The sequence below is a fragment of the Anarrhichthys ocellatus genome, unplaced genomic scaffold (genome assembly GCF_004355925.1).
Source record: "Anarrhichthys ocellatus isolate YVR2014 unplaced genomic scaffold, GSC_Weel_1.0 scaffold192, whole genome shotgun sequence".
Taxonomy (NCBI): domain Eukaryota; kingdom Metazoa; phylum Chordata; class Actinopteri; order Perciformes; family Anarhichadidae; genus Anarrhichthys; species Anarrhichthys ocellatus.
The window spans coordinates 69,492-127,071 of record NW_022280222.1 but is presented as its reverse complement, the minus strand read 5'-3'; the positions used below and the strand labels follow the sequence as shown (position 1 = coordinate 127,071).

At 43.7% G+C, this 57,580-nt stretch overlaps 2 protein-coding genes across 5 annotated transcripts; both read right to left on the bottom strand.

Annotated features, from left to right (window-relative positions):
• Positions 1-273: 273 nt before the first annotated feature.
• On the bottom strand, positions 274-27,877 carry LOC116400705 (potassium voltage-gated channel subfamily H member 2-like). Of its 4 annotated transcripts, XM_031878666.1 has the most exons (18): positions 26,865-27,877; positions 22,293-22,465; positions 20,673-20,811; positions 19,509-19,646; positions 19,109-19,263; positions 17,482-17,723; positions 16,787-16,986; positions 16,099-16,186; positions 13,490-13,654; positions 13,209-13,330; positions 12,901-12,972; positions 11,477-11,576; positions 10,212-10,311; positions 9,981-10,129; positions 9,614-9,821; positions 8,114-8,624; positions 3,559-3,845; positions 274-3,170 (listed from the first exon to the last, which is right to left on the bottom strand). In XM_031878666.1, the coding sequence occupies exons 1-17, from the start codon at positions 26,970-26,972 to the stop codon at positions 3,600-3,602; spliced, it is 2,916 nt and encodes a 971-aa protein (XP_031734526.1). In that variant the 5' UTR covers positions 26,973-27,877; the 3' UTR covers positions 274-3,170; positions 3,559-3,599. The 4 variants fall into 4 exon arrangements, with proteins under 4 accessions (XP_031734526.1, XP_031734525.1, XP_031734527.1 ...); XM_031878665.1 differs by lacking the exon at positions 274-3,170 and having other exon boundaries at positions 3,319-3,845; XM_031878667.1 differs by lacking the exon at positions 274-3,170 and having other exon boundaries at positions 3,319-3,845; positions 9,981-10,108.
• An 8,035-nt stretch (positions 27,878-35,912) lies between these two features.
• Positions 35,913-45,400, bottom strand: LOC116400711 (potassium voltage-gated channel subfamily H member 2-like). The gene is made up of 5 exons (XM_031878676.1): positions 44,910-45,400; positions 37,985-38,064; positions 36,557-36,679; positions 36,362-36,369; positions 35,913-35,928 (listed from the first exon to the last, which is right to left on the bottom strand). The coding sequence occupies exons 1-5, from the start codon at positions 45,100-45,102 to the stop codon at positions 35,913-35,915; spliced, it is 420 nt and encodes a 139-aa protein (XP_031734536.1). The 5' UTR covers positions 45,103-45,400.
• Between the last annotated feature and the right edge of the window lie 12,180 nt (positions 45,401-57,580).

Genomic DNA, 57,580 nt, shown 5'->3' with positions numbered 1-57,580 from the left:
ATATATATACACATATATATATATATATATACATATATATATACATATATATATATACATATATACACATATACATATACACAAAGTATGAATTATATTCACATTAAGTATAAAACATGCTACCTGCATCTCGTGAACCAAATGTTATTGACCTTTTGTTCATATAGCAGTACTTTTAAAATAAAAGTGCGCAATACACTACTTTTGAATTCATTATTGAACGTTGCCATAACAATGCGATTAATCGCAAAAAATCCATGCGATTAAATATTTTAATCGTTGCCCAGCACACACACACACATTTTGCAGTTTTGAATGCCATATGCTCATTTTGTTAGATTTGTGACCATTTTAAGGTGAAATGTACACTTTCTGCGTCCAATACTTGATAAAACTCACTTTAGTTTGAGTAAATAACTAATACTATTATATACTTGTAATATAAAAAATACTTGGTCAAATTTAACCCAGTGATTTCAAACCATGTTTGTGCAAATGACTGTCATTTTACACATCTCTTAATTATCTTCAACTGAAGAAAATAATTTAAATGTAATTTCTTTAAGTTTAAGTTCACATAAACAACCAAATATTGACAAATAATAACATAAATCAGTGACATATATTTGTTTAGTTTCTATTAATCCCATTTGAGGGCCAGTGACACAAGACACAAAAAGAAAAACAAAGTAACTTGCAAAACCAATAAATAACATTAAACAAAAGTTAAACAACTAAATATTAAATACAGCATCCATAACTTTGTCCCAATCTGTATCTCTGTTTTTTCAACAAATACATAATATATATTGTAATGCTAAACTGAAGACTACACTTCTAAATTTTGCTATTGTGGATACTGAAGGTTGTTTAGACTTCATGCGTGTCCAGCTGATGAAGCAGCTCAGGAAGAACTATTGTATAAATAATGGCGACAATAAAATCACATAAATACACTCACACAAAGGTTTGGATGCTTCTGTTGAAAACCACGTTGAAGTAAATGCATTCAGTTGCTCTGGATAACAACATTGACACAGATCGACAATGACACAGGTTTGATTCTTTACAACACAGTTTTAGAGGTTAATAGGGCCAAATGTTAAAACTTCAGGGAGAAAAATCCAGTTTAAAATCAAATTACAGACCAAACATCTCTGCCTGTTCTGCAGGAAACTATAGTATCCAGCTATGAATGAAGGAAGACACACTTCATAATAATAGTCGTCAAATCAGAGGATTGGCGGTTCGATCCCTGGCTCTGCTAGTCGCATGTCGACGTGTCCTTGAGCAAGACACTTAACCCCAAAATGTCTCCCGTAGCTGTGCCTACAGTGTAGAATGTGATAGAATCTGGATTGTAAGTCGCTTTAGATAAGAGCGTCTGCTAAATGACTGTAATGTAATGTAACCAGTGGCCATTTGGAATTCATTTGAATGCTTAACTGACCATCAATAACTGATCTATGAATGTAAAAAACAAGCAGTCAAATCTTTGATGTTCCGGTATGTCGACTTATTTTGAAAGTCCCTGCTTGGATACACCATGAAAGTCCCTCAACATTATCATAGATCAGTTCCTTTACCCGACACAGCAACAACAACACGTGTCACTCACTACCCGATCTCTACATCCTGCCTGATCGCTACATGTGCAACTCTCACCACAGATGAGAGAAGCAAGATGGCTGACTCCTTAACTTCTGTCATCAGCTCCAGAAAAATAAAAAAAAGATTGCTGCGTACAAAATCAATGTTGGATGTTGCTAACGAGTGAGCCATCTTGCTTCTTTCTCATCAATCTTGAGAGTTGCACATGCGCAGTACAGATCGGGCAGGTGCTAGCGGAGAGTGTAACATTAGCCAGAAGCGAGCAAAATGTCAGCAATCTTGCTATAATTTTACTGGAAAATAACTCGATAATAAATAAAGTCCTATTCATTCATTCTCTGTATGTTTTACAAAGGGTTCAACCTGAGCCAGGCCATTCACCATATCACATTCATAAAGGGTTAATAGTATACAGATGTTATAAAAAAAAAACAATAACAGATATTATTGTTTTTAAACACACTGTTATTGGATCAGTATTTGGTATCGGCCAATACGCAAGTTCAGGTATCAGAATCAGTATCAGGAAGAAAAGAAAGTTATCGGAACATCTCTACTTTTTAGCCTCCATTCTGAAATGCCTCCGAGGTTAACTCAGCAAATGTTTATAATTTATACTGTGTGAGGAAATAAACTAGGACCAGAAGGACTAAAAACATAACTGTGCCAGTTACAGAAATTAGGAAACACATAAACCATATTAATACAAGTTTAATAATAACATTACTCACTGGATCTACTCCAACGCTACAGTATTTGTTTGGTATTTCTTATTTTCGAACTCCATTCACTATATTACACATGTAACTCCACACCAGTGCCACATCAGTCTGTTCCCATACAACACAACTACATTGTCAATAATAATATTGTACGTATTTGTTTCTGATGCATCACAAATTGTATCTTCTCCTTTATTTCAAATCATAGTCTGCGGATTCCACTATTCGTGTTCTGTGTGAAACTAAAATTCAACATTCTCATATTTTAAATTACGTCACTGACCTCAGTAATGTTCCAAACTGACTTATTATAACCAAACCATGATGTTTTACTAAACTTAACCAATTGGTTTTGTTGCATTTCTGTTTTGTTTCAAATTCAAACACGTCATTAAAACTGCGACTGTAATCTACCGGAAATACGTTTTCCATGAAACATAACTGAGAATGCAGTTTAGCTGTATGGGAATGTCATTTTGAAGGAGTCAGGGTTGGCCACAAATGCCTGACAGGAGATTTGTGACCCAACTGCAAAATCCCTATGTGCACTGCACTCGACATAACATCTTTCAGTTCCTGTATTCTAAATAGGAGTTGTTGTTACCCCGTTAGTATGAAATACAACTTTTCTAGAAAGTGAGAAAGATAGAGAAGCAGGCTTGTCTGACCGTAAAGTCTTTTGTCCGATTCCCAGCAATGGCAGGATCAATCCAAGTGGGAAAGTGACAGAATTGAACCTGTAACCCCAGGTGCTCCAGTGGAGCTGCTCAGTGACCAACAGGTCAGACTGTGGTTGTACCAGGCAGCCTCAGCTGTGAATGTGTGGGCAGAACCTTCCTGAGAAAGAGAGCAAGGCTCTCAGTAAAACATTTCTGCTCAAATAAAGGTCAAGTTTAGCAGCCAGCTTTGAAGAATAATGTCAGCCAGAGAAAAAATGGAAATTAATGTGTTTTTACACTGGGGTCATTAAGAGAAAAATGCTTCATTTTTCGCAGGTGAACTTTGTTTTATTAGCAGATCAAACCACAGCTAAAAGTAGGACTATCTCAAACTAACTCGACACAAGCGAGAGCCTAAACAAAGAGCATGTGGATTTGATCCATGCACCTTTCTGTTCATTCTTTGTAATCTACTATATCATGTAAATCACCTTACAGAAGCATGCTCACAAAGTTCAGCTGACTCTTTGCAGTGTGGTGACACGCCAAACCTCTTCATCACGAACCGTTAACTTCCTGGGTTTGAACTGTAGTCAGTCTGAGTCAGCTAGTTGCTGTCCAATGATCCCGACATCGACAGGCGCCGCTGGCTCCCACGCGGCTCCGATGCTGCTTCTGTATTGGGTTGAGCAGATGAGAGCAGCGGGCCCCGTTCTGATTGGTTGATTCCACTCTGGAGGAGAAGCTCTGACTGACTGATGGTGGGACGACAGGGACTGTCTTCTGGCTGAAGCAGTTGTCTGTTAACCGATGGGCGTCTGGAGGACTGGACCTTATAATCTGAGACCAAATCCTGCCATGGAGAGACATACCGTTACTTTTGGAGTCTACAGAAGCTGTTTCATGTGGGTTTGATTTGAATTACATTACACATTACAGTCATTTAGCAGACGCTTTTATCCAAAGCGACTTACAATAAGTGTATTCAACATCGGTATTCAAGAGAACTACTGGTCACCAGAAGTCATAAGTGCATCTCCTTCTTTAAACAAGCATCTAAGAGCATAAACCAGAGCAAAAGTACCGTGCAGAAACAAACTAGTATGAATACAATAAGTGCTAAGTGGAAGGCTCAGGGTAGTACTTCTTGAAGAGGTGAGTTTTCAGCCTGATGAAAGATGGGCAGTGACTCTGCTGTCCTGACGTCAGTGGGAAGTTCATTCCACCACTGTGGGGCCAGGACAGAAAACAGTCGTGACCGGATCGATCGGCCGCAGGGACCTCTGAGCGACAGGGCAACCGATCGCCCCGAGGCAGCAGAGCGAAGTGGCCGGGCGGGGGTGTAGGGCTTGTCCGTGGCCTGGAGATAGGAAGGAGCTGTTCCTTTCACTCCCCTGTAGGCTAACACCAGAGTCTTAAACTGGATGCGAGCTCTTACAGGGAGCCAGTGTAGAGAACGGAAGTTGTGTGGGAGAACTTGGGGCGATTGAACACCAGGCGAGCTGCAGCTTTCTGGACAAGCTCCAGAGGTCTGATGGCTGACGCCGGGGCTCCGGCAAGTAGAGAGTTGCAGTAGTCCAGGCGGGAGATGACAAGAGCCTGGATGAGCACCTGCGCCGTCTCGTCAGTGAGGAAGGGGCGAATCCTCCTGATGTTGTAGAGCAGGAATCTGCAGGAGCGTGTAACCGATGCAATGTTTGCTGAGAATGACAGTTGGTCATCCAGGGTCACACCCAGGTTCCTCGCAGTCCGAGTTGGCGTCACCACAGTATCATCAATAGTGATGGACAGGTTTCGGTGGGGGCGACCCTTCCCCGGGAGGAACAGTAGCTCTGTTTTGTCCAGGTTGAGCTTGAGGTGGTGTGTCGTCATCCACTTGGAGATGTCAGCCAAGCACGCAGCGATGCATGCCTCCACTTGAGTGTCACCGGGGTTAAATGACAAGACCAGCTGGGTGTCATCGGCATAACAATGGTAAGAGAACTCATGCGAGCGAATAACAGAACCCAGAGATGTTGTGTAGAGCGAGAAGAGGGCCCAGGACTGAACCTTGTGGAACCCCCGTAGTCAGCATGCGTGGTTCCGACACGGCCCCCCTCCATGTCACCTGGTAGGATCGACCCGTCAGGTAGGATGCAAACAGGGAGAGTGCAGAGCCTGAGATGTCCATCCCCTCGAGGGTGGAGAGGAGGATCTGGTGGTTCACTGTGTCAAACGCGGCAGACAGGTCCAGGAGAATCAGGACAGAGGAGAGAGCAGTGGCGGCTGGCCAATAGAGGGCAATGGGGCATGGCCCCACCTTGAGCCACACCAAAAAATAAATAAATAAATAAATAAATTATAATAATCATAAATAATACAATTTGTCAATATTTGTGTTTTTGAACTATGGAATGTACCCAGTAATATGTGTAAAATATGATATCTGCGCAAAATATATGCTTTTCCTGCTCGTCCTCGCCGCCTGTGTGCTCGTCTGCTCGTGCTCTCCGCCTGTGTGCACGACATGTCTCAGAACGCGCAGCTAGGGGGGCCAAATCGTTTTGGCCCAAAAGAGGCGGGTCTATGAAGCAGTTTAGCCAATAGCTGATTAAAGATATAAATGAGTGACATACAATTTAGCCAGTCAGCGCCCTCAAATAGATTCAGTGTGGGGCCAAAACGATTTGGCCCAAAGCTGCGCGTTCTCATCAGGAGAAGTCTCTATAGACGAGCACTACTCCTCCAAGTTTCGTTTGAGAGGAGACCTTTGGCGGAGATTCTGCAGGCCAAAGAGCTGATCCCAGATCAGCCTGACCTCACAATCAGACAGCAGACTAGCGGGAAAGGGAAGCAGTTCATGCGAAGCTTCTCTAATGTACACCAGACAGGTTTGGCTAGCAAGATGACGTCATGCTAATAACGTATTTAGCTTTTTAAAACAACGGGGACAGATCCAGCACGGACAGTTAGGGAGTGAGGGATGAGGAGGTAAGGAAACATGAGAACACCAGGGCACATATGAGAACTCTGTCAAGCTACATATTAGTCAAAGTGAACATCTTTTCTTCTACATAGTTGTCCTCAGTCTCATCTGCTTAACTTGGTCATGGAGGCATCAACATTTAATAGAGATGGTAAATTAACAGTGAAAACTCATCATAGCTTAATTTAACATCAGTATTCATAATTATACTTCATGTTTACTTCTCCTGATCTTTACCTCCTATAACAAGGTCCATAGGGGCATCTCAATAAATAAGATAGATAGATAGATATATATTTTGCTTGTGAGGGTGACAAAAATAAGATGTCCTGACGTGTTTATATAAGTGTTATTTACTGCTTTTTTTCGTGTTGGAATAAATGTTAAATATTTAACTGCAAAGTAGTAATGTGTGTTTGATACCTTCATTTTTTTGCATTAAATCATACTGGGATGTTTGCTGAAATTGATAGGATGGCCCTACCTAGAACACTTTCCACCAGCCGCCACTGGGAGAGAGAGTTCGCTCTTGCGGTGTGAAGCAACTCTGTCACCGCAAGGAGGGCTGTCTCAGTTGAGTGACCCACTTGGAACCAAGAGGGCAATACACAACAGCAATGGTGAGCTTGACTGGATAAGTGACAGTAACGGCATGAAGTTCGTAAGAGGACGGGGAGAGCTGTGGAACAGAGACAAGAGAGTATTTCCATTTTGGGGAAATTACCACCACCTCGCCTCGCAGCTCTGGGAGTGTGAGAGACAGAGTACACATCTGACAGAGCTGCAGGTGTGGTGGTGTTTTCTGGTGTCATCCAGGTCTCAGTTAGAACAAGAAAGTTGAGGGAGAGCTAGGAAGCATAGCCTGAGATGAACTCAGCTTTCGGCACTGCCGACTGGCAATTCCAGAGCCCCCCTGCCACCACTCGCTCGCCATGAGCTGAGAGAGTAGGACAGATGAGGTTAGTGGGGTCAGGGCACCTGTTAGTGGCCCAATGTCTACGTGACCACCCGACAGAGGAACGGACAGAAATAGGATGCAAACACATGGTAGTCAATATAAACAGATTACTGACCCGCAAGTACATGCTCGAGAAGTCTTTGCTTGAAAAAGTCATCCTGTTGCCTTCGTTTGCCCTACGCTTGGAAACTGACGCTTCCAACCACCAGCAGTGGTTAAGGACAGCTACCTACTGATTGCTCATTGTCTGCCAGGAGTGCAAGCCACACCCCTGCCACTTAACAAGGCAATTGGCCAGGTGAAACTAAATCACACCTACCTTACACAAACAGAGACTGCAAAAAGTACTAACACTGAATCAGGCTAGGTACAGCTAATAAAAACTTGTAAAAGCTAGAACAATATACTTAGTCTATTCTAGGTGAGTCAAGTAGTTGAGTATCCCTCCAGAATTATGAACATAAGAGACATTTTTCTTTACTAAGCTATAAGAGGGACAAGGTAAGAAAAGGTACGTAACAAACATACTCAGATTATCACTTTCCTTTCAGCCTGTATCATCGGCATCTTTTATGATTTACTGAGTAATTGCTGTGTAACTTTAGTTCAAAATGCGCCTGCAAAAATGTCAGACACGTGATCAGAAATCTGGTTTAGGTGTTTACATCCCACTATAACCTGCTGTCTATTAACGGTTTCCACCACAGTATATTATTACAAACACATAAACTCCAAAACCCATAACCTCATAAACTCAAAATCATAACCAGAATAACATGTATGCATGTAATACCCATTCTACTCATTCCATTAGCTTTGCTTGCATTCAGGTGGTCTCTAGCTTTCCTTCCCCTTCATCTACAACATGTAACAACATGGTGGATAAGGCTTAATATCCTGAGAGACTTGTGCCATTTTATTAAAACAAACTTGGTCATCAGATCACTTTTGTTTCCTCTCGTCCCCGTACATTTCTAAAGCACTAAGATAGTATGTGATATTTTTCATTCAACATTTTCAGAATTTTACTATATATATTTAACAAAAAAAAAAAAAAATCAAGAAAATTGAGAATTCTGAGGAAAACAAGACTTCTGATAAGAAGTCAGAATTCTGAGACTGAATTGAACATCTCTTATACACTTTCCCATTCTCCTCTGAAAGTTAAGAGACCGTGCTACTAAAAGGTGTACCGTACCTGTGAGACAGAGGCGGAGCTCTGGTTCCTAACAGGAAGGACTGGTTGATCAAGCCTCTCTGGCCACTGAGGATTCAGGGTGCTGAGGGGTGAGGGTCGGGACAACGAATGAGACACACACTGACTTCCTGTCTGAGGAAAGACAGAGGAGGAAGACTGGATAGAAGTTTGGGGTCGGGGTGGGGAGGTGAAGGTGTCCTGGGGGAAGTTGGGGGAAGACAACAATGACTGATATGAAATGTGAAGGGGTGAGGTGTGGATGAGACGGGGGAAGGCAGCAAGATGGAAGACAGAGGAACCGAAAACCAGAGAGTTAGATTCTGGTTCAAGTTGTTGATCGTTTTCATTGGACAGGTGCTGCTGGGGGGTGGTGGTCGGTGACTCGTCAGTGGGGGAGGAGAGGGCGTTGGATGTTGGTGTCAGGGTGCTGTAGGAAGGTGGGATCATTGGCATTTGCCTCTGCAGCAGCTGCATGATGGTCCCGATGTCTGCTGACATATGAGACTCCAATCTGGAAAACACACGCGCGCACACACACACACACACACACACACACACACACACACACACACACACACACACACACACAGATCCAAACAGAAAGAGCTACTTGTGTTACAGCGATACACTAGACTGTCAGTTCTAGAACCAGCAGGAATATTGCAGAGGAGCCTGAAGTCCACTCATTAAAGTACACAAAAACAACAAAAGTAAAAAGCATGTTTATAACACGAAGTAAGATGGTTTAAATAGTCTTCTGTATGAATATCATCATGGTATAATAATGCGGAGATCATAAAGGACTGGTCATCTTATTCTTTTGACATCCCTACTCTTCTTTTACAGTGATGGACTACTGCTCCAGTCGCTGCCCCCCTCCACTCAAAAAGCTTTGCATGTTACTTCACTTAGATGTCTGACCTTCACTGTGCAGAATGATGGAGGCATGTGTGCAGAGCTTGACACCAGCAGGCTGGGGAAAGTTTCTCTGGGCTTGAATCTCAGTTTAACACATGGATTTACAGTGTCAGCAGGATTTTGTGATGTCAATGTGGAGCCAATCATGATCCGGTAAGTGTGATGTGGAAATCTGAAGCCACCAGTGAACATACACTGAGCTTTGACTTGTCAGAGCGGACATTTTGGCTCTAGTTAAACAGACAATATTTTTATGTGGGGCGACCGTTGCTAAGTGGAGAGCAGGGTCGTCCTTCAATCAGGTGGTTCAATCCCCGGCTCCGCTAGTCGCATGTCGATGTGTCCTTGAGCAAGACACTTAACCCCAAACTGCTCCCGTAGCTGAGCCTACGGTGTGATAGAATCTGAATTGTAAGTCGCTTTGGATAAAAGCGTCTGCTAAATGACTGTAATGTAATGTAAATGTCTTTAAATGTTTTTTTTGTCAAAGAGAATAAAAGTATTTGGCTGGCTGTGTATTTGACCTGAAACCTGACGTACATGTACTGATGAAGACACTGACCAAGCCCTGCTGTGACCCACCTGGTTATCTGTCTCTGCAGTGCCTCCAGCCTCTTCTCTAACTCGACTTTCTTCCTCCGAGGGATGGCAGACGAAAGAGCAGAAGTGCTGGAGGGACAGTGGGAGGAGGAGCGCAGGTCAAAGAGGTCCAGGGAAGGAGGCTGAGGAGGAGGTGAGGGAAGGCTGTGAGAGCAGGGCACCTCCTGGTATCTCTGCTCCTCTCGACTCTCTGAGCCCCAGAAGGAGAAGATGTTGGACACTCATGAGGATGCATCTGGTCCACACATACAGACACAGTGTGACACACGCAGAGCCAGGTGGAGCTGTCACCGCTACACACAGACTTTTGTTTGTATCTCATGTGCCTTGAATGCATCTTTACACTTGCCTGTTAAAGGGTTACAGGTGTTCTCTCGCATATCAGTGTCGGGGCACCCCGTAGCGTTTGTGGCAGCAGCAGGACCGGCAGAGGTCTGAGCGGGGCGGGTCTCCTCTAAGTCCTCCCCTTCATCGTCACTGGAAAACACAGGGCCATATCTACAGACGCAATGAGTCTACTTTGCTTCTGTAATGAATGAATGTGTGCTTTACAGGAGGGAAACAAAATAGCAGGTCTTACGATGTATGTTTATGATCCTCTCTGGTGCTGCCTGCACGCTGCTCACAGCTGCTGTGTTGTGTTGTACATCCGACTCTCTCTCTCCCTGCTGAGATGTCACCTGACAGGGACACACAAACAGTCACTGTGAGTTTGTGTGATTTCCACTAATGTGATACCACATTTGTGTGAATGTAACTATTTGGTTTTATTCTTTATTCTTTATGCGACTAATCTGGTATTTTGACCAAGTCAGTGCACTCGCCGTGCTACTTTTTCGACGATAGGTGGCAGTGTGAGACTGAGGGACGTGTGATTTGGCTCTGGGCTTGTAGTGAGTAAGCTCATGCTCGTGGAAGAATTCAAGGCAAGCCACGTCTCCTTGTCTCATAACTGCTTTCCTGTATTTCAGGTAAGTAATGTGTCAAAACCTAACTTGCTGCTGTTTGTTAGATATTTCTGAGGAATGATCTTGTTTTAAGTGAGTGTAAGATGAAGAGGGAAAGGCTTGTTTGTTTCTTATACAAATGTAATATCCACCGTGAGTCATAGAAATAGTGGTGACACACTTGTGATACGAGCAATAAACTGTTAGCTTGGGTCACACAAGTGAAGTGTAAGAACTACTTCTGTCCTGTTAAGAACTGTGTTGGAGGAGTGTTTCAGGACAGCATTTTGTCAATATGTTTGTTTACTGGTACTGCTACCAGAATGTATATGTGTGCATCTATGATGCAATTATAGCCAAAATGTATAAGGAACGTTAAATGTAAAGATGAAAACTAGACACTGAGACAACATGTTTATTGTATGTAAACCTGTTTTATGAACATAGAAAATGTTTATAGTAAGACAGAAAATACTCAGTAAGGCTTCAATATTCCCTAATGTTGATGCCTGGAAAAAAGGTCAATGCATACGGTACACTGTGTGCTCTGTGAAGGAGTAACAGTGGAGCATCCAGCAATGATAAGCCACGTTTCCCTGCCTCATCATTTCTGTCAGGATAGCTAAATTCTGTCATGAGCTAAATGTGCAGTGATAATAATGATTAGAATAAGAGTATAAAGTAAGGATTAGAAAAAAATCAAACAGGATGAAATGTTTTTTTTAATTACAATTATGTTTCAAAAGTAGAGTGACAGAACAGAACACAGAGGTCTGTTAACTCATCCTTCCTTAAAGAAATGTCAGGTCAGAGGTACAGGGGGCCAATCACCTCTGTGATCTGATCAACCGGGACTTCTGTCTGTTCTTGCGAGCTGTTTGTATGTGTGAAGTTTCACCTGTGTGAGTGGAAGACAGTTTGTATTTCCTGAGTGGACTGCTGAACCCCTCATAGTCAGAGTCTTCTCCGCTCACAAAGCCTGCAGCGTCATTCTTCACCTGCAGACAGAGAGGGAGACGGGAGAATGTGTGGAGGTTAAAGAGAGGAAGAATCCATTAAACCACAAAATGTTAAATGTTTCCAAAAAAAGACTTAAAAGACTTTGATATTTTCAATACCAAAGTCCTCCACGTTTTTGCGTCTTATGGGCACAACAATTTTTGAAACTGGTCCGGTATTGATCGAGAGCGCTGCAGCTGCTGGGCTGCAGGGGCAACATTGTCAATGTTGATTACGTCCACTAAAAGTGCTGTTTTTTTGCCACTCACGGGCTCAGATTGTGCTTAGTAGTGTCTGACAGCATTATGAACAGAAGCCTTCAGAGATGGAGGGGAGGAGAAGTCTCCGTCTATAATCTAGTGACTTGTTGCAAGAAGACATCGGAGGAAACGTGGGTGAGAGCTGTAGACAGGAGAGCCGCTGTTTGTTGTGTTGGAGTACAGAAGGCGCAGCTGTTATCGAAAATATTTTCAATGTTATTACTGAATATTAAAATGATTTAGACAACTGGGGATGAGGTCTTTGAATTCAATGGCCGACTGTATTTATTTATTTGAGCCAGTGTTTACTGATGAATCGTAGAGCAGACGAGGAGAGAGAGGTGCAGCAGGCAGAGGAGAGTGAATCAGCTGCTGAGTGCTGGTGCTCCTGTGGGCGCTGTGACCACAGAGCAAGAAGGCTGTAAAGAGTGAGACCTGAAAAATATCAACGTCCCTCTTTTAGGCGCCAGTATACTCCATCAGAATTGCCCACCACACCTTTCTGTGTCCGTCATTTTCTCTAAATATTCGACCCCGACACTCCAACATTCACAGTCACCGGTCAGCTGTGTGGAGGTGAGGAAGCAAGCAGGGTTTGAACGTCTCTCTCAGCTCTCTGTTTTCACTCTTGACACAAGTATTCTGTCTCTCTCACATGTGCAACACTATGAAAGTCTTACAGGAGAGACTGTTTGTACATTATTATTATCTTCGGCCGTCATGGGACAGCACATTGTGAGAACAAGCTTGCATAACACTAGGTTCACATTTATAGCTATAGCTTTACAGTATTTACATAACAGACTTCATTTATTATAATTCATTTATGGAGAAAAGTAATATGTTGGTAATTATATTTTGAAAAGCAAATGATTTCTTAAAAGACATCTTTAATTACATTGTGACTGTAAGCTTGAAGTTATGCTTTTGCCTATAAATTGTATTGAGCCTCCAGTTAAAATCCTACATTTGAATTATTCAAGTCAATTCAAGTCAAAACTTGAATTCAAGATGTCGCCATTGTAATTTGATCAAGTCATATTTCCTAACATGAGGAACATACTTCTCTAAGATTGAAGGTGATCTCCAAGTTGGACCAGAAATATTCACAAAATTCAGGATACATGCCCAGAACCTGCAAACACAAATAACAGTAAATCAGCACTGCCAACACAACATTAACAGGTACAAAAATATATAGTACAAATACAGAACTGATACATGTTTTGAGAAAAAAGAAAATCTGTGAATACAATTTTGGTTTTCGATTCATTTGGATTATACCGACTAACACCTGCTCAGTTATCAGCCATTCAATGACGTCCCCAGAACCTGGATGGTTATAAATGTAAACGTAAAAACATGCGATACCTCCATTATATCCTCTCTTTGTATCTTGTGCAGATCACAGTAAGTCAGAGCTCTGACATCCGCACTGGATTTTCCTGGCAGAGCAAACTGATCAATGGGCTCCCCAAAGATATCGTTCTTCCCTGGAGGAGAAAAAACATGTAGTCAGGATATGAACAAAGGAATCTTTATTGGTTTGTTCATTTATTCATGTCGGAGACATTACTGACTCTACGTGAGTCTTCCTTGGGCCACTTGATGGAGCCACTAGCATATACCTGAGCCTCATGCATGCACCTTACCCAGTATAGCTATCACCACGTCTCCTTTGAGGATCTCTATGGATCCTCTAGAGATGAAGTACAGAGCTGATATCAGGTCTCCAGCGTGGACGAGGGTGTCACCAGGAGGAGAGTGGGTGTTCTTAAACCTCATGGCCAGGGCCCTGAGACAGCCCTTAGTAGATCCTAGACCACATAGCAAATACATGGTAAATGGACTGTACTTGTATAGTTCTTTTCTAGTCTTCCGACCACTCAAAGCGCTTTAACACTACTACACTATGTCATCATTCACCCATTCACACCCATTCACACACTGATGGCTGGGGCTGCCATGCAAGGAGCGATTAAGACTATCTAACATTCATGTGCCAAAGCAGGCAGGTGTCCTTTACCCATTTCATGAGACATTGAGCTGCTCTTTAAAATTGTCATGAGCTTTTCAGAGCTTCATTATTTTGGAGACAATGATTACTGTGTGTCAGTGCGCTGTAGTGTGTATCTCAGTCTCCCTGTCCATTCTCTGTAGCACATTCCCTATTCCCCTGACACATTCATGGACATTTTCCATTCATCCACCAGATGCCCTCAGACTTTCCTTTCTTTCCCCATTCACCTGAATGACCCATCCACCTCAACAGCCCTGGTACACGCCTCTTTTCCCCAATCACAATCAGATCATTGAAGTTTCTTTGTTGCAAAGTTGCTATGCACATTCAAGCCACCTGTACCTGCCTGCCTGTCTGTCTACCTGCTAACCTCCAGTCTGCTAGTAACCAACCTTCCCTCCAACCAGCAACTGCTGGTCATCTCTTTAAATGCACTTGCCTTGCTAAGTTCATGGGGTACCGCAGAGTCACCAGAGGACGGTGTGGTTCCCGTGGCTCCTGATATGGATGGCTCTCTCAGCTGCTCAGCGCCACAGAGACCCAGCTGCGCAGCTCCATGAAACCTCAACCGGTTGCCAACTACTTGCCTGAATCACAGTCAGCTGTCCCCTCCAATGGCCATCCAGATCTCCAGTCTGCTGCTGACACCCAGCCAGACCACCCAGATCTCTGGTATCATCAGTCCGCCTGTCGAGTACCTGGCCCTGACCTACAGCTGGATCATCAGTTTCCGGCTGCCCTTCCTGATTTCAAGCACCTGGGCCTCTCCCCAAGAGTGGATCCGCCCACCTGTCCTGCTTCCTGGCCGACTTCCAGAGCGGTCACCCCTACATTGCTTAAATCCTTCGCCCCTGCTCCCAGGCTGTCCGCGGAGGCCTCCTGTTCTACCCCCGTCTGCCTGTGGTGCCCAGCTGTTCTTCAGCTCCCAGGCCACTTGCCCCTGAGTGTTGTGTAATGGTGCGTTCACACCAAACGCGGCGCGAATTATTCGCGCGAGTAGATTACATACAAAGTCTATGCACAGACGCGATGAGACTGGCGCGGTGCGAATTTGCGATGGCGCGGCGCGATGGAAATCGCCCCAAACGCGTGAGTTGAAATTTTTCAACTTCTGCGAAATATTCGCGTGACGCTGTGGCGCGATAGCCTATCAGCGTTGAGTTGCTTCCCCTGTCATCAGTGACGTCCGGCCGTTGTTGAATCAGGAAATAAATACTGTAGCCGTCTGTGTTCACCCAGAGCTCTACGATACCTCATATCAACAGAGACCGGTCCAAACTATGTGTATAAATGTGTGTAAAGCATATGGTACAAACAATGAATAGACGCTGCCGTATTTACGTCTACATGACGTTATTCTGACTGTTGGTGGAGCTGCTACAATGTTAGCATAGCCTAGCACCGATCCATCCGCTCCATTGAGAAGACAAGTAGCCTACAAATCGGCATCATTACGTAGTTATTTCAGAGTCCCTTTTTGTCGGTTTATTGCCGTTAAATCACAGCCAAATCAGTTTATTTAGTGTTCATACAGCTGTAGTAAACAGCGACGTGTGGCTCACTAGACACAGTGAATACACTTCGATAAAATCCATGGAGCTCCTCTGGACAATGTTATGAACCAGACATGACGGCGTTTAGTTTCCCGGGATATCTGTGACTTCCACAACACGTACTAAGCAGAAATACAGGTTCTTTTTTCATGGTTAATGGCGGACAGTTGAACGGCTTTCAGGGCGATAAGCCCCGCCCCCTCTCCGGCGCGTCCAGCGCGAATGAACACAAATAGTCCCCGGTGAGACCAGCGGTGCGATTGACGCGAATATGCGGCGCGATGAATTCGCTTGGTGTGAACACGGCATAAGAACTGTGAATGTAAGCTGTGCTTTCTAACTTGATGGCTAAACAGAATGTTTCTGGAGGATAAGTATTTTGGAAGCTGACGGTCAAATTGTTGTTGGAGGGAACCTACAGGTCTGTTTCTCCAAACAGTTTACTTCTAATTTGGGTTACACATTTAACTTTGAACATGTCCACATTTACTCTGCTCTGTTACAGGAAGTTAGTAATACTAACATATGAGTCACTGTATACCCTTATTAAACATAAAAGTAATTTGATGAGTGAGGCATTTTGATGTAGCTAGTGGAGGTAAATTATCTTGCATACAATGTAAAGTGTAAAGTAACATATACAAATCTCAAAATTGTACTTTTCATGTGTAATGCAAAGAAGTATTACCTTTAAAAGCCTTAAAGTCTTGCAGCAGGGACCTGTTGAGGTGGAGACAAATATCTGCCTGGAGACACTCTGGGAAACCTTTTAAAACCTGGGGGACAAGGAGAGATTGGGACACAGAGAGAGGACACCCTAGATTACTAATTCAGCTGCAAGTAGCACGCAGACAGTAAATATATTCCATTAAAAAGTTAGATATACAAAGCCGACATGCCATATAAGCCCACTTGCAACTTCATCATTTTTTGCTCTGTAACGTTTCTTCCAATGAAGCTACTTGTGACATAAATTACTTTTGACTTTTTTACTGAAAGTCAATCAGATATGTTGATATTGAGTGACATGATGTGTGGCATGTTCCTGCTGATCCCAAAAAAACGTTGGTCATTTAAAAAATGTAAGTGAGTAGTGTTTTCATACATGTAATGTTAGAATATAACTTGAATTAGAAACATTGTTTCTTTTGAAATCAAAATACGAGTTTTAGAATGCAAGCAAACAGACCACATGCTGCATCGATATATAAAATGGAAATATTATAAGGGTCGTTTTTGACTATTTCCATGAAAGTCAACATATCATTTTAGTAGCTTTGTAAACTTTTAAATCTTCAGCAGAATGTTAGTTACTAGCAAAACAAGATCTAAAGAGCCGAGGACTCACAATATAGCCGGAAGTCTCCCATACTCACAGCGTTCATGTCTATTCCATTAGTGTATGACCAAGCGTGTTGGAAGTATTCCTCCAGCCGCTGTCTCAAAGGGTTGGGGATCTGGTGGAAGCGGATGAACTCTCGAACTCTCATCATCTGGGCATGGTAGCGTGCTGTACCAGAGTACAGCCGCTGGATAATGGCTGACACGTTACCGAAAATACTGGCATACATCAGAGCTGGAGAGGAGAGTAAATCAGAGACCTTTGAACTCAAACTAAGAGTTTAATACAATAATTGGACTGTCTAGTTCATAAGAGACCAACGAAAACAATCATAACCATAATGAAAGAAATGACTCAATACAAAGCACGCTGGCATGCATTCCGATATCTTCTCTGTTCACATTGAAAATGCTCAGTGCATGAACACTGTGCTTTTCCACTGGGGGCCAGATTTATTCATTTATTTGCTAAATGTTTGGTGTTACTTTTCCAAGCAGAAACCTTGTTGCTACTTGGATTCTTGGAGGTTTTTCCATCTGAACTTAATGTTGAACCATTCAATAAAAACTGTCATTTACTTGACATAAGTGTCTGTGACTAAACAATGTTACCCTATTAAGTCAAAGATAATTTGTACTGCTTTCAGAAACAATTTGAAACAAAACTGCTGTTACTTTAGCTTCACTAGTTGTTCTGACATTTCCAAACAGCTGTATATGTTAGACTCACCTCCTACAAGCATGACGCAGATGGAGAAGATCTTCTCAGAGTTGGTGTTTGGGGAGACGTTCCCGAAGCCTACGCTGGTCAGACTACTGAAGGTGAAGTACAGAGCTGTGACATATTTATCTCTGATGGAAGGACCTGAGCCGATGATGGACTCATTGTACGGCCTCCTAAGCTGCTCACCCAGGTTGTCCAACCAGCCAATCCCAGCCGAGGAGGACCGCTCCACATTCCCTATGGCATACCTGGGGTAAGAAAACAGGTGAAATGCACCTTCTATACATGAGATGCAGCATTTTCAACACTGGCTCCTAGGTCTGAAATAAAAGCTTAAAATTATCATTTTCAACATAGATTCTCTCATGATGTCATTTATAAATGAAGTCAATGGAAGAAAACAGTATTTGAAAGTTCCCAAACCCTTTTGAATTAGATTTTTTTCAATGGGAGCCAATATTATGGAACTATGATGTAATAAAAATACCACAACAGCAAAATTATGTTTTGTCCACAATGTATTTCCCCATCAAACTGTTACATCGTACATTGTATTTGCTCAAATTGGCAATTGTGAGTAATTTCCAAATACTTTCCTATTGCATATAAAAAATATCAAGTTGTAATAAATGTTCCTTGTGGAATTGTACAGCTGATAAAATGGCATTTTCAGTGACAAAAATCTAAAAAGCTTAACTTCTTTTGGGGAATGGAATAAAAGCCATTATAAAAAATGTTTAAAAGGAAAATGACTCTAGTCCACCACCAGGATCTATTTTTCTGATATTGGCAAATATTATGGCGTCCTCCATACGCATTTGTTCTTCTTAACAAATGTAGAGAAGGACAGTATGCTACAAAATTGTGTATAATATACAGTTTATACCATCAACTCACATCTCAAGATTTGTAGTTGTGATTTTTTTGTTAAGATAAAGACACAAAGTTTCTGGTTTTATGAGTGCTCATTTATAAACAGCATTCAGGGGAAAACTACGAATCAAACAAACCATACTGTTAGGTTGGAAGCACATTTTATTGTTTTATGAAAACAAAACTAGAAAATATAACTGACTGTTAACCTACTTATTATATTGGGTGAGTTTCATATACACAAATCAAATCTGTCCCAGCTATTGAATTATTTATTACAGACTTTGTAAATGACACTGAGTCTGTTAGAACTATCCATCAATAAATGTGTGCGTACAATTAGTCTGCTTCAGGAATTAATTAAGGCCATTGTTTTTTGTATATTTTTCTGTATATCAATGTAATTCACGTACTTATCTTTAAGCACATGAATAGCATTACTATACAAACTATTACTATATGAACTGTATTATCAATGGTGCTACGTATTGTGTTATTACAATGATTTTTCCTTTCTCTTCTTTATTTTTCTCTAGTTTTTCTTTATTTATACTTCATGTCTTAATTTATCTCAACATGAGGAGATGGATGTCTGTTTTTTATTTAAATTCAGATCACAGTATAAATCTGATCAAAAGACTTGTTTTGAGGCCAAAACCATCAATTTGTGTTACGAAGCTTCTCTTTTAATCGACTGTCTCCAGAGGCTATGTGACGTACGTTTGGACATGATACTGCAGGATAAAGTAGAGTCACGTACCAGATGCAGGCCAGCCAGTGGGCGATGAGGGCAAAGGTGCACATGAGGAGGAAGAGGACAGCTGCACCGTACTCTGAGTACCGGTCCAACTTCCTGGCTACACGAACCAATCGCAGTAACCGAGCTGTCTTCAGCAGGCCAATCAGTGTGGTGGTCTGTTAGGAGGAGGAGACAGAGAGCAGCAATGTGACTATGTGACTGGATCAAAATATGTCAGTGAAGAACTAATAAATAACAATATCAAATAAAGAATTGCTGTTTCTTTCTCCTATTTGACTTGTGCTCCTTGTTTCCCTTCATTCCCAAAAGTCTTTCCTTCCTACCATCCCACTTTTTACCCAAACCTCCATTCCTCTCCCCCACCCTTATCTGTCTTCTTCTTTCCCTCCCTCCTCCCTACCTCTCCCTCTCCACCTCCCCTAACCACCTCCTCTCCGGAGCGGTAGATGAGGAGGTCAAAGGGAATGGCTGCCACCATGTCGATGAGGAACCACCCTTTGAAGTAGTGGACTACAATCCGAGAAGACTGGCTCACCACCTGAGGAGAATAAAAACAGTTTATATAACAGCTCAGTAGATTTAACTCAATATTCCACAACCTTGTCAAATGACAAAGATATGGATGTATTAAAGTATTTTTGTCCGCACCAGCGACAGCCGTGGCCAGACACATTATGTTTTTGGGACCGGTTAGATCAAGGTCACTGTGACCTCGAGTTGGACCCATTCTCGTGATACTTCATTTCAGCGAAGTTCTTCAAATTTGGCACAAACAAACATCCACTTGCACGCGAGCAACAGCTGAATACATTTCTGTGGCCAGAGGTCAAGATCACATTCAAGGTCATGAATGAGACATTGCATTGAGAACCCCACTGATTACAATTTGGTGATCAAAGTTCAAGATAACTTTGACCACGTTTTTGTCCATAACTCAAGAATTCATGTGATGACTTCACGGTGCACATAGACAGCAATCATGTGTTTGACTCTGAAACCACAAATAGAGCAGGTGGCTCAATGAATCGGTCGATTAGTCACTCACACAAAGAAGAAAAGTTTACGAGATCAGTTCGTCGCTTAATCATCAACCCAGTCACCAGAATAAAATGTTGGCGTTGTACGGTTCTTATGCTTTACTTCAAAGCACGATAGGATATTGCTGGCACAAAGTCGTTTCTGTTTATCTTTGATGGATTCAGCTGTGAGTGAGGTCCTCCATAGCAGAAATATATCTTTTTGCGTTTATGGCTTCGGGAAGGCAAAAAAATAGCCACTCTAAAGTCTAAACCTAAAAGGTTAAAGGGTTTTTATTTGTCTTTGTACGACAGGGTTGCACAAAGAAATGTAGATTGTCGTCCCAGTTTAGTACATAGGAAAGAATGGCAGAGAGGAAGGATATTGACACATCACTGCCCACAGCATCTTTCAGACCACCCAGCCGTGATAGCTCCAATATAAACGTGATTCTGGGGGCAAAGCATAATTGGCAATGCTGTTTTGTTGTATGGGAACATAATGTTTAGACCATCAAGGCTGTAATCAGACAATCAGATCAGTTCACCTCATCATTGGAGTTCACATATGTGGTCCTGAAGTTGATGATGATGTCAACAATGAACATGATGTCCACTATAAGATCCACCACGTTGAGGGGAGAACAGGAGTAGCCACAGGTCTGCATGGCTGCCTCCTCCTGGTCACTAGAGAGACATGCATCAATAAAGGAAGAAATGGGTTTTGCTCCAAAAGAGAATGAAACCTCCACTGAAAAAAAACACAACAGCAACAGTACAAATGAGTAGGTCACAGAACGTAAGACACCTTTACAGACTTGCACCTAATATCAACAAATGTCTAAATTCATCTTCAACATGAAAACACTTTTGCACGTTTGATTCTCGAATCAGTCTAATGTTTGGACATACAAATAATTCTGATATCCCCTGCAGAGGAAAGGTCAGGGGTCATTTCAGGTTTCATCTCCAGAGTAGATTCCACTTTGTCTCATATCAGACAGAATTGTCAATTGTCTGACATTTCCATTGGGAGACCAACGTATCCGCCTGAATCTAACGTCACTTTAAGTCGACAGGTGATGTGTTGCCATGACAACATACGAGTTTAAAGACAACAACATACCTATGATGTCAGGTGATATTGGAAGAAATGCTGTACATGTAAAATGTATTCATTAATCAAGGGATAATATCAAATTCTAATCTATCATTCAGCAGCCCAAACGCAGAAGAGAGGCCGTCGAGTGAACAATTCAGAGAAGTCAGTACAACGGAGGTAAATACGCCAAGCCCAGTGGTGTTCGGATTTTAAAGTAATAGATACTTTTAATCAATTTAGAACAGCCTCAATATCAGCGTCAATGCTGCTGTAGCGGCCTGTTTTTATTATTACTTCTCGGTTCCAACAAACAAATGACAACCATCAACAACAACTTGTCAACAACGGCGTTATTCCCCCAGATGGTGCGGATTGGCTAATTGTTAGTCTCTGCACGGCTCTAATTGCCTCAAGATTAGAGATATTTGACGTAGTTAAATATTTTGACCGAAGTATGGCACTGGAGGAAAGGTCGGGCATTTAAAAAAGCTATTAGAGCTCAACCTTTGGGGACCATATATAGTAGTTTCATGGCAGTGTGTCACACACAGCTTAAACCCACATTTCCTTTTCTACCCACAATACTAAACAGTACACTGCTAGTATACGACAAAATCCCAAACAAAATATTAGAAATGTTAATGTGTTGCTTTGCTGTGCTCTGCATAACTGTAAAAAATGATATCAATAGTGGCCTCATATTTCCACATTTTGTACCAGCTCACTGCTAATATTTAGAACTGTAAAATCATGAAATAAACGAGGGAGTAACTAATGTCTTTTTTGACCTTCATCTAAATAATAATGAGCTCATTCAGCCTGTATAAGACTAAATACTAAACTTCATGAAAAGTCAATTTCAATATTGACATAGCCAAAGTTTGGTTAAGGTAACGAGTGTCATGGTCATTCTTATCTCCGCTGAGATGTTGAGACAATGTCCCTCCAACAAAGCCAGCTGGTTAAAAGTATCAACCTTCATCAGCGCTGTTAGTTCTAGCAGTAGTAGTAGTAATAATCACGCCATGCAGGACAGGTGAGCTGTGCTGTGTCAATTTCCACCAACCTCAGTAGAAATGTAGCAGAGTAAGGAGTGAATATGGCGGTATAAATGACTAAGAGCAAAATGACCCAGTCCCACACAGCTTTGAAAGGACTGTAGTGAAGGATGGTCCACTTCTGGATCCTGGGAGTCTGCAGTTTATACTCAGGTAACACATCAGCACCCAGAGACAGCACCTAGAGGAAAGAGAGACAGAGCGATCTGTCAGTCAGTTCATCCACACTTCAATTATTATTTACAGCTCTGTGGCCCCTTCTACACTTCTTTATTCAGGTTTCCCCTCAGTCCCCTCCGCTCTGTGTTGGACTGTTGAGCACACTACCATACTGTAAGCACCTGGAGAGGAAAACCTAAGATGGTACCAGTGAGAGTGAGCAACTGTCGTACCTGCTCTGCTCTGACTTTGTTGTCATTTACTTTTTTTGCACAATTTAAATCCACTATTTTGCACCAATCCCTTTAGCTATCGTCACACATGATAGACAGACACTTTTGGATTCAAACAACAAACACATTGATTTCCTCTGACTATCCTACTTGGCCCAGTGTAATCCTAAGGAGGGACGACAGCAAAGAACATGCCAGCTGGAAGACTTGAGGAAGCCACCAAGGGAAAGGATCTGGAGTCAGGAACAGGCTGAGGACCCGGGCACATTGTCCACCCTGTCCCAATATAGTACTAGCCAATGTCCAGTCTCTAGAGGACAAGCTGGATAAACTCAGAGCCGGGATGCAAAGACCAAATAGACATAGAGAACTGTAACATCCTCTGCCCCACAGAAACATGGCTGACCAACCAGCGGAGGCCCTCTCAGTTCACTGCATGCCTGTTGGACTATGAAAGATCAAAGGGAGGGGGAGTATATCTATGGCAAATAACAACTAGTGTGACAGCAGGAATATCATGTCTCTAATGAGCTCCTGTTCATGCAACTGGGAGCTGCTGACCCCTCCTGACCGGAGCCCTATCTATCTTACCATGGAGTTCACTTATGGCATGTGATGTTGGGTGTTGCCAAACATCACATGCCTGACCAGGGGTGAACAGACACTGAAATACCACACACAGAACAAATGGTAAATGGACCTGTACTTGTTTGCGCTTTTCTAGTCTTCTGAGTACTCAAAGAGCATTCACACCCTTTCATACACTGATGGCAGGGGCTTCCATGCAACGTGCCCCCTGCCCCTCAGCTCTAACTAACATTTACACATCGCAGGCACAGCCTACGGGAGTAGTTTGTGGTTAAGTGTCGAGCCCAAGTACACATCAACATGGACTAGCGGAGCCGGGGATGGAACCGCTGATCCTCTGATTGAACATCGCTCGAACACTGAGCCACAGTCGCCCATATTTTTCACATACTGGTACGTTCATTAACACCAGGAACAACAAGCAGCTACATCACAAACTCTGTGATAAAAGTTTGATTACAAAATGTTAAGAAACATTAACAGGCTAATTAAGCTATGTAATAAAAGGGATTAACTTGATAAAATAAAAAATGTACAGTATACCAAAGCTTTTTTTTTACACTGGCGAGCTACAATAAAACACTCATAATAAGTAAAAAAACACTCATCTGGTGGCTGTACAGTGTCACAAAAAAAACAAAGTGGCACATATGGGAAGAACAAGCTTCAATAAAATGTGATCTGTTCTTATGTGCACCACTCCCATGCTAGCCATTTTTAGTTGTCATTAAGAAGTCAGCTGTTCTTGTTCTTTTGGCTTTGTGTCTCTAGCCATGATGTGATCAATCCTCCTCTGGTGGTTTTTGAGTGAATTCAGGTTTGGGTATATCACAGCGATATGATTCAGACTGTTTTTGGGTCCGCAGGTGTTAGAAGTACGGGTACAAAGTGCAGTCTTACATCCCTTAAATCCGGCCATCTTCCACTTCCACAAACAGCTGAAACTGGAAGCTCCGGTTCAGAGGAGGTCATACGCTTTGCTGACCAGTCAGAGGCCACTCTAAGTAATAAAGACTGTGACAGGTTTTAGCGCAGTTGTGAAGAATCAATGCTTACAAACTCTATTGTGGGATTCATTGGGAAATATGTGGACAATATTGTTTCTAATGTGACCATCAGGACCTTTCGAAACCAAAAGCCATGGGTGGATCCCACCCACCTTGATGCTCTGAAGGCTTCTACAGCCACATACACCAGATAAACGGCTATAAAGCTGCACTATACAACATCCATAGATCGGTGAAGGAAGCAAAGCAACACAACAAACTTTATTTTTGTCCCCACAACAACTGGAAAACTCTTTCTCAACGAGGGTTCAGTACACAGTGGGATTCATTTCAAAACTGAAGCTCAGGATAGATCGATACCAGCCTGGCGTGACCCAACTTCAAATTTGGAAGCTTTGCCACTTTACGTTGTTTTACTGTTTACACGTTTTAAAAGTCCACGTTGGCGTCTCTAATGCCTCTAGCACCGATTGTAGGCTCACAGGCTGGTAAAAACTTGTAGGCTACTGAAATAGACTGTGTGAACGTTAAGCCTCATTTGGAACCAGTGAAGTAATGACATTAGTAGATGGGTTTGGGGGTAATCCCTAAAACCAGATTCTGCATTCATATCCAAGTGTAACCAGAATAATAATTTAGTCTGGATCTTAATTATTATATTTTGGAACTATGTTACTGTCACCTTAAATGAGGTTGACAGGCGGTCACATAGCCGTTTTTTCCTCTGTACACAGAAAATTGCTAGGAGAGTCAATCTTATCCTTAATAGACGATCTTTGTGACTCCATGCACAGAGGTCGATAGAAGTGATAATCTGTCTCTTAATAGAGGATCTTTGTTTATTTCCGTCGTCTGTTTGAGTATGGTAGGAGTTGTAAGGAGAAAAAAAGATTAGTTAGATCCCGATAGAATAAAGTTAACAACTTTATATTGAATGTGGAACGACGAGTCACTGAAGAGCTGTAGTTTCGCCTAGAGATCCTTAGAATTTTCAACATTTGATATCCTGGTGAGTTGATTGAAGTTCAATGCTTTTACCATTGAATGCTAGCTTTCTTAGCATGAATGCTCAACGATATTTAGGAGTAAGTTGTGTATTTTACTAAAAAAGCCAGTCAGGATAAATCTGAAGGGGATACAAAAAGGCATTGATGAAGATGTAATGATTGTAGTTGAATGCCTTGAGTTATGTATGTTCGCTAATTAGTTGTTATATTGTGTGTGATGTTTACAGCCATGCGGGTTGCAGGCCCAGTTGAGTAAATTTAGTAATGAACTATTGTCCTTCACATGTGCAGGCTGTTTTTTTTGTATAGCTTCTTCGTTGGAACCAGAGGTGTCGTCCATCCACCGTCCTGCCTGCCACCACTCACCCCATCTCCATTCATCTTACCGTCTACCTTCACCTGAGAGGAATCTTCATCTCAATCGGACATCACAATTCACTTGGAGTCTATTTCGCTGGACACTGTTTGTGCACAGGGGGGGCGGTAGGACATTTGAGAACTAAGCTCTTTCTTTTATAATTTTTTCAATTTAATTTATTCCTGAGATCTCAGAGGTGTTTTTGATTTTCATATTACATGCTTGGACACTTTTTGATGTTTGGAAATGTGAAATTGTTGTAGAATGGATCATTATATTGTGTACTAATTAAACCTGTTGTTGCTTGCGTAATTCGGGGTGGATATTTATTGTCTGTGCAGCAGTCAGACGAGGAACCTATTAACCAATCTCCTCATCAAACCTAGATTAGATTTGATATTTTCTGTTATTCTGCACTGTCTCTAAAGCAACAGCTGCAGGGGGGGTTACACAAGCTTTTGGTATTGTATCGTATGGTAACGCTGTTGCGTTGCTGCGTTACGTTACGTGGTTGCGTTAGTTCTGTGGTTCCGTGGTTGCGTTACGTGGTTCCGTGGCTGCGTTGTGTGGCTGCGTGGTCGCGTGGCTGCGCCGCGTGGCTGCGATCTGTTGTTGCTTGCTGCGTTTAGTTGCTTCGTTCCGTTGCTGCGTTACGTTATGTTGCTGCATTACGTTTCTGCGTTATGTTATGTTGCTGGGTTATGTTATGTTACTTGTTGGTTTCTTTGCACTGTCAGCAGGATAGGTCAGGACAGGATAGATCTTTAAATTATTATTATAAGCCCTATTTTATATTTGTTATCTCAGTTTGTCATTCATATTAGAAAACATGACTCTTCCTATAGCGAAGGGTTTAAAGTTTGTTACAACTTGGGTTTTGTCTTCACAGTTTTCATAGTAGATATAATAACACTGTATTCATCTTTGGTTAATTGCTGAGATGTAGGAACATGGTGACATCAATACAGGGAAGCTGTTTGTCCAGATGATCTAAACCACTTTATTTGGAGGATGAGCTGGAATATAGCTAATAATTCCTAAATACACAGGGAAACTTTATACACAGAGGTACAGTAAATACAGTTGATATACTTTGCTGAATAGCAGTAATTATGGTGATGTCTTCCCATAACATACCAGGTAATATTCAATAAATGACTACTCTAAACATGGAATCAATTAAACTTCACACACACACACACACACACACACACACTGTTCTACTCACCTCATGAGCTATTGAGGAGATGCGGACAGCTCTCTTCACTCTGCTGTTTCTGCATTGACTGTCCAAACCTGACAGGCCATCCTGAGGAACACTACACACTACAGACATGGTCCACAACTGCTGCGAGTCCAATTTAATTTTCCTGTCCTGTCCTGTTTGTCCAGCTTGTCTTCTTCTTCTGTCCTTCTGTCTCAGATGTTTTACAGTTTACTTTTCCTCTGTGTTTTGTAGTTTGTTCAGTTGCTCGTCTCTGAGAGTTTGTCAGCCTATCCACCCAATTCCTGTTTGCCTTGTGGAGGTCATTGTATCCTTCACCTCATTGCTATCATTCATTTGTATCTATTATAAACCATGCACTGTCAAGGGTTGGAGTCATCTGACTTTCAATTTAGATTCTTGGATGACAATTTAGTTTAGTTCAAGTTTGGCTAGATCAAGTCATGTTTCCCTTGATTCACAATAGTTGAACTCATTGTTGTTTTGTGAAATTTGAGCATATTCCACAAAAAATCTTTTACTTTCACACAAGCAATTGGAAGATACTTTAGGTATAGTTTGCCTGAATCTGTTCTTGTAGCAATGCTTTCTCATTTCATGATGCAAAGATCACCATAATAGTATTCTCAAAGCTGTTTTATTGAGACGTCTAACGTTCCCATGGGTCAGCTCACAGCCACACATTGAGAGATTTACCTTCAGAATCCCTTCAGCACTTCATCCACAACAAGCTTTTGGTCTTAATAAACCTCCCAGTGATGCTTCAGAGACAAGAGTCCTGAGTGACACAAAGTAGACCCAGAAGTGCTCAATAAGTCCAGTAGGCTTCAGAAGTTGATAAAAGCAAAACTCTTCCAGCAGCAGGTAAAACACTTCTCTTGGCAGGATTATTTCAGTTGACAGCTTCGTCTTTCTCCCACTCTCTTTTTCTCAGACAGACTTATATCTCTTCTTTTCTCCCAGCTCTCCTTCCTTTACTTTCAGTCTGTGATCTGAGCTTTAGTAGAACTCCTCAACACTTTCAGTCCCACACACTCATCCTTCTTTCTCCTCCCCCTTTTGTCTCTCTCCTTATTCTTCTCTCTTCCCTCTTTCCCCCTCCTCTCTCAACCGCGATGCAGCATTTACATTCTACAAGACAAATGGTAGATATGCTTTGCACAAATAAAACAAAAAAACCTCACCTCTCAAACAAGAAGATATATACTATATTGTTATAACGTTCAGTTGTCTCAGTTAGCCACTTGTTAGAAATCTTCTTTTTTAAGATATGTAAAAGCTTCAGAATTCACCAATGGGGTATTTCCGACGTAATTTACGTCGTAGAAGAAATTGTTAAAATCTCTTAAACTTGTTTTAACCACAGCTCCTATTTCAAAACCAAAAACCCACTCAAAGACTCATTTTCAGGCTTTAGGACTCATTCCTGCAGCACTCTCAGAACCAGTGTTACAGGGTCACATTGAGTTTTATATGAGACTCACCGCGACAGACCGCGAAGTGGCTCTGCTGGTGTACATTCACTGGTATTTTTGGACAAGCTCCACTGCAGACCCTCGAGCTTCCATTTGTGGCCTCCTAAGCTAACAATAGCCTATCCAATCAGCAGACACACGCACATGTACACGCACACACACACGCACAAACACAAACAAACAGGCACAGTGTTAAGGGCAGTCACCTACATTGTTTCCACAGTGATAGCATTATCTGTGACCTTGTCCCTGGAGAAACAAAGAGAGACATATAGTTCATAAGGATGAAGGATCAAACCATTAGCATCCATTGAACAGCTCACTGCACTTTTAAAGCTCTCACAGAATTAAACTGCTTGCTGAAACATTTTAGAAAAAAATAATGTAAAATCTAATTTAAGAGTTTATTGCATTGATATTGCACTGTATCATAAGGGCAGTAGATGTACTACAAGACAAAGTCCGTCAGTGGGACATATAAATGCTACAAATACCCTGGATGTCTCATGCTGCCTTCAAGACAACTACTATAAGAACAAATACAACAGAACGTCACTCAAAGTCGGAGTTCCTACTTCCGACTTCAAGAAGCAGACACAACAATGGAGGTACACATTGTAAATGATAAACCATCAACTAAAATGCAATGTAAAGTATATCAGCCAGTATTTAACTAAAACAATACATACTATCTAAACAGTCTGTGAAAGTTCTTCTCTGCACAAAAGTCATTCTGGAAAACGTTTAAAATGACAGAAAAATGTGGAGGCTGCACTGCTGAGAGTTCAAATGTGTGAGGAAAAATTCTGACCTCTTAGTTGTCTGGCAACATTAGCACCAGTGCATACGTAAGTGTTACAGTATTATTCAGGTACACAATCTCAGAAGTCATCAGTAATGTGATCAAAACGCTCCTGGTCACGGCAAATGAACTATACGGTTATCAGAAGTTCACGTCGTCCAGAATGCGCCACAGAACAGAAGAATGTCCCATCAGAGCTCTCCAACTGAAACAGGTGACAGTTTGGGGGACAGAGAGGAAGACGGTGCCCCTTTACAGTCATGGAGGTGCACATAAATGCTGTGTGATGTTCAACAATTTTAAAACAACCTCCGCTGCTGTTTGACCAATTTATCTATTTTATATTGTTGCTTTTTTTCATGTCTTTTTACTTTTCAGTGGTATACTTAGATTAAAATCACCAACGCTAACTGGTTATGTCACAAAAGCAATATCTCAATCTAACTCTAAGACTTACGATCCAAGGACAGCTTATACAGTATATAAAACAACTTAAGTGTGTCATTTAATACTGATATTTATCATTTATCACTTTTAGGAATTATTTTGTTGAGAAACATGAATGGGCACGGACAAATGAATAAACTGATTTAAATTGGTTCTCAAAATATTTCACATTGAATATGCTTCTAATAGACTTAAAGCTGCCATAATTAATAATAACAATGGATAAAATTAGTATTATGAGAATTATTAATTATTAATTATAAATGGACTAAAGCGCCTTTCTAGTCCCTCGACCACTCAAAGGGCTTTACCACTAAATGTCATCATTCACCCATTCACACCCATTCATACACTGATGGCAGGGGCTACCATGCAAGGCACCACCTGCCCACTATGACTATCTAATCATTCACACACCGATAGCACAGCCTTCGGGAGAAATTTGAGGTTAAGTGTCTTGCCCAAGGACACATTGACATGGAAAGGAGGAGCTGGGGATCGAACCGCCGATCTTCTGATTGAAGGACGACCCGTCTACCTTCTGAAATAGCTTTGGTTTTGCGGCCCACAATTGTGATGTTCATTTTTTATGTTTCTGTTCACAGCTCTCATCAACCTTGTTTATAGCAGCAGCAGACAGCTGTTTTCAGTGAAAAGGCACTCATGAACTCACTGTTAACCCTTCGTTTGCCCGCCCAAAGCTAGTGACTAGCTGGTGAATACAGTGGAGCAATTAGCAGATTAAGAGCCAGCTATGTTTCTCAGGAGACCAGTGTGCAAAATACGGGGGTCTCTTGGGGACCGACACTTCAGACCCCCTGAAGGCCTCAATAGCAAAAGTCTGGGGGATCACTAAAAATGATTTAAATTGTGACCAGAATGTCTTCTAAAAACGTACTAAGCAGACGCACATACAGTCCGAGACGCAACAGGTTGCGTGAAGTGAGCAGCCTAAATGGACCCTCTTTGGACAAAATGAATCCAGTATCTTTCTGGAGAACCCTGATCAAAGCAGGACATCGTCTCTCCTCTTCTTGGATACCAGCAAAGCAACCAGAAGAAGCCGAGCCAAGGACTGTGTGTCGGGTTTGAGCGTGTGCATGTGTGTCCGTGTTAAGAGAGAGAGGCGATTGTCCAAGTGATGTGTGTGCAAAATGTGTACAATTGCCTTGGCTTGCAACCATTAAATTGTCAATATTGCGCATTAAATTTGTCCAGCCCTTAAGCATAATACTGGAGCACTAGGTGGGAGGACCCCCCCATTGCCACTAGGTATTTCGCACACTGCAGAGACCAAAACAGAGCTTAAAGCAGGTTCAAGGTTCAGCTTTATTGTCATTATACAATACAGGACTGCACAAAAGGAAGAAAAAATAATATTCACAAAGAAAGTCTCCTGCCACAAAAGCTTGATGTGTCCATTCAGATGTCTGGAGGATACTCTATGGAACTGATCAGGGAGGATCAGCTGAACATACTATCATATACTTACTTACCAGCCCCCTTTTTTATTTGGTACACCTTGCTAGTATGTGGTTGAACCCACTTTTGCCATCAGAACTTCCTTAGTTCCTTATGGCACAGATTCAACAAAGTGCTGGAAATGTTCTTTGGAGCTCAATATTGTAATGATAGCATCATGCAGTAGCTGCAGATTTGTCTGCTGCACATACATGATTCGAGTCTCCCGTTCCACCACATCCCAAAGGTGCTCTATTGCATTGAGATCTGGTGGCTGTGGAGGCCATTTGAGTGCAGTGAACTCATTCTCATGTTCAAGGAACCAGTTTGAGATGATTTGAGCTCAGTGACGTGGGGTGTCATTCTGCTGGAGTAGCCATTAGAAGATGGGTGCATTGTGGTCATAAAGGGATGGACATGGCCGGTAATAAGACTCAGGTAGGTTTTTTCACTACAGCAGCATTTATGGTACAGTTAAAGCAATACAAATAACAGAGTAAAATATTAAATATAAAGAATGCAAATATAAAAATGCACAATATATACAATAAAAATAACAAAACATATTAATTAAAAAAATGTACACTATATACAATGATATAGGATACTATCAAAATTAACTAACTAAACAATAGTGCAAAGATTTAACCAAACCAAACAAACAACAGTGTAACGGTGTTATAGTTGTGTAATTGATCTGGCCAGCGGTGATTTGTTATAAAGTCTTATAGCAGTGGGCAGGAATGTTCTCCTGTATCGGTCCTTGTGACAGCGGAGCTGGATCAGTCTGTTGGAGAAAGTGCTCCGCTGTCCCTGTAGGTGGTGGAGAGGGTGGTCCGGGTTATCTAATATGGACAATAATTTCTTCAGTGTCCTCCTCTCCACCACCTCTTCCAGATCGTCTTGTTTGCAGCCAATGATGGAGCCGGCCTTCTTAACCAGTTTGTTAAGTCTGTTGGTGTCTCTGGCTCCAATGCTGCTCCCCCAGCAGACTACGGAGAAGTACAGTGCACTGGCCACAACAGACTGGTAGAACATCTCCAACATCTTGCTGCACACGTTGAAGGATCGAAGTTTCCTCAAGAAAAAGAGTCGACTCATCCCCTTCTTGTACACAGTGTTGATGTTGGTCTTCCAGTTCAGTCTGCTGTCGATGGAGACACCCAAGAACTTGTACTCCTCCACCATGTCCACATCCTCTCCCAGAACTCTCAGCAGTTGTGGAGCCGTCGTCTTCCTCCTGAAGTCGACCACCATCTCTCTGGTCTTGGTCAGTCATCCACTACTGCCCTGTACTCCTCCCGTCCGAACCTTATACACCCGATCACTGCAGAGTCATCAGAGAACTTCTGCAGATGGCATGACCCTGAGTTGTACTGGAAGTCAGTGGTGTACAAGGTCAACAGGAAGGGCGACAGAACAGTTCCCTGTGGAGCTCCAGTACAACTGACCACCGTATCAGACAGCACACTGCCCAGTCGGACAAACTGTGGTCTGCTTGTGAGGTAGTCAGTGATCCAGGAGACGGTGGACGCGTTAACCCCCACCACCCGCAGCTTCTCACTCAGTAGCAGTGGTTGCCACCCTAACCCTGACCCATTTTTTTTAAAGGGTTCAAACCCACACTGGGCCAGCCCCCTCCTCAAACGGTCTGGGGGCAACTCAAAGCTGGACCTATCAGTCTTTAAAAAAACAAACAAAAACAATAAATAAAGGAAATAATTTAATAATATTCAACTTGGTTGACCCGGCCTGACTGATCCTACTGTCCTGTTCTGGAGCTCCCTGACGGTGCCCTGGTCGTGGTTTGCTGCCAGTGGACGGGGCGATACTGCCACTAACTTTGTTTACGTACATTTTTTATGTAATTTGCCCTTATTTATGTACTTTCTTACATTTTTTTCTTTCATATCAGAAGGCTCAGACACTCAGACACGCACACACACACACACACACAGTTCTCCCATACAATGACTATATATGTTTGCTGTCTTGTATCTCGCTGTTCTTGTCGTCCTCTTGTTATGTCTTTTGTATTGTCTCCTGTCTTGTAATAAATAAAAAAAGAAGAAAAAAAAGAAGGTGGATCTTGCTGAATAGCAGCTTTTCTGAGGGCATACACCAGAAAAGGAGTGTAAAGATTTGGATGCATTACAGTGCCGTGTTGCAGATGAATGCTGACGCATGAACACTGATGAGAGGGAATTTCATGTTTCTTACGTTACCCAAAGGCCACCCAAAGGCCACCGTTACTATCAGGAAAATTTATGATGATTTCTGAATGAAAGCCACCATGAGTCATTCTATGCTAACAGCAAACTAGAGATGGACCTGTTTTTTTTCAGAATAAAAGCCCCAGAAGGTGACTATCTTAATGGGGAACTCAGGATGAGGCTCTTTTTTCCAAATAAAAGCCTTTTGGAGTAACTGTATACTAACAGGAAGCTCAGGATAAACATGTTTATTCAAAATAAAAGCCGCCAACAGTCACTGTAAACCAGCAGGTAATTAGGAATGACCTTGTTTTTCAACATAAAAGTGCTAAGAGGGTTTAGTCCTCAGCTGATGTTTTATCCTAATTCCAACAAAGAAAATTGAAGGAAACCTCAACTCCTTCTTAGTACACTTAAGCCCAGTCCTTGCTCTTAAACTCTCATTAGAACTTCTTTCATTACTTACTCTACATTTTGCATCGTTAATCCCTTTCCCACATTTTCGACTATTGATACTGTTTCTGCTGCCTTTTCATTTTCAATTTAAATTTATTGTTTCATTCTCCATTCAAACGTTAAAATCTTCCACATATTTTACACATTAAGTCCATCTTAAAGCCACCTAATTGGGTGAAAAATCACCTAATCTGTAAACAGATAGCAGTCCAGGTATTTTCGGCTTGCAGTGTCAACTAATCAGAAGCCACCAGAAAAAGAAAAAAATCTGAACATATCAAACACAGTTGGGCAGAGAAAAGTACACCCTTCATTCAGCACACAGATGATGACTGTAGGCAGCACTTTTTAATTAGTCATCACATATATATGTAATAATGTATGATTTATGTGAGAGTGACAAATTTAGTTTTATAAACTTAGTTCAGGCACCATCACCCATTATCTCTCGCCGCCAGCAAACTCGGCTGAGATCAACCATCCACGACCCCCCAGGCTCCCGACATCTATCCTCGGACAGTTCCGAAGTTGTCGGTTTTTCGCCTTCCAACAACCCCAGGGGGAGATGCCGACTCCTTCGTCCGAGGGACATCGTCCCTCCACAACGGCGCTCTTCCAACCGTTCGAGATCCAGCCGCTCGAACAACGGAGCGACCCTCCTCCTCCACGCCAACGCTCCGATGGCCCCCGTACATCCCGCATTTCCGAGTGGACAGTCTCTCGACTGAAGCACGCACTCACCCAGCTCAATATCCATTTCCACCAGTCCGACAGAAAAGCAAAACTCTTCAAATTACTCAGCTATGGCACCAGTTCCTCTCCGCTTGGAATGGCATCTCCTTCTTCTACGACGAACACATCACCAAGCCGGAAGACATCCAGGTTTACACAGACGCAGCACCCTCCATCGGCTTCGGTGGCCTCTATGGTGACAAGTAGTTCTCAGCCGCATGGCCGCCTGAATTCTCATGCCTTACTCCTTCCTCCGCAATCTCTGAAATGTATCCAATAGTCGTAGCAGCCATTCTTTGGGGGCATGAATGGTCCAAAAAGACCATTGCTGTCTACTCAGACAACAGCGCTGTCGTAGACATCATCAATAAAGGACGGTCACATTGTCTAGAAATAATGATGTTCATGCGGAGACTAACCTTGGTTTCAGCCCAGCACCAGTTCATCATCCGAGCCTCCCACATCCCAGGTCACTACAACTCCATCGCTGATTCACATTCCCGTTTCTCATTCCAGAAATTCAGACGATTAGCGCCAACCTCAGACCCTCTGTGCCGACTCCGGTCCCACCGTTTTCAGCCACCATCTTCAACTGACCCCGCAACTGGAACACCTAATCTCCGTCTCTCAAGATGCTATCCTCAACAGCGTCGCCCCTCAACCACTCTCATCGCACTTCACCGGATGGAACCGCTTCAAAGCTTTCCACGCCTCTTTTAACCTTCCCTTCCCATAACTCGACATCCTTACCCTCACGAACTTCATTACATTTGCCCATTCCCTCCTTAAGATAAAGTCCTCCACTATACGGTATACATAAGCGGAATTAACTTTTTCACTAAACTGTCCTCAGGAACGCCGTGCCCAGCCTCTACCCACTCGCATATGGCGATGTTACTCAAAGGTCTCCGTAAAGCCGAACCACGGCCTATGCGTAAACGTCTGCCCCTCACCTCGGACCTTCTCACCCGCTGCATCCACACTCTTTGCTCAGGCTACCTTTCTCCCTTCATGGACAAAGTATTCGAGTCCATGTTCTTGCTGCTCTGAGTTCACCGCCTCAAACTCTGACCACAATCCGTCACGACATGCCACCATGTACGACATCTCAACTCATCCTCCTGACACCATCATCTATCACCTCAAATGTAGCAAGACCAACCAATACGGTCTACGTCTTTCGACTAGACACATACCTAAGTCCGTATGAACCCATCCGCGATTGCTTAATCTCAAGATCAGCCAGCAAAACTTCTCCTCAAGATCCCCTTTTCATCACCGAAACGGGCAAAGGGGCCACGCGGTCCCATTTCCACCACCACTTCCGCTATATATTAGCCAGATCCGGAATACCCCCCGAGTTTTACTCAGGTCATTCATTCCGCACTGGCGCCACCTCGAGTCAAGGAATTCCTGACCACATCATTAAGATTCTTGGTCGTTGGTCTTCCACCGCGTACCTCTCCTACATCCGCTTCAACCTGCACAACATCAGAAACGCTCACTGGCATCTGTCCTCATGAGGCTATCTTTTGGGGACTCTGCACCGCCAGAGCTTCCTAAGAGACGGCCCCCACCCAACAGTCTCCGTTCCCGCCAACCGCCGGACACCGACGGTCCCCCATTGCTCGCCTAACCTCCTTTCTATAACCCTCCTCGTATCTTCTACCTTACATCCCTTAATTTCCCATCCCTACCCTACATCCCTCTACCCCTACCCCTACCATACATCCCTCTACCTCTACCCCTACCCTACATCCCTTCATCCCTCTACCCCTATCCTACATCCCTTCATCCCTCTACCCCTATCCTACATCCCTTCATCCCTCTACCCCTTCCACTTCCTAAATCTAACAATCATTCCATTATGCAATAAACCTCTCGAAACTCACACTGTTATTGGCGTGGTCCTTGTTAGTGAACTGCAATGTATACACACACACACACACACACACACACACACACACACACAACACAACAATAAGAAAAAAACAATTTTCCATTACAATATATATGAAGGAGGAGCAGCACCCTTCATGGTCCACACACCAAAGCTGGTCTATCTAGTTTAGAACAGAAACATTAGAGTGCAAAGTCATCCCTACTAACCTGGGTGACTTTCTCAGTGACATGGTGTGTTCTGTCCATCAGTTTGCAGGGAGGTCTCATTTCACCTGGAGGTAACGCCATAAAGGCCTCTGTCTTTGTGTCCTGTAGGCTCTGGGTCATCTGCTGCATATGCAAAAATCACATATAGGGCCTTTCTCAATATGCGTACTTCTCTGTACTTGTGAACTCGTGGACTTTTGAAACGTCATCAGTCTCAGCCCAAGTACTGTTCCAATTCAAAGTCAAGCACGGTCAAGCACGGTCCAAATGCCCGGATGTGGCTCGCTCCGCCCATTTGACCGGGTATGCATCGGAGGTGACTTGTCTGTACTTGGGACAGCCAAATATCCCAGAATGCATTTTGCACCAGCAACAGGAAACAATGGCGGAGGAGAAATCACACAACTGGAAGTTGAAACTTTCTAAATACTACTGTTGTTAAGTCATAGAAAGTAATTTTAGGATGTTTTGAGGCGAGAAGTTAGTTGTTAAAGCATCAAATCTGTGGTAGGTTTGTAAAGATTCAGCCGATTTAAAAATATGCTCCGACGATTTCGGAGATGTGAGGTGTTGCTCGCGGGACCGGCAGTAAACCAGCACCGGGGGCTCAGCGCTCATGTTAGCCGCCTAGAACAGCCTGATCTCAGCAGTAAACCCCGCCAGCACCGGGGGCTCAGCGCTCACGGTGCCCGCCTAGAACAGCCTGATCTCGGCGAGTCTTTTTGAAACTTGCCGCTGGTATTGACGTCTCTGTAGCGTTTTCCTCGTCGGCAAAGAGTACAGCAATCCGGATCTGATCCACATGCATACTGTATATATACATACAATTATATATATATATATATAAATATAATTGTATGTATATATATATGTATATACTGTATGTGTATATAATATAATACACTTATATAATAATATATCATTTTTTATTTTAAATGAAAATGAAAACAGCAGGGTTGTCATATTTAGTTTGATTGTAAAAATTACAGTAAAAAAACAGATTAAACTCATTAGCAAGACCAGCTGAGGTGGTGATGTCATCAAGTAAGCTGTTGTTCCAATTGTCCCTACTGCGTTCTCTGGACTTGTGAACTTTTGGAGTATTTTGGAGTATGGACTTGGAGTCTGAACTCCAAGTCCATACTCCAAAAGTTCACAAGTCCGTACTTGTGAACTTGGGTATTGAGAAAGGCCCAACGTCACACAATGAAACATTGAAAGCAACAAAAGATTAGCTTAATAACATTTACATTTTACACTGTATTTTAGGCATTTGGGTGACGATCCAACTCAGAGCAATTTACGAGTGCCTATATAGTATCTCTAACATTTCCAAACTTTTAGTATCACTGAATTTTTTATTTTTCCTTCCATATGTTGGAACATCTTGTAAACTGCAGGGTATCTGCGTCTTTCTGCACACATTACCTGGCTGTTGGTCCGGCAGCGTGAATCGGTGTCTGATGTCCCAACTGGCACGCTGCTCTTTTTAATGGTTACCATACCAGCTGAAGGAGAGGAGGAGAGAGAATGTTTGTTGCAGAGTCACCATATATAAAAGCCAAATAAAATGGAAAGTCAAATTACAAATAAAAATTAAATTAATTTGTATTTCTCACATACACACAAACTGCAACTGACAATAGAGGAAACTGAAGTGGATGTGACTTCCCTGTGCAGTCTATAGTGTTATTTGTTACCCATTACCCATAAAGGTATGTCTAACTCCACATTATACCAATATAAACTACAGGTCAGTAGCACAAGCAGCCAGGTGTACATTAATACTGAATGTTTGAGCTATATACTTGTGCTGCTTGGATTAAGACCTATATGCATATGTATGTCTATTGTCAGCTCTTAGTTAAAAGGTTAGTTGATAAACTAATCAATCTATTAAGTAACGGACTGTATAGCGGTTTTCTAGTCTTTCCGACCACTCAAAGCGCTTTCACACTAATTGTCATTATTCACCCATTCACACAATAGGTGCCACCTGCCTATCAGACTATCTATGGTTAAGTGTCTTGCTCAAGGAGGCCACATGCGACTAGCAGAGCCGGGGATCGAACCTCCAATCATCTGATTGAAGGACAACCCTGCTCTTCACTTAGCCACAGTCACCCTTAGTGTCTTCTTCTAGAACATTTTACATCGGTCACCTGTGAATGATTAGTCCTTCATTTTTAAGAATAGGCTACTATGATGAAGGACGACCTCAGACGGGTTTCGGAGAAGCAGCCGAGCAGGAACCGCACTACGCCCCTTGCGGAAGAGGACGGCAGTCACCTGCTCGCGGACTAATATTAACGGCATTGAGTTCGTGAAAAGGCTTGAACGAGAGTGGCGGCGCGAAATGACGGCCGTGTCTGTAAATAGATTAGAGTTTATGTTGCTGTTCGGAGTTTGACTTTCAAGACTGTGTGCGTGCAAACAACCAGTAAGTAGACGGAAAGTTTGGTGTTAGTCTAATTTAGTCATAAGTGTTATATTGTGTCATTTGCATGGCAATCTATTCTGATATTTAGTAGCTTGTTCGTTGTTTGCTAAGTGGTGACTGTAGGAGTCCCGGACCTGTTTATCACTGCCTGTATTCTGTTCCTGTGTGTCCTAATTAGAAACCAATGTTGTATAGAGGTTTTTACTAATTATTATTTCATGTATGTCTGTTTCAGAACCACACATAATTGCTTGTTTGACTATTGTCAATAAACCTCTCAAAGAAACATCTTGTCTGGAGTGCATTCTGATCGATGCCCCCTGGTGGCCACAACTTTTAATGAACCAGTAGAAATATACAGTCCTTTCCCAGTCAATATAACAAATGGTCCTTCGAGCCGGATGAGAGTGGTCACCGTGGAATTGATTAAAGATGTTTCCATATCAGCAGAGGACTTCACGTCCTGCAGACGCCCGTCCCCGCCGAGAGACACGGCCACCAGCCTGGATGGAAGATTACGCTGTCTCCATGCCAGCACAGCAGCAGTCTTACTACAGCGCGGAGAATTTCCCGGAGAGAAACGTCAGCCCGGCTAGATGAGGACTGGAGTGCTGCGCAGGGAGCGGCAGCTCAATATCCCTTCCAGCCTGAGTATGCAGACACCTTTTTCCAGAGTACGCCTGCCTCTCATCGACGGAGGCCTGCAGCAGAATCCTTGAAGCCCTCCACAGGCTGATGGAAGACAATCACAGGTTGCAGCAACAGATGTTGGACATACACAGGCGACTCCCTGACCCACCACTGCTGCTACAGAGAGCCCCCTCTGTTTCACAGACGTCTGAGCCCCCTCAGCAGCAGCACGTCGTGCAGGCTGACGACATGTACCACCCTCTCTTATTCCCCTCACCTGTGCAAGCTAGCAGTCACACTCTGCCTCCAGTGGATAATGATGACTGGCCACCGCCACCACCCCCTGTAACAGAAGATGTTGTTTACCAGCCACAACCACCACCACAGGACCTTGTGGCAGAGCTGACAATGCCGCTGAGAGACATGTGGACGAGACGTCAGGAGCAGTCTCTCTGTGGCCCAGAGCCAGTTTATCCTGTTTCCCGGATGCATACACCAGAGTATTGTGAACCTTATACCCCACCAAGGAGGGAGTCACTGCCCAGCAAGCCGTTACCCTCCCACTACAAGGAGACTGTGTACCGCGGTCCTACGCCCAAAATCCCTGCATTCACTAAAGGAGATCCTAGGGAGTTTGCTCGGCTTAAGGTTGCCCTAGAGAACCTGCTGCCTCAGGATGCTACAGAGCTCTTTAAATATCAGATCCTGGTGGACCACCTGAAGTATGAGGAGGCGCTGCTCATAGCGGACTCCTACACCAACTCGTTGCAGCCCTACACTGACACAATGGCTAGCCTCATTGAACAATATGGCGCACCAGTTAGCCCTCAGAAAAATCGCTGACCTGATGGATGCCTGGAACATCGCACGTGGAGCCATCTGTGGGTTCAAGCAGTTTGCACTGCGATTGAGAGCACTGGTTGGTATGTTAGATCAGCTTGGGGACAGTGGACATACTGAGCTCCACTGTGGGTCACATGTGACATGGCTGTTGTCCAAGCTACCTCAGGATATGCGGGCTGAGTTCAAGAGGTTCCTGTACCCCATGCGTGTTACCATCCCCAACCTCTTGCACTTTTCAGACTAGCTCGACTATGAGCTGAAGATTCAAGAGACAGTGTACGATTCACTGTACAGAGAGGATAAGAGCAAATCAGGACCACGGCCAGAGAATTACCTCGACAGGAGCAAGAGTGGCAGGAGCAGCAGCATCCTGCACACTACAGACCAGCCTGAGAGCTCACCAGCAGCAGTGAAGCCACCCCTAAGTGCCAAGCAGCCAGATAGGACGGCATACTGCCACTACTGCTTAAACACGCAGCACTTTCTCGACCAGTGTGTAAGCTTTGCACAGCTGAACAAAAAATAGCCTGGATCAAGATCAACAAAAGATGCTGGAGATGCGGCCGCTCGCACCAGGCTGCACAGTGCCGCCTGAAATTTACGTGTCAGAAGTGTAAGGGGAAGCATCTGCACGATGTGAATATAAAACCTGCAGCTGAGAATACGTCCTGCCTTGTCAGCACAACCAATGACGTACTGTACTTGGACAGACGGTCCGGGTGCAGCCAAGTCCTACTCAAAGTGAGTAAGGTGTTGCTGCGCAATGGTGAGCACACCTTAGAGACACATGCCATCCTAGATGATGGGTCGGAGCGGACCATCCTCCTTCCAGCAGCAACGCAGAGACTTAAGCTATCTGGTGAGCCAGAGGATTTGGTTCTCAGAACTGTTCTGCAGGATGTCAGGCTTCTGCATGGCGCTGCTGTGTCTTTCTCCATCTCCCCAGCCGACCAGCCACAGAAGTCCTTCAAGATACACAGAGCATTTACTGCTGATCAACTGGGTCTGGCTGAGCACACATACCCGATAAATGCGCTTTTGAAGAAGCACAAACACCTAAGAGGCCTTCCTCTCCAAGCACTAGATAGAGTGCAACCTCTGTTGTTAATTGGGTCAGACTACCCCCACCTCATCACTCCAGTAGAGCCGGTGTGTCTAGGACCTCCAGGTGGGCCAGCGGCAGTGAAGACAAGATTGGGCTGGACGCTTCAGGGACCAACCAAGCACATCAAGCAGCAGTCGACAGCACAACAATGTCTAAACATATCCACCCTCTCACCTGAGTCTGAGCTTCTGCAGAGTGTAGAGAGATTGTGGCAGCTATATGTCCTTCCCTACAGGAGTGAGAAGCTTTCCACACGATCCAGGCAGGATCAGGAAGCAGTCCAACTGTTGGAGGCAAAGACCATACGAGTGGACGTCGATGGGATCCAGCGCTACGCCACTCCCCTCCTCAGGGTGAAGAACATGCCACAGCTCCAGGCATGTAAGGGGGCTGTGTTAGCCAACCTCCGCAGCACGGAGAGACGCCTGCTACGAGACCCGCAAAGAGCAGCTGCTTACTGCGCAGAGATCAGAAAGCTCGAAAAAGCGGGCTATGCAGTGAAAGTGCCAGAGGAGGAGCTTAGCGATGCAGTAGAGTCCTGGTTCATACCACATCACATGGTAAGCCACAATGAAAAAAACAGGATTGTTTTCAATTGCTCTTTTGCGTATAAGGGAGACAACCTCAATGAGCTGCTGCTGCCTGGTCCCACTTTAAGTTCCAGTCTACTAGGGGTACTGCTGCGATTCAGAGAGCACACCATTGCCGTCAGCAGTGATATCAAGGGCATGTTTCACCAGGTGAGGCTGCTCCCTGAAGACAAGCATTTGCTATGCTTCTTGTGGCGCGACCTGAAGACAGAGGAACCACCAAGCATCTACACATGGCAAGTCCTTCCGTTTGGCACCACCTTCAGTCCCTTCTGTGCAACTTTCGCACTGCAGAAACATGTATTTGACCACAGTCAGCCAGGGGAGGATGTCCGTATCTCCATAGAAAGGTCCTTCTATGTGGACAACCTCCTGCAGAGTCTCTCCTCTGTTGAAGAGGCCCGACGCCTAGTTGACAAACTGACATCATTGCTGGCTACAGGTGGATTTGAACTACGCCAGTGGGCCAGTAACACCCCTGAGGTCATTAGCCACCTGCCCAAAGAAGCCAGATCCGAAAACAGTGAGTTGTGGCTCAACGAGTCAGGCACGGACCCACAAGAGCTCGCACTGGGACTCCGCTGGCTCTGCAATTCAGACACCTTGAGATATAAATATCGGATGCTGGATAGACCCAAACCCACCATGAGAAATATGTACCGGGTCCTGGCACGCCTGTACGACCCACTGGGCTTTATTGTCCCCTTCACGACGCAGGCTAAGATCCTTGTGCAGCAACTATGGGGAAAGCAAAGAGATTGGGACGACCCGTCACTGCCTGATGATGTGCTGAAGCCATGGCTGACATGGGAGGAGGAGTTGCAGCATCTGTCTCAGATTTCACTGCCTCGCTGCTATCTGGGCCCTGAGATGGACACTTCAAACCTCCAGCGAGACCTGCACATCTTTGCTGACGCTTCAGAGAGAGCTTACAGCTCAGTGGCCTACATGCGTGCAGAGAACTCACATGGCCGTGTGGAAGTGTCTTTCCTAACTGCCAGATCCAGGGTATCCCCAAAGAAACAGCAATCAGTGCCGAGACTAGAGCTCTGTGCTGCACTGACAGGTGCCCAATTGGCCACATTACTGCAAAGAGAGCTGACTGTGTATATCCGCGACGTCGTCTTCTGGACAGATTCCACAACAGTCCTCACTTGGCTCCAGTCAGACTCCTGCAGATACAAAGTGTTCGTAGGAACAAGAGTGGCTGAGATCCAGTAGCTGACTGGATCCGTGCCTGGAGGTACGTGGACTCTGTCAACAACCCAGCTGATGACCTCACGCGAGGGAAGACACGAGGGAAGACACTGTTGGAACTGGCCGGTAAAAGTAGGTGGAGCCAGGGCCCTGACTTCTTGCAGCAGCCACCTGAATTCTGGCCCACACAGCCAGCCTCAGGAGAGACAGTGAATTCTGTTGAACTGCGAAAACCTACCATCAGCTGCTTCACCATGACTGCTCATAATCCTCTGCTACCAGACGCCAACCAGTTCACCTCCTTCAGAGCACTGACAGAGGCGTTTGCACAGTCCCGCCATGGGGCGGCAGTAGACCAAGACAGTCTTCCTGCAGAAGATTACCAGAAAGCAGAAAGAGACGTTTTGAGACAAGCCCAGCAGGACAGTTTCCCTGAGGAGTTCAACCTCTTGTGTGCCGGTAAGCCAGTATCTGCCACCAGTAGGCTGCTCTCCCTAGCCCCGGAGTATGATGAAACTGTGGGTCTCATCCGCGTTGGAGGAAGGCTCCGCCGCAGCGACCAGTTAGAGCCAGATGCCATCCACCCAGTGGTACTGGACTCTCGGCATAAAGTGACCCAGCTCATCATTCAGGACTTAGACAAGGGCCTCCATCATCCAGGATCAGAGCGCCTCTTTGCAGAGCTTCGCCGCAAATATTGGATTCTGCATGGCCGTGAAGCTGTGAAACGCCATCAGTACTCCTGACCGGACTGGACTGGACCGGAGAGGTGGAGAGCGACTCCAGTGGTGCCCAAGATGGCAGACCTCCCTCAGTCCAGACTGAGGCTGCTGAAGCCTCCATTTTACTCCACAGGCACAGACTGTTTTGGGCCCTTCACAGTGAAGGTTGGCCGTCACCACGAGAAGAGATGGGGCATACTGTTTAAGTGCCTGACAACACGGGCCGTGCACCTAGATGTTTTATCTAGCATGGACACTGACTCCTTTTTGATGGCTCTCCGCCGCTTTATTGCACGAAGAGGCAAACCAGCAGAGCTTCGCTCTGACCAGGGCACTAAGAGAACTAGAGAACTAGAGAACTAGATGAGGCATTCAAAACCATGCACCCCACACTCCTGGCTAAACACCAGATCAAGTTTCAGTTCAACCCCCCAGGTGCACCACACTTTGGAGGTGTCTGGGAGAGAGAAGTGAGATCAGTGAAAGATGCGCTCTACGCCACCATTCAGACCCAAACTGTCCCAGAAGAGGTCCTACGGACAGTACTGATTGAAGTAGAAGGGATTTGGCGGATGTTGACCCAGTCACCCCTGGTGGCCACAACTTTTAATGAACCAGTAGAAATATACAGTCCTTTCCCAGTCAATATAACAGCCACTTTGTGTATCTTTGGTGTCTTGAGGGTTGGGCACATTGTGTGCATCACACATAAATAAAGAAAAAAAAACATCAATCATCTGTACTGCAATTTCAGACTGAGTTATGAACACAGTGTGCTGCACACAGGAGAGAGGTTGAACTGGGTTAAGTGCAGTGCCGTTCTCACCAGTACAGCTGTGTCTCAGCTGCAGCCTCTTTTCCCAGTAACTCTGCCCGCTCTTGATAGCATCCACTGAGGAGGAGTGTCTTAATGTCCCACGCCTGCCGTCTAACCTGCTGGAAGGATGTTTGCTGTGGAAAGGACGGTCATCTTCATCTGGGCCTCTTCCTCTCTCCTCTCTCCTAGACAGAATGTACATTTATAAGCTGTCCGTTGAACGAGCAGTGTTTTTTGTAGTTATCAAACAGCATAGTGCCACTGATCTGACTGTTAATACCTCTACAATGTTTTTCTCAGGCATATAATCAACCGGAGATCTTGTGCACCCCTCTAGCATCAATAGCAAGGATCGGTGGCAAGAGAATGGGGTTGGTGCTATCCATATCAAGGTTGAAACACAAACACACTGTCGTAGTCTGAGATCATACCTGATCTGGGCATTTAGCCCAAGTGGGTATTGCTCTCAGCTCTGGCCGACTTATTGTGTAAAGCAGATGCTTGCTTTTGCTTCCCCTGTTAAAGATCTGGAGCCACCAATCTTAAAAATGTGTTTATAAAAAGAGGTTTTATTCATAAGAAAGGTGGATGCATAACCACTGTCATGCATGCATCCACTTCATGGGTAGAGACGATGAAGAGAGAAGCAATTAGTGAATGTGAGAAAAAAGATGGACACGGCGACAACTTTTTCCTCTGAAAAATATAAGACTGTTAGTGGGATTTGGTAAAAAATCTGAATCGGAAAAGGTGATCGGGTGACAGTAACTAATGTTGGGGGATAAAGCATAAAATGAGAAGAAAAAGTTCAGAGTAAAGTAAGAATGCAGTTCATATTACGTTTTTTTTGTATTTTGGCTAGATTGCCTTGCTTCTTGTGCCTCAACTTCTGACTATTCATAAAACCATGTTTGTTACGTGTTGTGTTTTCTCCCCTCCTGCCATTCCTTTTTTCCTCTCTCCCTCAGTCTCCTATCCTGGCAATCAGTTGATTGGGTTCCACCTGTGGGGGCCAGTCGTCGTGATCGGTGGGTGGCACCAGCGGCAGGCTGGCCAATTGGCGGACGGAGAGCCACGGATAAGATCAGGGACTCAGGAGTTCAGGGGCTGGTCTTCTATGGTTTCCTGTCAATGCTGAGAGCTAAACTTGTTAGTGTTTCTGGTGAGAGGTTGCGGACAGTAGGTGAGTCTGGTGTACCCTGCACATTGGCACCCACGTAGTAGATTTGCTAGTGATGTCGAGATGAAGCTTCATGAAGCATTGAAGCTTTCCATCCAATTGGTTCACACATGGGTTGAAGCTTCATGGTGCTTCATTTGCTCTACTGTGCTATCAAGTGGACAATAAATGTAAAACAGGCAGAGTGATTAAAATGACACCATGGCTTTGGTGTGTGAAGCATTGAATTGAATAAATGAATGAATGATGTTTGTGATGTGTGATACATAACTTATGAACTTATTAATATGGTGTCTGTCTTTATGATACAATGGTGGGGTCAAAAGGGAAAGTGGAAACAAATTGGGGAGAGGGTTGTGATGTGAAAAGTAAAAAAAAAAAAGTTAACTTTAGGATTTTATTGTCATACACATATACAAAATTTGACTACTGCATTTAACCCATCCTTAGTTTATTGGGAGCAGTGGGCTGCTGAGAATCGCCCGGGGAGCAGTTAGCAGTTCAGTGTCTTGCTCAGGGACACATCGGCATAGCAGCCAAACCGCCAACCTTGCGGTTACCGGACAACCCTTTCTACCATTGACCACAGCCAAATGTGCTTGTGTTTCTTGGTTTGTGACTATCCTTATGTTACTAGGGACAACATGTAACACGTAAAACATTTGATTCCTTTTTATTTAAAAATAACAACTTTTCCACTGTGCTGGGCTTCAGGCGGTTCCTTTTTTTTTTTGATCATTTCGCCTGCTTTAGAAAACACCCTTGCACAGATGAAGCTGGGGTACAGAGAATAGTTTGCAAACAAAAGCGCAATAAAGTCAGAAGTACACAAAATGTGAGGGGGAATCCATTGCGTTTCGCTGCCCCTTATATTTTGAATCGCACGCCAGACCCGTGAACTATTTCCTGAATCAGTCACGTGGTATGGCCGGCTCGCGAGGCTTCAAACGTCACCACATACGTCATCAACACAAGCCTCGATACGCGCCTCATAAAAATCTTCCTGGATTACTCGACACAAGCTTCGAAGCCTTGATACGAAAGGTCACATCACGAAGATTTGCTGTGTCTAGATACACTAGGCTTATTGGTTGGTGCCTCATCTGTATTTGGGTTTTGGTCGAGCACATTTAGATAGGCTAGAGAAGCCATTTTGTGTTTGATTTCAGAGGTTAGGTAGTTAGGCCAAGTTTTGTTATATTGGTTTCAATTGTTTGGCACTACCACACCTGTCCCATCCTCTCCCAATCTTGTGTTGTGACTGTTAATTTCTGCAAATCTGACCCAGTTTCTGTGTGGACCTGGTCCATGACAACCCAGAGTTCAGACCAGGAAGCAGTGTCAGTCTTACACACTCCTCTGAGCTTCCATTAGAGCAGTTACTCACCCAAAACCACATAGAGACTGTGTCTGCCCCACGGCCACTTCAATTAATTAAATCAAAAATAAACTATCGAGGAGTTAAACAAAATAACCTAATCCAAGTTAAAACTACCGCAACAGTGCAACAAAATAGGATAATTAAATGTGGACTCTTAAATATCAGAGCTTTGTCATCTAAAGCTGTATTAGTAAATGAGCTAATATCAGATAATCATATTGATTTATTTTGTCTAACTGAAACCTGGCTATGTAATGAAGAATATGTCAGCCTAAATGAACAACTCCTCCAAGTCATATCAATACTCGCATTCCTCGAGGCACCGGCCGAGGAGGTGGAGTAGCAGCCCCAGAACACCTTAGGCCAGAGATCAATGATTGACTTTGTAATCGTATCATCTGATCTGCGGCCATATGTCTTGGACACTCGGGTGAAGAGAGGAGCAGAGCTGTCAACTTATCACCACCTGGTGGTGAGTTGCTGAACTGAAAAAGCTGCGCCGGTTAAAATGGAAGCGCTCCGTCAAAATGTAATAATTCTCAATTATCTATCGGTTTTAGGTCCTGGGTCCGGATACAACGGCGTCTGGGTACGGATCCGCACTGCGGTCCGCCAATTAGGTGACCCCTGCACCACATTATATTGTGATATAAACCACTTATTTTATGTTTATATAATGATTATGAAGCTTAAATGGGAGTTGAGGTAAAGGGTTACCAGTCACATGTATCATCAAAAGTAGATACAATCACAATAACCAAATAAAATAGAAAATTAAAAGATTGAAATACCTTTGTGGAGCATGTGAGGAGACAAGTGGCAGGGCCATTGTTGGAGGTGCTGAGGCCGGAGCTGGAGACAGACCTGTGTGGAGCTCCCTGCCTATTTTCCCTCCTCCTCCCCCTGCACTTAAATCCACGAGCAGCCCACAAACATCACCTCCATCCCTTTTCTTTCTGTCGCCCTCGCTCCTTCGCCTGGTTCCCACCAAGCTGCCTCTCTCTCCTCCTCTTCGCCCTCCTCTCATTTGTTCTTCTTCTTCCGCCTCCCTTTCTTGGTCCCACAACAGTAGTCCAGCTCCTGCCTTCTGCAGCTGCTGTCTCTCAGGCAGGGACAGCAGCTTGTCCAGGGCCACAGACTCGTGTCCAAGGGGAGGGAGGTTGGCATGAGGAGCCCCCAGCTCTGTGTCCTGTGACAGGACACCCGTACTGGAGCTGAGGGATCGCAGGAGGAGGCGCAGATGCTGCTGCCGAGCTGGATGGAGAAATTTTGTTTCGAAATATGCACCACTGAAGCACAACCTCACAGTCAAACACAGGACTTTCACCCAGGAGACCACTGTTTGTGTACCATGTGAAACCAAAAGTAAACGCTGACTTTACGCTTGTTATGCAAAGTTGTTAGTCTTGTTGCACAACTTTTTATAAGAAGTCAGCTAAAGGTGGTTATTTATTCACCCCAGTTATTTTTTTTTATACAAACTGATCTTTTTTCTAACCTTGTTGCCTTAGCCCATGGGTCGGCAACCTTTACTATCCAAAGAGCCATTTTGAATAGAAACCCTTTTTATTGTCATATACATACACAAAATTTGAATTCTGCATTTGACCCATCCCTGTATATAGGGAGCAGTGGGCTGCCAATGACAGGCGCCCGGGGAGCCTGGGGTTCAGTGTCTTGCTCAGGCACACTACGACACGTGACACGTCCCAGTCAAGGATCGAACCGTTGACCCTGCGGTTACCAGACGTAATAGGATGAGACGCACATCTACGCCGGAGTTTTCAAAGCACCGAAAACGGAGGAGTTGCAGGTATTACTGACCTTGTTGTCTTTACTAGCAGCTGTTGTTCAGTTAAAGTCTGCATTATTACGGAGGAAGCAGCTGTTAATGGAGCGATTAGCGAGCAGCGTGTCCAGCGGCGTTATCAGACCTACGGAGCGGCCATCTGAAGTCACGTTAGCGGCTTTGAGCAACCAATCTACTTCCTGTTTACACCGGCATCGACCCGCATGCCTAGTGTACGTGAAGTCACGTGATATTCGATTTCAGGCGTTTTAGTCTGGACCGAGATCATTTAGAAAACGGTGCTGACACGGCATGTGGACGGAGATCGTTTTCGTGTTAAAACTCAGTTTTAACACAAAAACGTATTAGTGTGGATGTAGACTCAGGGAGCCGCAACAGAGGGGCTGAAGAGCCGCATGCGGCTCCGGAGCCGCAGGTTGCCGACCCCTGACCTAACCTAACCAATCACTTCACAATGTTAACCATGTGTGGTTTTTGGTTCAGAAACGTCAATAGTCAAAATATATCTAATTTATGTTTCCATTAGCACAGAGCAGCAGCGAGAGAGCACAGAGCAGCACATCACCAGCCTGTAGTGTGGTGTGAACTGCAGCGGTGTGAACTGCAGCTGAGACAGCGTGGAGGCCATCGGATCACACACACCTTTACGCCTTTCACTCGCCTTCCGACTTCTGCTACATACATTTGTTTGTTTGTTTTTGTGAGAACTTCTGAGCAGAGCCATCACCTTTTCCCTCTCATTTCAGATAAACCGGAAGCAGGAACTTCCAACATGGCCATTCAGCCAGGTCTATGTGGAGATTGCAAACTCACATACTCACAGTTAAGGGACGATTTTCACCGCCTAGAGTCTGAAGTCCGGAAAAGGGAACAGCTGATCGACGGATTCGTATCCGTAGCGGCGGCCCAGGCAAAGCATATCTCATCTATGCAATCTCAGCTGGTCTCGGACACTGCGGACACTGTTCCCTGGCTACCCGGCCCTGCGGACGGGGAGGAGAGTCGGTCCTCCGACCACGAGCTGAGAGGACCTGCTATAGACCCGACCCATAGCCTCCTGAGAAAACCAGCTGGGGAGCTTTCATTAAACACCTCCAACCGCTTCGCAGTCCTGACGGAGAATACTCCCTCCCGGGCTTCCTCTACCCTTCAACCCTACTCGTTGGCGCAGACTGAGGTAACTCAACGGTTAGATGTGTTGGGATCTGACTATATGGCTTCGACATGTGCTGTGGAACAAAGAGAGAGAGTCAGGCCTTGCCTTTTGCAAGCAAAGGTTTCATCCTGATTGTAGTTTGATGAGCACCAAACCCCCCAACTTTGAAGAAATTCACATTAGGGTGTGAGTTTCCTCCCCAAAATGCCACACTGCTCTCATTGGACAAGAGCAGGGATGCCGAGGCGGGACCTCCGGTAAGACGATCTTGCTCCCCCAAAAACTATGCATTCCTGAAGTTACCTGAAAGCAGCGCTGCAATCTAATTGGCCGAGAGCCAAGACACCCCAGGACCCCTGTGGTTCAGCCACTGTTCTACAAAACTACCTGCAACCCCCACCTCAATGCTTTTTCCCTTCGACCTCCGTCGAGCTAGGGAGCACACCAACGTTGTTTCCCTTTTCAACCAAATCCTAGGTCTAACAGTTTATATTCGCTGGCCGAATTCACCAAACTGTCTATTTTATCTTTGTTCGTATCCACAAAGCGAACCCCTTTTTAGTCCTGCAGAAGTGAAGAAGCAAGACTTCTTCAGAAAGAGAGAACTTCCACTCTCCACCAAGCGCCTCGTTTGCTCCGGCCATAAGGACGCGAAAATCCCTTAAAAATCTCCTACCGAGAGAACACCTCCCCCGCAGCCGTGCTGCCTGTGCCCATCGAAGCTCAGAAGAACCCCCCTCAATCACTACGATTGCATCATACCGTAAGGCGAAATAGAGTCTGGGCAGAGTTAGAGAGAGTTAATTTGTGTTTATTTTATCTTGTTTGTGTGCTTAAAGTACTGTTCATTTTTATAACGTGGTATATGCTTTATGATCACCGACACTGGCGATCCCTGAAATTGCTAGTGTTGTGTAGAAGTTACCGTGTATTTCATGCTACCGTGATTCGTGTCGAGACAGCCGCAGTGAGGTCGAAGTTGCTTCTCATCAGTTCAGGAGGTCGGAACCGCCGGCTGAGACAAAGTCGCTGTTCTTGCTGCCCTGGCTGACAGAGCAATCTTCCATACTCCAGCGCGGCGCAGAGGATCTTAATCTTTTGTTTTATTTCATTTTGTTTTGTTCCTTTCCCTTCTCTTTTACTAATACACACATATATAGCTTTGAGCTAAACGGCTACCGGCACTAGATGCCGGGTCTCCTGTTGGCTATCCGCCATTTTGAGTCTCGCGCATGAGAGACGTCACCACGTCCCAACTACGTCATACGTCGCTGAGCTGTTCCCTCGCTCCTCCCCCTTTCGCACACATACACACACACACACACACACTCCCCCCTCCTCTTTTCAATCGTCTGTTGATTTTAGATAGCGTGCTCATGAATGTATAGTTGTTGTTAGTTTAGATATTAGTTGACTAGATCATTAGTATTAGAACGTAATAAACTCTGTTATATTTTAAAGAGCAGCTGTCTGTGATTACTTTGTGCATGTGTATTGTGATAATAGCTGTATATGTGGTCTGTGCTCGAACTTAAACCTTCACTTTCACTCTGAATGTGTAATAGTACTCAGACTATTGACATTGTGAGTGAACACTAATTATGAGACTTAGTTTATCGTTTGGTTATTGGTCCCTGTTCGCAGGGTGGTGCCCCATTATTATTAATAATCATTAATAATTATTACTGACATTGATAATTCTACTGATGTCAAGAATTTAGTTTCTTAGATGCTGATAACCCAAACACGCTCCTTTACGTTCCCAACATATTGGTGCCCCCTTTTTGAGGCTATGTTATTCCCAACAGATGCAAGGCTTAGCGAGATAGAAGTACGGCTCTGCATCATGGAAGCTAAGACGCTGGTGACTGTGGGCGTAGCCGGTGCGGCCCAAACAGATGTGGCTCCCGCTAGCCGTCTCCCTGCAGCCCCCGAGCAGCCGGGGGGGCTGGGTGACTGCTCCCGGGAGGCACTCAACTCGCCAGCAGCCACCTCGTGTTACAAACAGGTCTTCCGTACCCAGCAGAGTTGATTTCTCAGCTGAGAGACCGACTCTGGTCATAGGCAGCTCTATTCTGAGAAACGTGAAGCTAGCGAAACCAGAGGCTACAGTTACATGTATACCCGGGGCCAGAGCAGGCGACATTGAGTCCTATCTGAAAGTACTGGCTGAAGATAACCGTAAATACAGTAAGATTGTTATTCATGTTGGCGGTAATGACACCCGACTACGGCTCTCTGAGATCACTAAAGTTAATGTGGAATCTGTGTACATACGCAAAAGCCATCTCGGACTCCGTAGTCTTCTCTGGCCCCCTCCCGAATCTGACCAATGATGAAATGTTTAGCCGCATGTCATTATTTCACCGCTGGCTGTCTTGGTGGTGCCCAGCAAACAATGTGGGCTTCGTAGACAACTGGGACCAAAACCTGGTCTGCTTAGGAGGGACGGCATTCATCCCACTTTGGATGGAGCAGATCTCATTTCTGCAAATCTGACCCAGTTTCTGTATGGACCTGGTCCATGACAACCCAGAGTTCAGACCAGGAAGCAGTGTCAGTCTTACACACTCCTCTGAGCTTCCATTAGAGCAGTTACTCACCCAAAACCACATAGAGACTGTGTCTGCCCCACGGCCACTTCAATTAATTAAATCATAAGTAAACAGTCGAGGAGTTAAACAAAATAACCTAATCCAAGTTAAAACTACCGCAACAGTGCAACAAAATAGGATAATTAAATGTGGACTCTTAAATATCAGATCTTTGTCATCTAAAGCTGTATTAGTAAATGAGCTAATATCAGATAATCATATTGATTTATTTTGTCTAACTGAAACCTGGTTATGTAATGAAGAATATGTCAGCCTAAATGAACAACTCCTCCAAGTCATATCAATACTCGCATTCCTCGAGGCACCGGCCGAGGAGGTGGAGTAGCAGCCATCTTTGACTCAAGCCTATTATTAAACCCTAAACCTAAACTAGATTATAACTCATTTGAAAGCCTGGTTCTTAGTCTTTCACACCCAACGTGGAAAACAATACAGCCAGTTATAGTGTACCGGGCCCCAGGTCCGTATTCTGAATTTCTATCGGAATTTTCTGTTTTTATCAAATCTAGTCCTTAAAACAGAAAAAGTAATTATTGTAGGTGACTTTAATATTCATGTGGATGTCGAGAACAATAGCCTCAGTACTGCATTTATCTCATTAATAGATTTGATTGGTTTCTGTCAGAATGTACAGAAACCCACTCACTGTTTTAACCACATTCTCGACCTGGTTCTGACTTATGGCATTAACATAGAAGATTTAATAGTCTATCCACAGAACCCTCTTTTGTCGGACCATTATCTAATAACCTTTGAATTCCTACTAACGGAGTGTACACCGGTAAGCAAGAGTTACTACACTAGAGAGAAAAATAGAGAAAAAATAACAGGGGCAACCGTGGCTCACTGGCTCACATTTAAGAGTGGCTCACATTTAAGAGTAGGCTTAAGACTTTCCTCTTTGATAGTGCTTCTAGTTAAGGCTGGCTCAGGTTTGCCTTGGACCGGCCCTTAGACAAACTGGTATAGGCAAAAACTACAGGGGGACTTCCTTAGGATACACTGAGCACCTCTCTCCTCTTCTTCTTCACCTCTGTCTGTATGCATTGATGTCCCATTAATGCTCATTACTAACTTTACTTCTTCCCCGGAGTCCTTGTGCTTTCTCTCCTCACAGGTTTCCATGGAGCATGGTTCCATCTGGACCCTGGTCCTCCCCCCTACCATGGCCCTGCTGACTCCAACTGCTAAATATCACTTTTATTATTACTCACATTACTATTTGATATTACCGATACCATTAATGCACATTATTGACGTGCTTCTTCACCAGAGTCTCTGTGCTTTCTCGCCTCACAGGTTCCTGTGTATCCGGGTTATACCTGGACCAGGTCTTGCCTCCTGCCGTGGTTCTCTTATACATTGAATGTGCTGTAATTACATTGAATGTGTTGTAATTCACTATCCTGTTCCACACATGACATCTATTGCATTTCTGTCCATCCTGGGAGAGGGATCCCTCCTCTATTGCTCTCCCACAGGTCTCTTCCTCTTTTCTCCCCGTTAAAGGGGTTTTTTAGGGGAGTTTTTCCTGTTCCGATGTGAGGGTCCTGGGACAAGAGGATGTCAAATGTGTACATATTGTAAAGCCCTCTGAGGCAAATTTGTAATTTGTGTTTTTGGGCTATACAAAAATGAATTGAATTGAATTGAATTTGGGATGAATGTGTTTTGAGGTTCCCATCATGCTTTAGGTAATGTAAACCAAAAGTATAGTGTTAACATTGTACCTTCAGTGAGTTAGCCGTGGTCTACCCATTTTGAGTGGAGCTGTACAATGAAAGGTTAAGCTGAACATGGATGTAAGGACAAGCATCACCTAATGATGATACTGAGTTATAAATTTGTAATAAATCAATCAAAAGTAAAAAATTTGATTATCTGATAACAAATACAACTGTTAGCTACACCTTATTTTAGAATAATGTACATTCTTTGGAAAAGTACAAAGAAACTAACTAACCACAAGCGTAAAACAAGTTATTTTTTTAAAAAAATGAATTGAGTGTACGGTAAATGAAACATACCCAGGGTCAGCCAGGGAATATGCAGCACTCTGTTGAGCTCTCTGGCTGGTGAGCTGTTGACTGGTCTGGGGTCAGTGGGGAGCTCAAAGTTGAGAATGAACATGATGACCAGGCCGACTTCATTCTTCACAGGAACCACGTCTATTGCACAGTGGAAACACACTCCTGCAGCGACAGAGAGACACACATGAGATCATTTCCTTTAACATGAGATATGAGCTTCTGTTTAGGAAAATAAGTAAGTCAGGACACATGTAATTCTGAATTATTCCTCTAGATGGTGCTACCAGACAGAAACCACATTTCAACCATTTTGAAACAGTTTATACCTCAGAGTGCTGACGTTTTAAAAACTCAACTTCAGCCTCCTAAATCTGCTCCAGTCATCTGGTCAAGTCGGTCTACTGATTCTACTGACACTAAAAAGTTTACATATTTTTCAGTATATTAGAATTAAATTCACAATATTGAAACAGAGCGAAAGAGTCTTCGTGTTGTTGGCAACGCAGTAGTTTCACATGCACGGCATACCAATGCACTAATGTCCCTTTAGAGTAGCCCTGTGATGGTACACTGCCCTATGAGGGAGAATGAATCACCCGTCCTCATAGATCCACTCAAGCTGTCAGGCTGTGTTGAAATCCAGTCAACTGTGATCTTGAGCCTCTTCACAGATATAAAATCTGGATATCCTAAAACCTCCCACTAACTAAAACAATCTCCATGGCTTTAAAACCATTTTAATAAAAATAAAACAAAGTAATACAATTGTGTTTAAATATGTAGATTATTTGAGTTGTTGTTAGAGAAAAGCAGGCTCATCCTGTCACACTACCATGGTTGTTGCATTACCTATTCTCAGTTCCCCACCATCCCCCATCTTCCCCCGCACAGTCAAGATGGCAGAGAGCAATTAAAGGTTTTAAACATCCATGAGCCTGTGGGCTAAGTCAAGCCAATGCTAAGCTGCCTTAAACTTCATTTTTTCTAAAGGCCATTCTAAAGGTCGACTCCTCTGATTGCAAAAAGAAGTCCAATTGTATAGAAGTCTAACCTTTGTCATGTCAGGAGCTCAAGTGTGTGCGAAACAGAGACTGTTCGTTCAAAACAAAAATGGATGAAGTTAGCAATACCATCAGTTCTATCAGGCCTGGAGGGTTTTTCTTCACTGAAACAAGTGCAAAGAACGGCACTGAAGGCTTTTCTTGATGGAAAAATAGTTTTTGCTCTTCTCCTGAGTTTGATTGACATATAGTTCATCCAATCACCTGACAAGGATCTTTTTAAAAGTGCCTTCTCTTTTCCAGACACTTAACGGCAATAACGGCTTCTCAGACGGTTCTGTGCCACTAACCATTCTGACCCTCTTCTTACACTCAGTAAACATTGTAAACATGAGTTTATGGTCTCAATCGTTCATTTCTAGTCTTCCTCAATACAGCATGATGTTCATTTAGTAAATGATGGTCCATTTAGAGTAAATGATGATAAAGCAGAGTATGCTTTAGGGCGGGCTACCTTGTAACAGTTGTCCGTGTTTTCATCTTACAACTTTAACCTTTCACAGTGTGTTTTCACTTCATGAAAGTTAATTGTAACATTTCGGTCGCCCAAAAACAACGTTTTATTTAGCATTCTGTTGTATTTCTGTTGTTCTGAAAACATGGTGAAAATTGATTTTATAAAGGCTGCTGACGGTCTTGTTGAGATATCCAAAGTTCCCTCTGTAAAACAGTTGACTGTCATATATCACAACATGACACAATCATTTTGAACCTGGCTTAATTCAATGTTCAGATTTCTGTTCTGGAAATGTATGCAATGTGCACATATTTAATAAAAGAATGCCTCACTTGCATATTTAAACAGAAAACCTATAAAACAAAAATATATTCATCATTGTCTTATTATTTATTAGTTGATCACCTTGGGTGTCCCTTAAATATACATATTTTGGCGAAATACACTGTAAATGGAAATTATTGTTTTGCACTTTAACCTTAATGAAAATGGACCTTTACCATTTCAACACACAGTGGAAGCTTTGTTGTGATAATTACTGATGACTGATGACAAAAGCATAAACTGTACTGTGAGGTTATGTGAAAGTAATGAACGTCCTCAATGAGAATCAAGTAATGTGTGTGGCTGATAAAGGTGCTGATAATGACACTTGTGATACATATGTTTTTAATCATTTTGACCAAATGTTTAGTGTAATATAGCACTGCAGGACATTTTATTAGATTTGCTGTATTATTCATGGGCCTGGAGCAGAAAGCTTGGTTACTTCCAACTCCTGACAATGAAGGAAACATAGTTGTTAATCTTTCAATCAAACGGGAAATGCTACATACAAACTATTGACATCATAATGAATGGATAACTTCATGTATACAGACTGTCCTTGGTCTTCCATTGAAACAGGATTTAATGAAGGAATAAGGCAGAACGGAGTGCACTCTGTGTGTGTGTGTGTGTGTGTGTGTGTGTGTGTGTGTGTGTGTGTGT

Excerpts from the sequence above, each read along its gene's own strand:
- LOC116400705 (XM_031878666.1), bottom strand. The coding sequence starts at position 26,972 with ATGTCTGTAGTGTGTAGTGTTCCTCAGGATGGCCTGTCAGGTTTGGAC. Across the intron at positions 12,973-13,208 it reads AAAGAGAGGATATAATGGAG|GTTCTGGGCATGTATCCTGA; the intron begins GTATCGCATGTT and ends TTGTGTTTGCAG. Across the intron at positions 10,312-11,476 it reads ACTGTCTTCCACTCACACAG|GTGACATCTCAGCAGGGAGA; the intron begins GTGAAACTTCAC and ends TGTCCCTGTCAG.
- LOC116400711 (XM_031878676.1), bottom strand. The coding sequence starts at position 45,102 with ATGTACATTCTGTCTAGGAGAGAGGAGAGAGGAAGAGGCCCAGATGAA. Across the intron at positions 38,065-44,909 it reads GCTGAGACACAGCTGTACTG|CTGGTATGGTAACCATTAAA; the intron begins GTGAGAACGGCA and ends CCTCTCCTTCAG. Across the intron at positions 36,680-37,984 it reads GCTGCCGGACCAACAGCCAG|CAGATGACCCAGAGCCTACA; the intron begins GTAATGTGTGCA and ends TTGCATATGCAG.